The sequence below is a fragment of the Schistocerca serialis genome, chromosome 10, assembly GCF_023864345.2.
Source record: "Schistocerca serialis cubense isolate TAMUIC-IGC-003099 chromosome 10, iqSchSeri2.2, whole genome shotgun sequence".
Lineage (NCBI taxonomy): Eukaryota > Metazoa > Arthropoda > Insecta > Orthoptera > Acrididae > Schistocerca > Schistocerca serialis.
Window position 1 is genome coordinate 57,604,013 of NC_064647.1, and position 72,089 is coordinate 57,676,101.

The following is a 72,089-nucleotide window of genomic DNA, read 5'->3' on the forward strand; positions in this document are numbered from 1 at the left end:
TGTTGTGACTTAGCAAGACAGCCAAGTCACAACGAGAGGAAGCCGAAAGGCACGCGTTAAGCTCACGCAGATTGGCGTGAGGTCTGGAACAGTTAAAACGAAATGAGAACTTAGAAAATGGACGCAGTCGCTGTAATACTTAACGTTAATCCACATTTGTACAACATCTCTCGTTACGGTACATGCTTCATAATATTAATTATCAATTGAATACGGCGCCTTGCTAGGTCGTAGCAAATGTAGCTGAAGGCTATGCTGACTATCGTCTCGGCAAATGAGAGCGTATTTGTCAGTGAACCATTCCTTGCAAAGTCGGCTGTACAACTGGGGCGAGTGCCAGGACGTCTCTCTAGACCTGCCGTGTGGTGGCGCTCGGTCTGCAATTACTGACAGTGGCGGCACGCGGGTCCGACGTATACTAATGGACCGCGGCCGATTTAAAGGCTACCACCTAGCAAGTGTGGTGTCTGGCGGTGACACCACATGTCATGCACTTGCCTGCCGTGAGCGCCGCAGACACCATCTTAACCCAATCCTGCATTTTTGGAGAACGACTCCTACACTACTGTTCACACGAGTCAAAAGTGTCGGTTTTGCCATTATGTATGGGTAAGGACCATTGCAGTCACTGAATTAGACGAGGCCTGTAGCCTCAATACTTAAACTCCTTACACAATGTACTATCAGAGTTACTAGGGTAGGTTGTGGCGTACACAAGGACTGTAAGGGAACTTATGCACGACTACAGACCACACCACTACCTTCGTAACATCTAACGACAATTAGCGATTAGTGTGAGTGGTGATTGGACAATGCCGGGCTCTGCCATTCTTGACCATCGGGCCTCAACCCACTACACATTTTGCTGCATGGACATGATACTTCTTCGGTTTATGTTGCTCGTATGAACAGTATGCAATAACTGCAAGATCGCATTACAGATGCGTTTAACAGAATCTGTTACGTTCTCAGAATGTACGCATCAGTAGGATAGTCAACACAGCGCCGTTGCGAAAACGATAATGAAATATCTGTTATATACGATCAACCGATTTTTCGAAATTGTGAACATGACAGACGACAATGTTTTACATCAAACACTTTTATAGAGAACGAAAATGACTACACTTCATGAATTAACTATGGAACTGCGGAGGATGTGACGGTCCTTGGCCAGACGTGGTGGCCGAGCGGTTCTAGGCGCCCCAGTCCGGAACCGCGCTGCTGCTACGGTCGCAGGTCCGAATCCTGCTTCGGGCATTGATGTGCGTGATGTCATTAGGTTACAGTAGTTCTAAGTATAGGGGACTGATGACCCCACATGTTGAGTCCCATAGTGCTCAGCGCCATCTGAGGATCCTTGACCACCTTCACATTGCAAGGGACAGCACGTTCGTTAGATGCACAGTAAACACAGATACAATGATAGAATGAAACTGGCTCGGAATAAACTCAGTTAGAAATTAGACTCTTCTATTCCCCCCTGGGATGTAATGAGATACCAGATTAAAGTAAACATGACGAGAATCTTAGAATATATAGACGTCATAGACATAGCCGAAAGAGGAAATTATTTAACAATGAGATTTACACAAGCACCAATGAGGTTTTAGGACGACGAAAGCAAAAGAAAAATGATCTCAAATAGAACGAGGCACGTACTAAAATGAAGGCAAGAGGTTCAAGGGAACTATACTATCGACATAAAATATTCTGAAATAAACAAAACTATTCATGAATGTCTTCGAAAAAACGTGACAAAATTCAATGAAAACTTTGTATTCTAGCAACTATGACAACTCTTACAGCACAACCCTTTTCATCTACTATAATAACCAGCTATTGTATTCACTCTAACTTCGTTCTATAACTCCACATTCCACCAACGTTTCAATTTCTTTGTACATTGCCTCCCTTTATACAAACGGTGTAGGATAAGGTTTCACTGAAAAAGGCTGAAGCGGTTTTATGTACAGTTTACATCCACAACTCCTAACTTTACCTGGTCTGACTGAAAATATCTCCCTATTTACACACACGCTTATTTCATGCCGACATCCTATGTCACTACATTTTAAAACAACAAACAGTATCAAAAACGACCAGTTCATGAAAAATGTTTATTGCACCATTATTCACAAAAAGAAATAGACGGTAAAGTCACATTACTGTGACCACTGCCTACGTTCCGGTTCAACGTGCAGTAAACCACTCACAAGTGACAGGCGAGAGCACTAGCAGTGGAAGCTATATGAAGCGTGTCGGGGGTGACGTGGAAAACAGTGCACTCCTTGACGTAATGAGGAAATGCAGCGACTTACCACTGGCTTTCGGACAATGACTGGAAGCATCTCCGAAACGCATGCCTCCATGATTAAAGAATACCGTGCAAGGTAAACTGACGCTTTCCAAGACCGACGGTGAGACAACTGCGGTGCACTAGGGGACATAGATGACAAGGGTGCACGATGGCTGCGGAGACGCCTACGAGCGAATAGACGTGGAAGTACTGAGCAACCGACCGACCAGATGAACCGAGCAGTACCTATTGTTTCTCCCCAAGGGCCGTTCAGCGAACATTGCTGCGTGTGAGCCTCTGCAGAAGGTGCCTGGTTCACGCACCCTTGCTGAATGCCCTTCAGTGCCGGGGAACGATGGAATTTGCACACCAACAAGGCCGCTGAGTGGCGATAGCTCGGTTTTTCAGATGAATCATGTCATATGCTCCATCGAACAGATGGCCTCTGACATATATGGACCCTCAAAAATCGTCGGAAAATTCCAGGCTGAAGGAAGTAACACTATGGTATTCGTACAATTCCATAGATAATATAGTCATTATGTAAGGCACAACAGATCAACACAAGTATGGAATCTAAACTGAAGCACCACCGAAACTGGTATAGGCATATGTATTCAAATACAGAGATACATAAACAAGCAGAATACGGCGCTGCGGTCGGCCACGCCTATATAAGACAACAAGTGTCTGTCGCAGTTGTCAGCAGTTACTGCTGCTAAGTCGCAGGTTATCAAGATTTCAGTGACTTTGAACGTGGTTTTATAGTCGGCGCACGAGCGATGGATCACAGCATCTCCGAGGTATCGATGAAGTGGGGATATGGCAGTATGACCATATCACAAGTGTACCGTGAATATCAGGAATTCGGTAAAACATTGAATCTCAGACTTTGCTGCGGCCAGAAAAAGATCTTGCAAGAACCGGACCAACAACGACTGAAGAGACTCTTCCAATGTGACAGAAGTGCAACCCTTCCACAAATTGCTGCAGATTTCAATGCTGGGTCATCAACATGTTTCAGTGTGTGAAAAATTCAACGAAACATCATTGACATGGCTTCTCGGATGGAAAGGCCAATTCGTGTACCCTTGATGAGTGCACGACACAAAGCTTTACACCTCGTCTGGGCCCGTCAACACCGCCACTGGACTGTTGACGACTGGAGACATGAGTATTGGGACAAGGCGTGTTCTGAGCCACTGTGCATTGTTGCCAGATGTATCAAAGGTGATGGCGTCATCCAAAATAGTGGCGTGTAGACTTGACAACAGTGCATGATGTCACCCAAGATGACGGCCATTACGTCATTCAAGATGGCGGACTTTGGCAGGACATTTGAATTTTGGTGAGAAGACAGGTCAATTGGGTTAACTCCAATAATGTAGCTCCCCTTTCCCTCCCCAGCCCCAGAAAATGGCGGCAAGTCATCCGACTGTCACTTTTTCTTGGGGATTGGTGGGAAATCTGAATTTCTGAGGGAATATAGGTCAATTGGGCTATCTCTACTAACCTAAGAAAATGGCGCAAAAGAAGGGCCACTTGGGCTACCTCCACTAACGTAAGTCACCCGAATGCCACCTCAACATAGGAAATGGCTGGGAGAGGACTCAACCTATGCCGGACATAAGTCTTTATTTTGCATCCATTGTTTATTTAAGCAATTACAGGCACTACCACTACCCAGTGTGTTCACTCTGAGGTCCGGACTCCAACAGACCTAGTACACACTACAACCACCAGAGGACGCTGTCGTCCATTCTATAACATAATCCAAGATAGCTGCCATGATGTCAGCTGATGACTCAAATACTGTTAACCAAGACGGCGGTAAACAGTGTCTTCACCATGAGGTCTGCACTGGAGTGTGCTGTCATACCTTGCATCACATCATCCAACACTGGCACAAAATGGAGGGAAACAGAAAGACCACTTGCACTATCTCTACTAATCTAAGAAAATGGCTGGAAAGAAAGAACACTTGGACTACCTCCACTAACCTGTCATCTGACTGCCACCTCTTCCTACGGATTGGCGGGGAAAAGGACCCAACCTGTGCTGGGCATAAGTCTTTATTTCGCATGCAGTCTTTATTCAAAAAATTTGATGCACTACCAAAATCCAATGTGGTCGCCATGGAGTCTGGAGTCCACAATATCGCCACCATAGAGTGCTGTTGTACATTCCGATACATAAACCAAGATGGTTGCCTAGAGGAGAAAATGACTCAGCCTGTGCTGGGATGCTGGACAGAGGAAGGAGTGTACTTTATCTATTCTGAACAATTTATTTAGTGATGAATTTTGACAAATAGTATATTTATACACTGATACAAAGCACAAGCTCTGACATGCTTGGGGTCATGCCAAGAGGCCTACAGACCTGTAAAGTACTCCCAAATAACGCACAACAAACAACTCATAAATTACCAAAATAATTTCACTACAGACATGCAAACTACCCCTAAATAATGCAGTACCGAGATGTGCAGATACGAAATCAACTTGCAACCTGTCCAAATATGCATAGAACAACCTACAGACCTGCTCACAAAGAACGCGCACCAGAACTCGTCGTGCCCCTCCCCCCCTCCCACCACCACCGCTGGGCCACACACACTCCCAGAAGTCGGGATACAGCTTCACTCACCCCATGAAGTGACGTACAGGTGCACGGAAGTATGAGGTGGCGTCACCCCTTTCATACTTGAGACCTGAGAATTTGCTCTTCAAATATGTGATCACCTAGGCACCATTGCTGATGCGAGTGACTACCTATTCGCAGAGCGCAGATGCTCCAAGGGCATGCATGTCTCGACTCCTGCTAAAAGACTCCCCAAACATGATTCCTAATCGTCAACTATGGAAATCATGCACTTTACACCCATTCACAAAATAATGCGACAAACACCAAAACACCTAATAAATCCTCAAACCATAATGCATATCTAATGCTCACAGCACTTAAACTGCCAGAAATAATTCAGTGCACAAAAACTCAGTACATGTAGAAAATGCTTCCGAACAATCATCAACCACAACTATCACAGATCCCCAAATGCCCCACAGGGCCACCCACCACAAACCAGTGCAGCGGCGCTGCCAACAGCATGTGAAAGTTCTTTGACTGTTACACTGACGTCACACGTCTGTCTATCTAAATAAGCGCCAAGTCATCTTCTGGGTCATGCGCACGTATGTTCGCCACTGTTGGTGTATGAACCCTCTCTCTCTAATTGTAGGCCAGTGAAGACCTAATTGCTGAACGACTCACCCTCGAATGCTGTAGAAATCGTTTCCAGAATACCACAGGGTACATTGTTCCTCGAGATTTTAACACAACTTGTGAACTCTGTCCAGCGTACACACGTACCCAGTGCGGCTAACACTTTGCACTGTAATGCTCATCCTGCTGTCAATATACGTCTCAGAAACATTAAAGGTTCATACTGTCAAAAAGCCTGTGCACTCATGTGAAAACACCATTAATCATAAAAGCATTCTTGCTGTTTGGAAAGAGATCACAGATGGGGCGGGGGGTGGGGGTTGTATCAAAACAATTACTCAAACAGAATTCGAAGTACTGTCATTCAGAAGAGAAAAATGTCCCGAATTTTCTGTATCCTACAGCTACAGGTCTGGAGATATCCTAATGGCACAGTGGCCGATGAGTGACGGCATCCCCAACAGAGATGGATGATCTGTTTCAATTTGTCTTTGAACACTTGCTTTCTCAGAACTTTCCGTACATATCTTACCTCTATTCTTGATCAAATGGTTCAAATGGCCCTGAGCATTATGGGACTTAACATCTGAGGTCATTAGTCCCCTAGAACTTATAACTACTTAAACCTAACTAACCTAACAACATCACACACGTCCATGCCCGAGGCAGGATTCACAGTTGCGCCTAAAACCACACGGCCACCGTGACCGGCTTCCCTTTTACATCATTTGTACATATACTGCAAAGACAGACGGCCCCATATATACTCCTCGCAGTATTAGAAATTTCCCTGCAAGGTTAGACGGTCATCCACTCGTGACGGGTGACTAGAGCGCCCACAGCAGACCGAAGTAACTTTCAGAACTGTTCTACCCAAAAATTTATGTGGGAAGGAATAACGGTCCAGTACAAACACACGTCCCTATTCAATCTCCTAAAATTTCCACATGATCACGAAAGCTGTACAATACATACTAAGTATTGGTTCGCTATTCTGCCGTCTCGAGCATGACAAAGTTAACTCAGCTACAATCCTATGCTCCTACAGGCGTCTCCACTCAGACAGATATTACCATTAACGGGAAACGTGAATCAGGCACACCACAGACCACGCATAGGCAGAATCATCCTAGAAAACTGGTCACATATATTGTACTTACAATTAAATGTTACAATCGTGGTCTCAATTGAACAACATTCGACAACGAGCGAAGTATCGGAAACACACCCCGTTGACGGCTGTGTCTGTGGAAACAGAAATACCTGTACCATTCTTACGACTTGACGTACTCCTCCCTCTCCTATCACAGTATTCCACAGTCATCTCGTCTGCACATGTTGTAACACAAATACATACTTTATAAGCCTGACGCCCTAGGTGAACCTATCAGACAGGCTTGTAGCCTATCCCCAATGTTATTCCATCTGTATATTGAGCAAGCATTAAAGCAGGGCTTAACAACTGGCCGGTTTTGAGCGCGAGTACTCGCGTCTGCTCAGGCACGTGCTCGCGAGCAGGTGCAAGGTCGCGGAGTAGGGAAGGAGGGGAGGCAGGGGAAATGCGCGCGCACGTTTGAATAGGGGCGCAGCGTGCCTACTGAATTCGCGCCGACTGTGTAAGGCTAGGCGCAAATTGAGACGCGTGTGGCGCGACGCAGCGCAGCGCGCGTTTTTGTAACATCACAGGTTCAAATGGGACCGCGCAAATTGCGACGCGACGCGACTGGGACGCGACACGCGCCTGCGCCAGGTCGCGCGGCGTTGTGGTTGAGGCACAGTTTCTCGCGCCGCGCGTCGCGCTTGCCTCGCTAGCACCGTGGGAAATTTGAGGAGGGGAGCGGAAAAGTAGCCCAGCCATATGCTCACAGCGGAACGGCGCATATCAGCAGCGGTAGTATTGCCAATACGATAAATTTTGCCTTACTGTGTACTGAATTTTATTGCCTTTGGGTAGTGTTTCGTTTTTCGCCATTTAAACGCTCCAACTTTCTTCGTTAGCACGTTATACTTTTCTGTTATTTATATCTGCATAGTTTTGTTTTGTTTTTCTTCTGTCAAGAAAAACGTATACTTCAGTAACTGATGAGCCATTGGCCGCTGGAATTGCACCATATGCCTCCGTGATGTTTTCAGATCGCAAGAAGGGACAGAGGGTAGTGAATAAAGAAGCAAGGAATATTATAAAATCATGTGATTAAGAATCAAGGCAGGAAAGTAAAGCAAGGTTATATTCTCGCTGCCTAGTAAGCTAGCGTATCTGTACGATCTGTTACAAAAATTTAGAAAGGGATAATCTCCACAGGTGTGATCCCTTTGTTCTTGTGGTAAAAAGCGTCCAAGATTTGAAGTATAGAAGTTTCACCGTGATTACTCTGATATGGATGTAATAATGTAATACGACACACTGTACTACATGCATGTGAACTACATATTTCCACTGCAATCTAGAAACAGTCGAAAAGCAGTCACAAATAACAATGTTTTAATTGGTTCGCCGTGATGAGAAAAAGCATTTCAATTGTTGCATGGACATTATCAGCATTAATAAACTAATTATACAACAACAGGCTACACAAATGAAGAAAATGGTCGGTATTATTACGAAAGTAGGAATATCCTAAAAGAGTGTTATGATTAGATATATTTAATTTGTTGAAATGTGCTGCTGACAAAGGCAGATCTACTTTCATGACAATGTTTTTCCAACTCCATCTCACAAGGCACACATGGCTAGCTTGTGCATTCCTGTCGGGCGCATTATCCTTCGCTGCTGACAATACACTGACCATTGTGTTGTGCGACAGATCAATTGTTTATTTTTCTCAATAACAACTATTTTATTCCCGATCACGCATTGTCAGTTTGGCAAGCCCTAGGTGAGTAAACAGTATCTGGCATGTGCCTATCATTCCGCCTATCATTCCGCTTCCAACTCCATCTCACAAGGCACACATGGCTAGCTTGTGCATTCCTGTCGGGCGCATTATCCTTCGCTGCTGACAATACACTGACCATTGTGTTGTGCGACAGATCAATTGTTTATTTTTCTCAATAACAACTATTTTATTCCCGATCACGCATTGTCAGTTTGGCAAGCCCTAGGTGAGTAAACAGTATCTGGCATGTGCCTATCATTCCGCCTGAAGGAACGCTCGTCATTATTTTAATACTGCTCAGATCAAGAGAAGGAATAAAATCCTTTGGTAAGTTTCCATTCCTGTCGCTCAGTGTTAAAAATACAGTGGGTTACGGGGATTCCACCAAAATTCCAACAGAATTGCCAATCTGTTTTTGTGTGAGTTGTTAACCTTTTCTCATTCGAAGCAGCATCAACATTTATGAGTAAAGGCCACATTTCTCTTGGTGACTGGTTTAATTGTACTTCCTTTGTCACAATGTAATTTGCCAAACTCATCTCACAGCAGCTATTGAGACAGAATTCCGAAACGCAGGGCCTCATTAAACAAGTAATTGGCAATTACAGAGCTCAATAGCTTACGAAAAACCTCATAGTATCGGTTTGCAGTAACATAAAAGAAGAAATTTCATGTTTATTTTCATACTGGGAAGCTCTTGTTTCGCTAGCTGTCGATAACTCTTAAAAAATTACAGTCACTGGAGTGAAATAAATAAAAAAATAAGTATAAGTAGTGATATATTACCATAGATAAGAAAGTTCCGTGTGTTTAATAATTGGCAAAACACTCTCCTCCTTGTGTGCTATCATTCGCCCAACTTTCGTTTCGATGTCTCGAGCGGTTTAGGAGATACGAGAGATGTTGCGAGTATTTCATTCTCGCGGGCATGAGATCGGAAGTGAGCGCGCTACATGGGATCCATTTTCTCGAGATCGGAGGCAGATAGAGATCTTCTCCCAAGTCTAAACAAAAATTCAGCATGTTAGCTAAATTTCATATGCAGCAACATATGGTGTAATACGCACCAAACCCAAAATCATAGCGACCCCTAATTTTCGTTGCAAACTTTTTGAGTATTGCGTAGTGTCTTACTAAAATGTGTACATCACAATAAGAATGGTCATTAGCGAGGTGATGGGCACGAAGCTGACATATAAACGCTACAAGTAAGGCAAAAATCAAATATTTTCAGTGAATAGTTTCTGTAAAATCGTTTGAGGAAGATAACAGGTTGCGCGCGCTTCGGTTCTGTCAGCACAGAGCGTCGCCAGTCGGCGCGTGCGAAGTACGGTGTACGCGTCGCAATATGCGCTGCACCCGCGCGACTCGTGCGGCACGTGCGTGTCGCGCTGTAGTGTCGTGTCACGTCACACGTGCTATACGCGTCTCAATTTGCGCCTAGCCTAACGTTTAATGTACTAAGATCAGCTCTAACAGTCACTTCGCTGCTTAAGAATCATGTCAAGTAGCCGTTGTGTAACCCCAACCATGCTTTCGCAGTTCAACCCCCACTGGGAGGAAATGTATCTGTTTACAGAAAAAGATGGTGTTGCAAAATGTTTAGTATGTCACAAAACGCTGAATTCTTTTAGGAAATTTAATTTGCAGCGACATTATATGTGGTACCACGCGAAAGACTACGGAAGTGGAAAATGTGATGGACCAGATCGTGCACAGGAAGTTATTAAACTTAAAAGGAAGCATCCGAAGAAGATCTGGACGACGAAGAAAAATCAACTAAGGCAGCTCTCAGAGTGAGTTACAAAATTGCTTTACTTTTAGCAAAATCCCTGCGCCCCTTCACTGATGGCGATTTAATAAAAGAATTTTTGGTAGTTGCAGCGGAACATTTGTGTCGATCTCAAGTTGAACAGTTTCGAATTGTGTCTTTATCTAACATGACCATTATGCGTCGCATACAGGACATGGCAGACGACGTCCAGAGCCAGCTAGCAAATATCTGTAAAGATTTTATGGCGTATTCTCTAGCTCTGGACGAAAGTGTTGATATCACTGGAACAGCGCAGCTTGCCATATTTATTAGAGATGTTAATAGAGATCTTCAGGTGAGGGAGGAACTCCTCGATGTAGTAGCCATGAAGCACACTACAACCCGAGGTGATATTTTAAGGAGTGTTGAAGAAAGCGTTGAAAATATAGGATTGTCGTGGAATTCTTTAGTTTCAGTGTCTACAGACGGTGCACCAGCGATGACAGGGAAAAAAATCAGGTTTCGTTGCGCTGTTGAAGAAGAAAATGCAAAAACTGACTGTGCCGAATGAAATAAGGGGTGTTCACTGTGTGATCCACCAGGAAAACGTATGTGCAAAGAGTATCACTCTAAAAAATGTAATGAGTGTTGTTGTTCATACAACCAATTATATAAGGAAGCATGGGCTACAACACAGGCAATTTAAAAGCTTTCTTGAGGATGTAGAAAGCCAGTATGGTAGCCTGCCTTATTACAGCGAGGTCCGCTGGCTTAGTCGTGGCGAATTATTCAATCGACTTTTTTGCCTATTAGATGAGATAAATATGTTCATGGAAATAAATAACATGTGTGATCCTGAATTGAAAGAGCCTACATGGAAATGTGATCTCGCGTTCTTAGGAGATTTAACTAGCCTTCTGAATGCTTTGAACATTTCACTACAAGCTAAAGATCTGCTAATTACTCATTTGATAGATCGAACACGAGCTTTTAAAATGAAATTAACACTTTGGGTGAGTATGCTGGAAACAGGAAATCTAGCTCATTTTCCTAAATTATCATCCATGCAAGATGTTCACAAAGACTGTGAACGTTATTCACATAGTTTAGTTGCCCTTAAGGAAGAATTTGATCAACGCTTTCAAGATCTAACAGCACTAGACAGTGATTTTGATCTGTTCTCCTCTCCATATTCAGCAAATATTGAAGATATTCGTCCTGAGCTGCAACTAGAAATTATTGACCTGCAGTGTGACAGAGAATACAGAGACAAATTTCAGAACAAGGAAAAAATTTTGGAATTCTACACACTTCCCTCAGGATAGATTTCCTCGTTTGCACAGACTGGCGGCTACAATAATATCAATGTTCGGTTCCACGTATGTTTGTGAACAACTGTTCTCTGCAATGAAATGTAACAAGACGCACCTGAGAAACGCATTGTCTGATCGAAATTTAAACTGCACGCTGCGCTTACAATGCACAAGAACAATTACTCCGAACATAGACGCAATTGTAAAGGGCAAAAAGTACAAGATAACCGAGAATCCCACACTTCAGTGACACCTTTTATTGTGTAACAGTTCACAAATTAATACGAATGTAGAGGCATACACTAAGCTAATAAAATTATGTGGCACGTATACAATCTCCTTTATTTGTTTCATTTGTCACAGTAATAACACGTGAGTGATATCCCTGCAGGTGGCCGCGGATTTACATTGACTTGCGGCAGCTGTTGTGTGCCCCACGTGACTCTCCCCACTCTCCGCTCTGGTCCGATAGTGGGGGTAGCGTGCTCGCGCTGCTCCGTGCTCGCGCCTTGCTGCTCACAGCTTGCTCCGCGAGCACGTATATTGTGAAGCCCTGCATTAAAGGAAACAAAAGAAAAATTCGGAGTAGGTAATAAAATACATGGAGCTATAAGGTTAGCCGATGACAATGTTATTCTGTCAGAGACAGCAAAGGACCTGGAAGAACAGCTGAACAGAATGGACGGCGTCTTGAAAGGAGGATATAAGATGAACATCAACAAAAGTAAAACGAGGATAATGGAATGTAGTCGAATTAAGTCGGGTGATGCTGAGGGAATTAGATTAGAAAATGAGACACTTAAAGTAGTAAAGGAGTTTAGCTATTTGGGGAGCAAAATAACTGATGAATCTCGAAGTAGCGAGGATATAAAATGTAGACTGGCAATGACAATGATAGCGTTTCTGAAGAGAAATTTGTTAACATCGAGTACAGCTTTAAGTGTCAGGAAGTCGTATCTGAAAGTAATTGTATGGAGTGTAGCCATATATGGATGTGAAACATAGATGATAAATAGTTTGGACAAAAAGAGAATAGAAGCTTTCGAAATGTGGTGCTACAAAAGAATGGTGAAGATTAGATGGGTAGATCACATAACTAATGAGGAGGTATTGAATAGAATTGAGGAGGAGTTTGTTGCACAACTTGACTAGAAGAAGGAATCGGTTGCTAGGACGTGTTCTGAGTCATCAAGGGATCACCAATTTAGTATTGGAAGGCAGCGTGGAAGGTCAAAATCGTAGAGAGTGACCAAGAGATGAACACACTAAGTAGATTCAGAAGGATGTAGGTTGCAGTAGGTACTGGGAGATGAAGAAGTTTGCACAGGATAGAGTAGCATGGAGAGCTGCATCAAATCATTCTCTGATCTGAAGACCACAACAACAACAGTCTTTTGTGCTGGGACACCGGAGTGTCTACAAACTGATTCAAACAAGAATGGAGGTAAGGTATGTATGGGAAGTTCTGAGAAAGCAAGCCGGCCGCGGTGGTCTCGCGGTTCTAGGCGCGCAGTCCGGAACCGTGCGACTGCTACGGTCGCAGGTTCGAATCCTGCCTCGGGCATGGATGTGTGTGATGTCCTTAGGTTAGTTAGGTTTAAGTAGTTCTAAGTTCTAGGGGACCGATAACCACAGCAGTTGAGTCCCATAGTGCTCAGAGCCGTTTGAACCATTTTTTTTGAGAAAGCAAGTGTTAAAGGACAAGTTGAAGCAGACCATCCATCCCCGGCAAAGATGCCTTCACTCATCCGCCACTATGGCATTAGGACATCTCCAGATCTGTAGCTCTAGGATACAGAAAAATCGGGACTTCTCTCTTCTGTATGACAGCGCTTTGAATTCTGTTTGCACAACTGTTCTGTTATATACCCGTCTGTGCTTAGCCAGTGATCTCTTTCCAGACAACAAGAATGCTTATGATTAATGGTTTTTTCGCATGAGTGCACATGCTTTTTAACGGTGTGAACGTTTAACGTTACTGAGATGTATATTGACAGCAGGACGAACATTTCGCCGAGAAGCGTTAGTCCGCTGGGTACGTGTGCACGCTAGACACAGCTCGCAATTTCCGTTAGGATCGCTAGGAACAATGTACCCTAAGGTATTCTAGAAATGATATCTATAGCGTCCACGAGGGTGAGTCGCTCGGCAGTAGGTCTTCGCTGGGGCATAGGTAGAGACAGAGGGTTCACACACCAACAGCAGCAAACACACGTGCGCGTGTCCCAGGCGATGACTTGGCGCTAATTTAGATACACACACAAGTGACATCAGCATAACAGTTGAAGAACTTTCGAATGCCATCGGCAGCACCCCTGCGCTGGTTCACGGTGGCTGGAACTGTGGGGCGCGTAGGGGGTCTGTGATAGTTGCGGTTGATGATAGTTCAGAAGCGTTTTTTACATGTACTGAGTGTTTGTGCACTGGATTATTTCTGGCGGTTTAAGTGCTCAGAGCATTAGACATGATTTATGGTTTGAGTATTTATTAGGTTTTTGGATTTTGTTGCATTATTTTGTGAATGGCTGTAAAGTGCATGATATCATATACCACAGAAGGTCGGTTTATTTCTATAAGCGAATCACAGTTCAAGCAACGTGATGTATACGAACTGCAGTAGGTCGTCTAACGTAATAAATGGGAGAAAATAATTTACGTTCACATACCGTACGAATGATGAAGCGGCAGAAGTCGATAGCTTACTAGGTATGACAATGCAACCACACGATTTAGAGGCTCACTAGCTGTAGCCAAGCTGCTACTCATTGTAATCAAAACATGTCATTGCAAATATCATCAGAAAAGTCTGATAGTTGATATCACACCGAAATAAACAATTTCGCTGTTCTCTCCTATTCCCGAAATTTGTTTCCATGTCGGCACATGTTGTGTGGAGTGATTGGTTGATAGAAGAAACCCAAGAGGACGCCACTGTTAGTACTGGGCACTCACGTTTGGGAAGACAACGGTTCCAATTCCTGTAGGACCATCCACACTTAAGTTATCCATGAGTTCCCTAAATTGTTTCAGGCAGTTGACGGGATGATTCCCTTGAAAAGGGTACGAGCGACTTTGTGCCTCATTCTTATGTAATCCGCGTTTGTGCTCCGTCTCTAATGAACGCGCTGTCGTTGGGCCTATGAACACTAATGTGCCTCCCTTTTTTTTGTAAATAAACGCGTTTTTGTGTGCGTGAAACTACCATAAAACGGAAGGTCAGGATACGAAACTATGACCAGTTGCAACACTTCAGTCGACAAAAAAATGGCTCTGAGCACTATGGGATTCAACTGCTTGGGTCATTAGTCCCCTAGAACTTAGAACTAGTTAAACCTAACTAACCTAAGGACATCACAAACATCCATGCCCGAGGCAGGATTCGAACCTGCGACCTTAGCGGTCTTGCGGTTCCAGACTGCAGCGCCTTTAACCGCACGGCCACTTCGGCCGGCTACTTCAGTCGACAGCCTGAACACCTGCAGAAGGCATTCAACTCGGGAGATGATGTCCTGTCACAGGCTGACTCATTCTGTTTGTTGACTAGGTTTTGTCCTCCTTTCAATCTGTAGTAGTGCTCTCTCTGATTTCGCAGCAGCTTTCTAATACGGCGGGACTTTTCTATCCGTCGTATCTTTCCACATTACGTACCTGTCTACGTTGAACTGTATAGTAATTTTATAACAGATAAAAGAAGATTTTGCAGAAATTCGCGACCGAGAAATCGCTTACTACCTTCTGCAAGGCTTGGATGCTTTTATAAGACAAAGATGGACACAGACAGTTGAAGAAATGAATTTCTGCCAAAAACTCCTTTCATACACTAAGAAACGGTCCTCTACGTCACCTTAATGAGGCCGCAAATACAAATGTGAAAACATCAAGAGCGCCTAACGAAAGGTCACATACGATGGAGAGCAAACAAGATTTAAGGACACTCAGACGAAATTCTCTGAATGATTATCCAAATCGTTCTCAGGAGAAGTCGCCAACGCAGTTACAAACTTGAAACAAGGCAAAACCCATGGTTTTGATGGTATTCACCCGGAATTTATTGTTCATGCCGAAGACAATACTACTAAATAGAGAGTGTCGGAAGTTCCATGCGGCTTTTCGCGGATGATGCTGTAGTATACAGAGAAGTTGCAGCATTAGAAAATTGCAGCGAAATGCAGGAAGATCTGCAGCGGATAGGCACTTGGTGCAGGGGATGGCTACTGACCTTTAACATAGACAAATGTAATGTATTGCGAATACATAGGAAGAAGGATCCCTTACTGTATGATTATATGATAGCGGAACAAACACTGGTAGCAGTTACTTCTGTAAAATATCTGGGAGTATGTGTACGGAATGATTTGAAGTGGAATGATCATATAAAATTAATTGTTGGTAAGGCGGGTGCCAGGTTGAGAATCATTGGGAGAGTCCTTAGAAAATGTAATCCATGAACAAAGGAGATGGCTTACAAAACAATCGTTCGACCTATACTTGAGTATTGCTCATCAGTGTGGGATCCCTATCAGGTCGGGTTGCCTGAGGAGATAGAGAAGATCCAAGAAGAGCGGCGCGTTTCGTCACAGGATTATTTGATAAGCGTGATAGCGTTACGGAGATGTTTAGCAAACTCAAGAGGCAGACTTTGCTAAAGAGGCGCTCTTCATCGTGGTGTAGCTTGCTGTCCAGGTTTCGAGAGGGTGCGTTTCTGGATGAGGTATCGAATATACTGCGTCCCCATACTTATACCTCCCGAGGAGATCACGAATGAAAAATCAGAGAGATTCGAGTGCGCACGGAGTCTTTCCGGCAGTCGTTCTTCCCGCGAAACATACGCGACCGGAACAGGAAAGGGAGGTAATGACAGTGGCACGTAAAGTGCCCTCCGCCACACACCGTTGGGTGGTTTGCGGAGTATAAATGTAGATGTAGATGTAAATGGCTCACACATTCTTCTCTGTGATAACTGCAACTGGACATACCTTCAAACAATTCAAAAATTCGAAAATCATCACTCTTTTGAAACACAATAATCAGCTAGTCAACATGTCAGCGTATCACACGGCCTGGAGCAAGAGTGTCATCTACAAACGACTAACAGTCATATCCTGTCAAACAATAGCATGCTTAGTACACAATACGCTCAGTAACAAATCTTTTCAAGTCACAGTTGATTGAAATACAAGCAACACAAGGATTACATATAATGGAATACTACAAAGCTCAGTCTTGGCGATCCCTCGTCTTCAACCTTTCTTCCAGCCACGAAGGGAAAGTAAGTTATGGTGTGCTTCGATACAGCCCTCCAACGACAGACCAATCTCCTGCAGCCGCAGAAGCAGTTCCCAACATAGACGTTAATCAACTGCGTACCTCCCAAGTACCTAGGAATGAAACTCGACTGCACCCTTACGCACGGTGGAGACACTCTGTGAAACTATTGGAACAGGAACTGCTGAAACCCTTCAGATCCCATGCCTTGCTCTACTGTACTCTGTGAATCTATGATGATCAACCATATGATTATCACCCTCTACCTACTGCCGGAATGTCCACATTACTGGCACAGATAATAGCGGCGAAGCGTCATGGAATGAAAGCAATGAGACCTTGGTAGGTCGCTGGAGGGAGTTAGCACCACATTAGCACACAAAACACATTCAGTTCACGTAAATTCGAGGGTGTGTAGCAATCTGGCGAGTTGGCGGGCCAATACACCAACCGGAGCCCTGCTATCGGCATGATAAGAAAAGTATAGCGATTTATTAGACCACGCAACGCTCTTACATTCCGCCAATGTCCAGCGCCGATGGTCACCTGCCTATTTCAGTCGTATCCGTCGATATCGTGGTGTTAACACTGGCACGTGTGTGGGTCGTCGACTGTGGAGGCCCATGGTTAGGAGTGTTCCGGGCAGAGACACTTGTACTCTAACCAGCATTAAAGTCTGGTGTTAGTTCCGTCACAGTTCGGCACCTCCCACGTTTCAGCAGTCTGCCCAACACAAGACGTCCGCCATCTGTAATGAAGAATGGCCGCCCAGTCGCACGACGTCTGGGCGTGGTTTCACCTTGGTTGCGCCACGTGTTGAAGACACTCTCCACAGCGCTCCTCGAACACCCGACAAGTCGTTCAGTTTCCTCAACGCTCGAGCCCAGCCTCCGGGCCATCACAAGCTGTCCTCGATCATACTCGGGTAGATCGCTTTCCTCCTTCATTCTACACCCGGACAGCACGCTCACCGACATTACTCGCATGGTGCGCACGTCAGACAAGCCCTTCCTCGCCAGGTGCCGCTGCTATCGCCTGGACGGGTTTATTTCAACAGTAGGGCGGTGGTCACGATGTTCTGGCTGACCTGCGCACATTATGCCCTGGTAGGGGTCAACTGTCGCCCTTCCAAGCTTCTTCACAGACAACTGAACACCAGCATAAGATTGAGCTTGGTACTTTCAAATCCACGGCTGCATGTTGGCTTCTGGTGTTGTGTAACTTGTTACCTCCAGAGATACATAGAAAAGAGGCTCTTCTACGTGAATTTAGGAAAATTGTTGAAATGTACGCCTTACTTTTCTGATGGCACGCAAGATAAAAACGAAGCCATGCGCTGCAGTACAGATGTTAAATAAGATAGATGTGACTGTAGCGAGAAACAGAGAAGTCTGTGGTGTGTCTTGACGGAGAGAGGATGCGAAGATTTTTATCGCCCTTCCTGCAGCAACAGTTTTCTCAGTATGACTGTATTTCGTGTTCGTACAATGAACCACAGTGCCTGGCTATTCATTGGACGAACAGTACATCTCACCGCATCGAAACAGAGGTTTATTTCATTACGCGACACGATCAACAATTAGCAACTGCTACAGTGCCTGTATACGAGACGACCGCCGCAGCAAAAAGAAGAGGTAAAGTTTCCCACCGAAATGAAAATCCACCTAAGAACATTTACTATAAAATTCGCCGTAGAGTTAATTCAGATTTGTTTGAAGATGTCTGTTTGACAGCCAGCTGTAAAAGCCTCTCATTGACTTCCACTTACTCTAATTCATTATCCAGCCAGTAAAAAAAATTAGAATACACAGTCCACAAAGTTCGTCCACAACTAGCTGCAGTCGTCTTAAGCTCTGACAACCATTAGTACTTCTATACGATATTGCAGTGAATGTGTTATTCTAATTACGATGCAAAATTCCTTTCGACATGCATGCATGCGACCACAGCTGTTACGAAACACATCGAATGAATTCACAACTGCGAATAAGGACTACCGTCAGCTGTAGAATGGAATGACAACAATGAAAATTTGTGCCGAACCGGGACACGAGCCGGCCGAAGTGGACGTGCAGTTAAAGGCGCTGCAGTCTGGAACCGCAAGACCGCTACGGTCGCAGGTTCGAATCCTGCCTCGGGCATGGATGTTTGTAATGTCCTTAGGTTAGTTAGGTTTAACTAGTTCTAAGTTCTAGGGGTCTGATGACCTCAGCAGTTGAGTCCCATAGTGCTCAGAGCCATTTGAACCATTTTGAACCAACCGGGACACGAACTCCCATGCAACGTCATACGCTAAATAAATAAATTCATACCACTTTTCAATTTCAATCATCTATCTTTTACATTTTCAGCCTCAGAAATGAATGGTTGATGCACAGGAAATACGAAATCTGTTTCCCGCCACACTCATTACGCAGAAATACCTCTCTGCCTTGCCTTAGATACCTATTGCAGCCTGTAGTCTGTTAATCGCTAACTTTCTGTTGTATGCAAACCGAGTCGAAAAGTTCACGTCTCTTTGTAAGCAGAGGATCTAAGATGCTGACCCCACCAGATGATTCTCTGTATTTAGCGCTCAACGAAATTTTGGGATAACGCATTTGGCAAATTTCACACGCTTTGTTCTCCCTAATACATGTCACAATCACTTAAATCTTCCAGTGTACAACTGGCATGCTGATGTCTCCCTATAATACCATAAACTGACCAGCAAGTTTACACGATACTGCTAATGGTAATGGGAAAATCGATTTTATGTTATGTAAATTGTGAATTTTTCGTAGTTGTTAGAGTTAATTTGCTTTTATAGTTTTTAAAACAATAGCATGACACAAGTATTTGTGAAACGATTGTTTTCCAATGATATAATTGTCTTACATGAGATTTCACCGAATATCTGGAAAGTGATAAACTAAGAACGATGCAAATGCGTTGGAAGTGGTCTCAACATGTTAATTACGGGAAAGGGAACGGTAAAAACTGATATACCCGCTAACCTTGCAGAATGGTAACCTCTATCTGCGTCTACTATTCTAAAAATGTGAACAGGATACCAAATAGTTCAAAATTTATACTGTTGACCACAACAGCTACCAATGGCTGAAACCATTTACAACTGTACGTCATGCAATTACCCATGTTCAATAGTATAGGGTTAGTTTCCCCGCATGTCACACACGAGGCCCGCGTTCGATTCCCGGCCGGGAAGAAGATTTTTATATCACAATGTCTGGTCCTGATATTCTAGGTACGTGGCTTGAAGTCCCGGTCTTGAATGACTTTAGCCCGAGCGGCCTCTCCCTCTCTGGTGCTGAGTCGGCACGTATCTGCTGAGGTGCACATGGAGCGCTCGAGTTACTTTTCGAGCATTTCGTCAGCTGTTGTAAATAGCAGCTCCCCCCACCATCCAACAACACAGTTTTTGTTTTGTTTATCCCCAACTATTTTTCGCCAGAGTTGTGGAATCCCCCAATGTGCGTGTGTTTCTGTTTTCCTATTATTTCTCAAATACATTCATACAATTTTTTGTGCACGTGTTTGTCCTTTACCAGCGCTAAATGGTTAGGTTATGAGCACCCATACGAAAATCAGTACGAACGAACGTAGTTAAAAGGTTTGTAATGTTATAAAACAAGGAAGAGCCTATCTGATATTCTCTCCCAATCGCACCCCCTATCACCAGCACTATTACACCATTTCACGCGCTTTAAGAAAGTGTGAATACTGTAAAATGTCCTAAACTGTCAACTAAAAGATAAATAGAACAGGGGGAAAGCAAATACAATCACGTAAATGAGACTGGATGATCACTTACCACTAAAAACGCACGAACGAGGCACTTTGATAACGTGATAATTAATTGAAACCATCAGCTGCCGACAGGTGTTGTTGATATACCTCGAGGGGGACAGCTGAAAATGTGTCCCCTGAGCGAGACTCGAACCCGGGATCTCCTGCTTGGATGGCAGACGCTCTATCCATCTGAACCACCGAGTACACAGATGATAAGCGCGACTGCAGGGACTTATCCCTTGCACGCTTCCCGTGAGACCCACATTCCCAACTGTCCACAATCTACATACGTAATGTACCTAATAGATAAATGCCGATCCACTCATTACTCGCGCACAGTAAGGTGACGATTCCCGTAAGAGTTCGGGAAACCTGTGCGCGTTCGCGCAAAGGTCAATGGCTGGGTAGCCTTTAACTACACTACTGGCCATTAAAATTGCTACACCAAGAAGAAATGCAGATAGTAAACGGGTATTCATTGGACAAATATATTATACTAGGACTGACATGTGATTACATTTTTACGCAATTTGGGTGCATAGATTCTAAGAAATTAGTACTCAAAACAACCACCTCTGACCGTAATAACGGCCGACATACGCCTGGGCATTGAGTCAAACAGATCTTGGATGGAGCGTACAGGTGCAGCTGCCCATGCAGCTTCAACACGATACCACAGTTCATCAAGAGTAGTGACTGGCGTATTGTGACGAGCCAGTTGCTCGGCCACCATTGACCAGACGTTTTCAATTCGTGAGAGATCTGGAGAATGTGCTGGCCACGGCAACAGGTCCTGACCTGCAACATGCGGTCGTGAATTATCCTGCTGAAATATAGGGTTTCGAAGGGATCGAATGAAGGGTAGAGCCACGGGTCGTAACAAATCTGAAATGTAACGTCCACTGAGTTCAACTCATCCCTCTACATGGTGGCATGGGAAATGTGGAACGCTGAATCCTAAACTAGCAGTGGCAGCTATCATCACAAAATGCTCTTCCATTGCCTGAACGATGTCTATGGGCATTGTTTGGAGACACGTATGCTTCAATAGTGCTACTATAGGTAACCAACTATATATATTACAATTCTCACTGATAGTTTCCCATGCATCCACAGAAGAAGTGGAGTTGTTGACAGAGTCTAGAAACTATTGCCAGTACCTCGTCCTTTTCCCATTGATTATGTGATGAGCTCTGCATCTCGCAACACAAAACGCTGTAAGGTTTTCTGCTGTCGGGTGGTACTTAAAATGTCGTGGAGTCCCATGCCTGATCTGGGTCGCTGAGCGACGTTCGACAGTCCACCACGGTTCGGTTCACCTCCTAAAAGACGTGATGATCTAGGGGTGGATAAATCGACAGCAAGGCGAATCCCAAGGGTAATGCTATCCATCCATTCCTGGGCGCTGCTGCAGACTTCAAACACAGCCAGCTGGCTTAACAGCGTCCAATTTGCTCTACTGGTCATCCTTTTCGGCGGCTTCCTGTCAAGGATTGCTCCACCTGGTAGATGGACCCACAGTGGGATGTGCTCACATGAATGAAGGTCTATCAGTAATTTCTCATTGAGCAGAATCTGTAAGGGCTGAAGAGCAGAAAGGGAGGTCTATGTTCAAGGATGATCCACTGTTGAGGACATACAGTCCTTGAGACATCATGAGGCTCTTTGAAACTCGTCCCTTTGGGTAAAATAGGGTTTGAAACCCATAATACGCTATGGGGATTAAATTCTCCCATCAGGAATAAATGTTGGGGGAGTTGTTATAGAAGATAATTGCCTCAGACCCACATGAATTTCAACTGCAACTGCTTGCAGACAAGTAACCAGAGACACAGCAGCAGAGTGGTGTGTGTTATTTTGGAAACAGACCAATCTCTCCTTTGGCTTTTTCCCTAGTCAGATCACCTTTAGCAAAGAGATGGTCCTCCACTAGGAATTTCAGATCCACCACATAATTACTGATCCTACTGACATTACACTGTAGTATGGAAGCCATTTTACCCTCTCTTGCCGATAGGGCGACGTGTGGCGAGGGTGAAGGCTTAGTTGCAGGGCTAGATGGTTGCCTCAGGCAGACTTCGTGTTCCATTGTCTCTGCTGCAGAATCAATAGAAGTGTCAGACAGAATGAGATCTATATGGTCTGCTAGTTTATGAACCCCCGTATGTCTGTTTGTCAGAGGAGATTTCGGAGGAATATTCATGGTGGTGGTAACACAAGTGCTGGCCTATATATCACAGTCTACCCGTTTACGTGCTGGAACCTCTACAATGTCGGCAATCTTGGCCTTTTCTGATGTCCTGGGCGCATCTGTTGGCTTCGAAATAACAGCATCGTTGCCACTGCAGTTTCAGACAAAGTTATTAGTGCTAGCCCTATTAACATATTTTTATGTAGAGGCTTTGGCTTTCTGAATAAGATTCTTGAGGTCTGAAGCAAACGAATTAGTAAATATGAGATGTTGCATTGCTTCAGGGATCTTTTGCCTCGCCTTACGAAACACGATTTTTTGCTTTTAGCTCTTGTACCTTTCATTCTCCAAAGTCTACATTGCAGCCTTGCAACCTGTACTCCAGATTGGGCTCCAAAACCATAAACATATTCTGGAGGAGAGGAACCAATGAATTGCAGGCAGCGTTACCACACACACTGCAAGTGCCCTCTCCCTGCATCCCAGAGCGATGTGCCCCAAAACCTGGGATTTAAAATAGCGTGTTGGGTTTACTATGTAAGACATCACGTTTACGAAAACGAGATATGTCTTGATATGCTCCGGAAGCGTTCTGCCATTGAAGGTAAGAATAGACGATTCTGATTTTTACCAGTTCGAAATCATTATATTTTGTACACCAATTGCAACTTATTGAGCCCACTTCTCTTTCATTCCTTCTTCTACAGTATCTATAATATCCCTGTTAGACACAATTTCACTACAATCGAAGATTGTGTGTAGTTCTGTTTAGATGGCACATTCCCCGAGGCATTTAGCTGCCTGGATCTTTGTGCAACTATGGTCCCATTTCTCAATAGCTTTATAGATTTCAAGATGCCTGCAATGTTCTCCAAACTATTTTGAATGTAAGAATGTGAAACATTCTCACTTTTAATTATTACAAGGATTCTGTATGTGTTCCACCAGTTCTTCTGTGATTAAATATTAATATTGCCATTCCACCTAGTTCCTGCCCCCTCTCTCTCTCTCTCCTCATCTGCTTCTCTTTCTACTACTCACCCCTGGACTGAACACACTGCTATTTTCATTAAAGTTAATTTAATTCAATTTGTATGCATACCTATAATAACATAAAAAGGCATTATATGTTGCAATTTCTTCCAACATAAATTACGTGCATTGCAATAGAAGCAGTGAATTGTAACGAATATTTTGAGTCACTATTAGTAAACTCTTCCGGGCTAAGTTGCCGTGGTCGATCTGTAGAATTTCTTCTCCCTGACGTTAGGGAGAAGAAATTCTACAGATCGACCACGGCAACTTAGCCCGGAAGAGTTTACTGATAAGGACGCCGGCCGTGAAAGCCTACATGGAATGATTTTGAGTCACTGTTTACCTTAACAAGCATCTGAAATTTCCTACCGACAAGGCAATAACATAAAAATATTACCTTAACTGCCGCGCTCGTCAAGTTTTTTTTCCCAACATTTCCATTACTTCATAAATCTCTGTAAAGAGAAATCCATTACCGTTTCTAAAAAGTATAACATTCAGAACCAAAGGTCGAGTAGAGAATCGAAACCATAATAAGCGATTAAAATAGAAGAGACATGGTATGTACACAGGCTCAACAGCGCCCTCTTTCGTGTAAAGGCCAGGTCAGTGTTACGCAACGATATGCCGGTGCGGAGCCATGTTTCCTAAGTGAGAAACTGTCACTAAGTGCGACTAAGCCTCGCCAACATCACAGGGTTGATCATCGACGTGTGAGTACGTCCGAACGGGGAAGAATGATTGCTCTTTGGGAAGCGTGTCTGCCGTTCTGTGACACTGCGGCTCGTACGTACAGGGCACACGGCTGCAACAGTGAGGCGTGTGTGGGAGAGAAGAGTGGCGCACATAGCACCGATAGTGACACAGGGAACTGGACGACACAACGTGACCATAGCGCGACATGGCCACACCGTCCTGTCGATTCGGCACAAACGGACACAACTGCATCGTCCACAGTGTTGCCACGACGTCGAAGCACGGCGACGGGTGTGGACATGTCTACGTCGCCCATTCGACAACGTCTTTTGCGAGCCGGACTGGTGGCACACATGCCACTGCGTCGGCTACAACTGACTACAACTCACTAATGCCGCAGACTGCGATGGACACGTGAAAGCCGATACACGGGCGCTGAGGCGCAGAATGCATTTGTTTCCGGTCGAGTCCCGCTTCAGCGACGCCGTCATAAGCGTTAGACGCCGCCATGGTGAACGCAACCGGGCACACCGCATTGTAGAGCGACATAGCGGACAAAGGCCTGCAACAGGCGATCTCGCCTTCTACGGCGTGAGGCAATCTGAATAGCTACCAAAACATAACGGAGGTTTTACAGCCCGAGGCACCGCCCCTCCTGCAGTTCATTCCACATGCCATTTTCCACCAGGACAACGCGCGGCCACATGTGAACTCTCCCACAACATTATCTGCGTGATCGTTCCAGTCCAAGCTCTTCACAATTGTAATTGCTAGGTATTTAGCTGAATTCACAGCCCTTACCTTTGTTGACTTCTCGTGTACCACAAATTTAACAGATTTTGTTTAGTACTCATGTGAGTGAACTCTAATTTTCGGTATCCCGAAACAACTGCAAATTTCTGTATCGTATCTACGACATTTTGGAATTGTTTTTGATCTTCTAATGGTTTTACCAGGCGGTAAATGACAGCATCATCGGCAAAACAATCTAAGAGTGCTGCTCAAATTGTCTCCTAAATCGTCTGCATCCACCAAAAGCAGAAGAAGGACTATAACACTCCCTTGGGGAACACCAGATATGACTTCTGTTTTTATTCGATGACTTTCCGTCGATTACTATGTGCTGCGACCTTTCTGACAGGAAATCACGTACCCAGCCGCACAGTTTAAACTGTTTATGCAAAAGGAAATCAATGGCTTCATTAAAAAAAACATTTGGAGTTCGTCGGTATTAAAAACTAAAATAAGTAATTAAACAAATAAACGGAACTGAGAAAAGTTTTCAGATAGAAATTTTCGGAACGGTGGGATTTCGAGGTAGCAAAACGACGTCGTAGAGATGGGATATGAAAAACGTTGAAAGAATAGCTGAAGAAAAGGGTACAAGAAATGAGAAGAAACTAAAGACGCTATATAGCTCCCACTGAAGAGCAGCAGATCACCGCAGTAAATCTGTGGGAAAGATCCATCCGGTGGTGACTGTAACCCTGGGACGACCGCCTGAGACTGGCGCTAGTAACTTTATCGCAGCTGGCGGGCCGCCAAAGGGCCTTATTAGTTCGGCGGCAAATCCTCTAAGATGAGATGCTGCAAGACAGTGGTCACATTCTTCAAACCTCCGATCTCGGCACAAGTACCGTGACTGTAGTTGTATAGTCAAAGTTTGAATCGCAATCGGTAAGAGGACTTCATGTATCCGGTATGGTCTAGTGGCTAGGATACCTGGCTCTCACCCAGGAGGCTCGGGTTCGATTCCCGGTACCGGAAAAATTTTACTCCATAAATAGCTGTGGAAAATTTATTAAGTATTCGGTATTAATACGTATGTTCGTAATGCGCAGTCACTACCTCGAATGAATTCGGCATAAAGCTTTACAAAGATAAATACAAGGACGTGTTGCTCATTTGAGAGTCACAGATCGTACGTCGCCAAGACAAGAACGGATAGCGACCGCTGCATTTCAGATTTTCTACTGCATCTGATGGTATTGGCGAGTCTTTTAATAAATTACACCACCAGTACTTGGCTGGCTGCCGCTCGCCATTGTGCGTCCCAGGTAGCCGAGGATTACCGGCCGCCGAGCCGTCGCCGCCCGACATCCTACCGCGCCGCGCCCGCTCCCGCCGCCTGCCGGCTCCCGCGCCGCGCCGGCCGTAGCTGTTCGTTTCCTACGCACGATCCAGCGATTCGGTAAGCGACGATGACCACGTATAACCGTTCGAACACGACGTTGCAATTGCAATTCGATCGGGAATACGTGAGGCCGACGGCCTTCGAAATCGAAGAATGGATGTTCGACGAACTGCGTACAGAGGAGGAGGAACTGGAGGGGTTGATGCTCAATTTTACATTGTATAGTTAATTTATAAAGTTAAAAACGCTAATACGGTGTGTGTCCACACATGGTGGAATGCGAAGATGTAAGCATAGGGATGGCGCAGTGAGTGATGTGAAGATCTCCTTGGCCGGATACGGTGTGCGTCATTTGAAGGTGTACAACCTCCCATTTGAAGTGCCTGACGACGAAGTGGGACGTTACTTGCGTCTTTATGGCGAAGTAATATCTGTTAACCGAGAGTTCTGGGGTGCTGGCCACCGGTACAAGGTGGACTCTGGCGTCAGAGCAGTGACGACGGTGCTGACAAAACACGTGCCTTCGTTTGTAACGATCGGTGGGCATAGGGGGGTCGTGCAATACAACGGCCAGCCCCAAACGTGCTCAATCTGCAGCTCCACGGAGCACATGAGGGCAACGTGTCCGAGGAGCAGACGTCCGGCGCAATTGCCGCGCATAGAAGCCGCGGATCCACCGCGAGAAGCCGCCACTGCCAGCTACGCTGGAGCGGTAGCGCGCGACGCTCCACGTGCTCACTAGACGGCCTCAGCGGAAGCGGCAGCCCCGTTAGCCGCCGCCACGGAAGGCCCAGCGGCGCCCCCACCCCCTGCCGCAGGTAGCGCGGGAGAGAATCGCCAGCTGAGCTCCGACTCGGAGGGCGAAAGTACGACGGAGACCGACGCAGCCCTGGCCCCCGCCCCCGCCCCCGCCCCCGCCCAGCCGACAGCCGCGCCTGCCAGCAGCCCTGCCGCCCAGGCCGGGCCCAGCGCCGACGTTGCCACGCCGTACAGCGAGATGCGTGAGCTTGCCATCAAAAAGCAAGTCACGAATCTTGCCCGCATTCTGAAGGAATCAGAAGACGAGCCGAAAGGAAAAAACGTGGACGTCCCGGCCGCGGGAAATCCAAAAGGCGGCGGAGCAAGAGGCGAAGTCTCAGCCGTGAAAAAGACGATGACAAGATGGACGTATCTGAAGCAGAAGAGTCAGATACGTCAACCGCAAGCAAAAAGGCAACAACCCCTAAAGCAGAGGACGTAGTACTACGGCCAGAACGGCCACAGCACTCTACAGACCCGCCTCCACAAAGCGATTAAATGCAACAGGGCTCAGTACATAGTGTAATTACATGTAACGGGAACCGAATGACCGCCGCACTAAAATTAGACGCACTAATTGACTTCCTGCAGCACAAAGCCGCAGACGTGGCTATGTTACAGGAGGTGGTCACGACGGCTATAGAACAGGTACCGGGATACGAAGTCATCTGCAACATCGACGCAGGAACTCGCTGCGGAACTGCCACGCTAGTCAGGCACGGCCTCGAATTTGGCGATGTGAGAATGATGCCCGACGGACGCGGAATAGCGGTGAAGGTGGAAGACACTGTATTTGTAAACATTTACGCTCCGTCGGGAACAGAAAACAAGAGTGCAAGGAGCAAATTTTACAACGAGGACATCTGCGAGCTTTTAATTCACAACAACAACGTCGTGCTGGCAGGTGACTTCAACTGCGTAATTTCACCCGAAGACCAGATCCCGGTACCCAACTTGTGCGCCGAACTGCAGGATTTAGTTAGGCGTCTAAAATTACCAGACACCTGGCGTCTACTACACCAAAACCACACAGTATTCGCGTACCTGTATAACCGCGGCAGAAGCAGAATCGACAGAGTGTACATAAACAGAGAGATGGCCACCTCTGTCACACAAGTAGAAGTCTGCCCTGTGACCTTCTCAGATCACTGTGCCTATCAGTGCAAACTCCGTCTATCGAGAAGCAAGCTTCCAGCAGGAAGAGGAACGTGGAAGCTAAATACAAGCCACCTCACGGACGGAAAGCTGAAGCAGGAAATTGCTGACACGATCCAGGCATGCAGACAGCGGCGAGGCGAGTACAATTCCACTACTGAGTGGTGGGTAGAACACGCCAAACCGCAAATAAGAAGGGAACTGATAAGGCACAGTGCTGAGAAGGCTTTCTGGAAACGAAACACGGCAGACTTCTACACAAGATGCCTACGAGACGCGATGGACGCCCCCGCGGACGACGAACTCTTTCTGCCCGCGGATCTGAAGAATCAAGGCACGTATACTGAGCCTGAAAAGGGACAAAATGAGAGGAGTCATCGCCCGTAGCCAGACAAACGGCGAAATCGAAGATGAACCTGCCACGCTGCACCACCTGCACAGGGAAAGACAGAGGGCTAACAGCAAACAAATAAGGCAACTAGTGGACAAGGACGGGAACAGGTTGACGACGAAGAAAGACATCATGAGCCACGTCGAAGACCATTTCAATGACCTGTCCCGAGGAGAAGAAAATGACGACGCAGAAATGGCGAGCATCCTGCAAGAAACCCGCCGGATCCTCACCAACGCAGACCGGGCACTACTGAAGGAAAACGTCACAGATGATGATGTGAAAGCCGCCATCAAAGACAGCAGGAACGGAAGAGCACCAGGCGCAGACGGAATCCCAACGGAATTCTACACTGCGGCTCTGGCGCACAGTCGGCGGAATACTCACCGAAATAATAAACTAAGTTCTCAACGGGACAGAATTGCCTTCAAAATTCCTGCAAGGGACGGTGATTCTGCTCCCCAAAACGAAGGCAGCCAACAAAATCGAAGACTTTCGGCCAATAACCCTTCTATATTCAGACTATAAAATAGCAGCAAAGTGCCTGGCTGCAAACATCAAGGTCGCACTAAAGAAAGCCATTAGCCCATGGCAAACCTGTGCAGTTCTTGGTAGGAACATTTTCGACGCCGTCTGCACATACAGGGACATCTAGCCCACGCAGCAACAACTAGGAGACCCGCAGCCGTAATCTCTCGCGATTTCCACAAGGCTTTCGACAGGATCAGTCACCGGTACCTACTCAAAACCATCGCGCGCCTCGGATTCGGACCAAAATTCGGAAGAACAATCAGGAACGTCATTACAAATGCCACCTCAAAAGTAACAATAAACGGATGGACTTCCAGGCAGGCAAGGATGTCCATTATCGACGGCACTTTGCACAATAGCTCTCGACCCCCTACTACGAAAACTAACAGCTGAAATCGGAGGATACACAATGGGTGCAACAAACATCGCATGTACGGCCTATGCCGACGACATGGGCATTTTGATTCAAAACGAGGAAGAACTAGAAATAATCCAGCCTATCATGGAATCCTTTGAAAGAGCTTCAGGTGCCAAAACGAATCCGAGGAAGACAGTGCTACTACCAATAGGCAACGGCAGACTGCGACCAGCGAGACAGTGGTACCGAGTGACAAACAACCGTAGGGCACTGGGAGTGGAACTACAGCAGTGCCCATTGAAAATGGCAGCACAAAACTGGCGCAGCGTCTTGAACACAACGAGAGGGCTTGTGAGGACACACGCGAACCGGAGCCTGACGCTGAGCCAAAGAGTGCAGTTGGTAAACGAAACGATCCTGTCGAAAGCGTGGTACATGGCCCAAATACTACGTGCTCCGACAGAAATTGCGCGAGCGATAGGAGGCGCGGCCTACTACCTGCTCTGGAGGCGGGAAATCTTCAAGGTCTCCCAGGCGACGTGTTTCCTGTCGAGGGATGAAGGCGGACTCGGACTGACGGACGTAAAGACAAAATACGCGGCACTGCTCCTACACCGTGCGTTGAAAATGAAGCACCAGAACAACAACAGCATAACGTCCAGTCTGATCAACGACTACAAACCGGAATCTGAAGAGGCTCCTGTAGACACCACCCACATTCCATTCAAGTTGCGGCACATTAAACAGATGGCAATCGACAAGAGTTACATCACCGCGGTTGTTGCCGACCCACAACAATGAACGGCGAGAAAGATTTACAGAGCTCTGAGGGGGAAGGCAAGCAAGTCCAAAATAGAGACGAGACTTCCAGATGACGACTGGCCACAGGTCTGGAAGAACGTCTCGGAACGGATACTTCCTGAGCACGCCAGGGACACGTGGTATAAAATCATCCACCAAACAGTGCCGACAAACGAAAAACTGGCACGCATAAAAATGCGGGAATCCCCAAACTGCGAACTCTGCAACCAGACCGACACCATCGAGCATCGTTTCGGTTGCAGAGAGAGCGGGCAAATATGGGCGACAGCAAGAAGGATGATCGCCCACATCAACAGAACCGACGAGAGGGCGATACATGTCTCAGCTGTCACTGTCCCGGACGCGAAGCCTTTCCCCAACGCCATGACGGCACACGCCATCGTCAGCAAACGGCAGACCGACAAGGCGCAGTTCCTCACAGGAGGGCCAAACAACGCTCCAAGTAGCGCCAGACCTTCCAGAACTTCCTGCAGGTCCCGCTGGACGCCTTGAACACGTCGTGACCGACGCCCTCCCACAACACCCACACCCCAGTCGCTGAGGACGTCGCCCACCGATCCCCCCAAAGCCCCGACGGCAAGAGTGGTGCAGTGCGGAAAGCGTTTGCGAAAATGTGCGCTAAGTAAAAGTGTGTATGTGTAGCAGTGCCAAAGTGAGAGTTACGTGCGCCAATTGTAGTCATAAAGTGTCCAATAGCCAAATAAAGCAGGCAAAAGGAAATGATCAGCCATTAAGTTAGTGCAAACGATATGTATTTCGAGTCATTAATGTGTTCTCTCACTCACATTCTCTCTCTCTCTCTCTCGCTCTCTCCACTTAAGGTACGTTTTTTCCTACTCTTATCTTTTTTTGTTTTTTGATTTTTTGTTTTGTTATGTTTATGCCTATGCTGTATATATATATATATATATATATATATATATATATATATATAATAGAGAGAAACATTCCACGCAGGAAAAATATATTTAAAAACAAAGATGATGTGACTTACCATACGAAAGCGCTGGCAGGTCGATAGAAACACAAACAGACACATACATACACACAAAATTCAAGCTTTCGCAACAAACTGTTGCCTCATCAGGAAAGAGGGAAGGAGAGGGAAAGACGAAAGGAAGTAGGTTTTAAGGGAGAGGGTAAGGAGTCATTCCAATCCCGGGAGCGGAAAGACTTACCTTAGGGGGAAAAAGGGACGGGTATACACTCGCACACACACACATATCCATCCACACATATACAGACACAACCAGACCTATTTAAAGACCCAGACTTTAACAACAAAAACACAATTTTGCGAAGAAAGTGCTTCGGATGTATGGCTGTCACATAGAGGCCCTACGTTGGTTTCCCATAATCAGGAATAATGTTTCCTGTAAAAGAAGGTACAAGTACACAGACATTTCTGACCTCTCTGACATTGCAAAATGGAAGGAGAGCTTAAATTTTAATCTTCATCTTGATGTCTGTGACTGATATCTGTGAAGGTTTATTTCAATTTGTAACGAAGTAAAGGTGCAACACGGTGCCACACACAGTTTGATACTTTCTTTTATTTTTCGATACATCAAAGACGTTTCAGGGGTACGTTCCATCCAAAAATCTTTTCTGAGTTCGACTGGTTCAGTTTCCGTCCCCATAATCTGCAGTTCCATTAAATATACTCTAAACCAGACTTGTACATGACCGGCAAGGAGGACACACGTCCAGAAACGAGTGGTAATACGAGGTGTGGCTAGAAAAAAACCGGACTAGTACTGGTGAAACAATAAAACGAATGCAATAAGGCTGAAAGTCGCGTGGCCTGTCACGTGACTGTCGCTCCGCCTACTGCTCGAGTTTCATCTGCCTCCTGCACTCAGTCTGCCGGTGGCGTCTGTTTTAAGTAGTTGACGTTTTGTCTGTGCGTCGGAAAATGTTGAGTGTACAGAAAGAACAGCGTGTTAACATCAAATTTTGTTTCAAACTAGGAAAATCTGCAAGTGAAACGTTTGTAATGTTACAACAAGTGTACGGCGATGATTGTTTATCGCGAACACAAGTGTTTGAGTGGTTTAAACGATTTAAAGATGGCCGCGAAGACACCAGTGATGACACTCGCACTGGCAGACCATTGTCAGCAAAAACTGATGCAAACATTGAAAAAATCGGTAAACTTGTTCGACAAGATCGCCGTTTAACAATCAGACCAGCGTCTGAGTTAACGGGAGTTGACAAGGAAAGTGTTAGGCAGATTCGTCATGAAAGTTTCAACATGAACGAAGTGTGTTCAAAAATGGTTCCAAAATGTCTCACAATTGAACAGAAGGAACGCCGAAGAATGATTTGTTCTGACATCCTGGAAAACATTGAAAGTGATCCCACCTTCTTACAAAATTGATGCATTGGAAAACTCCTGGTTCTCCACGACAAAAAAAAGCACGAATGTCAAAATCGAAATTCAAGGCAATGATGATTGTTTTTTTTTACATCAAAGGGGTTGTGCACATCGATTGGGTACCAGAGGGACAAACAGTGAATCAGCATTACAACATTAGCGTCCTGGCTCCCCTACGTGAGCGAGTACGGAGAAAACGGAACGATTTGTGGAGAAAAAAGTCATGGATCCTTCACCAAGACAATGCCCCAGCTCACAGTGCGTTGTCAGTGAAGACGTTTTTGGCAAAACACAACATTCCCATCTTAGATCATCCACCCTACTCAACTGATTTGGCCCCCTGTGACTTTTTTCTTTTCCCTAAAGTCAAGTCAGCTTTGAAAGGAACTAGATTTGAGACTGTTGAAGCAGTAAAAGAAAAAGCGACGGAAGTAATGTATGGACTTACCGAAAATGATCTGCAGCATTGCTATGAACAGTGGAAAATTCGTATGGAGCGGTGTAGAGACCGAGGAGGAGAGTACATTGAAGGAGATAACACGAAATTGTAAATAATTGTAAATAAATGTTTTTTCCAGCAACAGTCCGGTTTTTTTCTAGCCGCACCTCGTACACTAAAATTAAGAGAAAGTGAAAAATACAAGGTAAGAGCGTCACTAGGACGTCGTAGGTAGAAATATCATTACAGTTGAATCCTGATGGACATTCTCAGATACGTCTAAATTACTATTGTGTTAGTGTGTGTGTGTGTGTGTGTGTGTGTGTGTGTGTGTGTGTGTGGTTGGGAGACCTCAAACTACGAGTGCTCATACCAAAATTAGTGAAATATACGTGATTAAACGTAGAAAATACAATAAAAAGAAGGAAAATGCAGCCAAGATAAAACTTTCTCTCTCTATCTCTCTCTCTCTCTCTCTGTCCCTCTCTGTCTCTCCTCCCTCCCCCCCCCCCCCCCCCCGCCCAGGTATAGTTATAATAAAACTAGCTCACATCGTGTAATATAGCGTTGAAATAGTCAGATGTTCTGAAACTGGCAATTAAGCCACAAGTACGAAAAGGAGAAACACAAAACAGATATAAAGAAAACGTTGTTGGCAATCCCGATGACACGACAGAACTGTGGCCCTAAAATTTTGGGAACAAGTCGCACGTTCCACTAATTATAATAATGAAAGCATTTTGTTGAAATTCACATGAAATTGCACTTACAGCCGTTGCTAAATACAAAGAACTCACAATTGGCCGCTAATTTTACGTCAGTATTCACATATACACTGATCAGCCAGACCATTGTGACCAACGACTTACTGAGGATAGAAACCTATCCAGGGGACAGCAGCGTCACCTCGCGAGATTGAATGCTGGTCAGACACACGCACGGTCCGTGTAGTATCAGTGAGCGTGCTGTTTGTGACGTCACAGCCGACGACGGAAGCCTGTGCCAAAGTTAACACTACGGAATCGGCAAATACAGCCGAAATGGGCACGTAAGCATCGGCACCGAGACAAGCTGTCGGCGGCTCCACTATGCTCTGGGGATCATTCATGTCGGCATCCACGGGTCCAGTGGAGCTCACGCAAGGCACCACGACGGCCAAGGAGTATCGTAAACTGGTTGAGCCCACGTAGTCGCCTCGTGACAATCATGTCTCCTGACGGCAGTGGCATCTTCCAGTAAGATGACGCGTCCTGTCACTAGGCCAGTAGTGTGACGGAGTGGTTGAAGAAACACAGTGGCCAATTCCAATTGATGTGCTGGCCCCCACCTAGGTCTGATCCCGATCGAACACATCTGGGATGTAACTGAACGTGCCGTCAGAGCTCTTTGCCACTCTCCCTGGAATTATGGGACTTAGTTACTTGCTTGTGAACATACGGTGCCAACTCCCTCTAGCGACATACCACGGTCCGTGCCAAAAGTGGACATACCGGCTATTAGGTAGGCGGCCATAATGTTCCGGTTAATGAGTGTGAGTAAGAAAATAGGAAAACTAAAATAGATGTTCAGAAACATGTTGCTGGCGACCCTCATACAACCTTAAAGCTGTGGCCCTAAAACAATAAGACATTCCACAATTTGTGGTAATGATAACATCTTGTGGAACTTCATTTTAAATTCAACTTACAGCCATTGCTATATGCAGAGAAGTCCTAATTAGGCGTTAATTCTACGTTAGTATGCATACATAACTCTGTCTGCTCTGTGACCCTTCAAAATTAGAGTAAGGATGGACTTCACAACGTCAATTACAGATGTCGACCAAAGCTAAGACCAATGGGCACTAGTAACGGCTCGCTGCCAGAGAAGAGAACGTTTTCCGAGTCTCGTAAGGACACAGTTCTACTGCAGTACGGCTCTCACAGGTGCGTCAAAATGTGCGACTTAAATAGCGCGACAACTGGGAACGTACGAATTCGCCAGACATCAGGATTCTCGTGGGCAAAACGGGTCAATTCCACACAGATTCACCGTGAACTTCTGGGGCTATCTGGACGAAAGGCAACGTCGTGGCCAGCTGTACTGAAATGGTGAGTACGTTGAAGAGCGGTGACATGAATCTGTTCTTTTTGAAGTGTAGCGCGGTGCTCCATAAAAGTTACTTTGCCTGCCATAACAATGTGAAATTAACTTTCTGTTTAAGGCCGTGCGAGAATTTATGTTGTACGTCTGCAGAAGGTTGCTATCGATCTGATGCGCGTGTTTTTGGTGGCATGGATGGGCAAGATTTCAGATGTTTGTCGTTAGCTTACCTTTTGCCTGCTGTCGTTTTCCCGTGCTCGTCCTGCGTTCCACGGTTTCCTTCGGTTTCTGCTGACTGGGGACGGACAGATTCGTGTTGCAGCCCAACTGTCTCGTCTCAAACTGTTGCCCAGCAACGTCCTGGCTCGCTGCACGGACCCTTGTATTGTTAGGAACTGCGTCACCTCCCGATTCCTTGTTTACTCTTAGAGCACCTGTGGAAAATAACCACCGCATGTTTAAGGAAGCCATCCAGCGACAGTATCAGGTAGCGACTGGGCAGGGACACCTGTGCCAACCCCGTGGACTCCGAGGAAGACGAAAGCAAAGCAAAGTAAGGAAAATGAAATAAGGAAAGCAAAAAGGAAAAAAAAACTAGTAAAATCGATCAGTCAAGTGAACTCTTACGCTACGCTAAAATAATCATAGTTGCTTATGGATATCTTTGAGAGATATCCGATCATTCATCTCCTTTATTCAAGGCAAAGATCAGATTACATTAAGAGTCAAACATGAATTGACTGAATCTACAGAGTAAAACGCCCTAGAAATGTGTTAATGTTGTGGTCAATGCTATAGTGAAACATCCGTTTCTTGTGGTGTATACCATGAAGTGGAGAGATAAAACAAACAATGAAGTCACAATTCAAATTTAATCCTTAAAAGTGCTGTAGAGGCTAATTCAGAAACATTCGTGTATCTCGGAACAGGAAACAACGTACATATTTTTTTTTTTTTGTTTTGCTTCAGCATGCGACAGTGGCAGATTTAAAAAGTTGGTTTTGTGACTTCTGCAGACACTAAAACCAAGACTTTTCGGCTGACATTTATGCGCATTGGTAAACACTCGCTGACGATCTGATGGCTCTGAAAAGGTAATTCTTAGTGGTAAGAGATGTAACGAAGCGCAGCAATAGGTCTTAAAAACGACAGATAATCTCACAGCACTGTTTTGAATACTACATAGCAGCAGAAATCAATATAGAACGTACGGCCTTGAAATATGAGAGTATGAGTGTTGCAGCTGCACATGACGTCTTTGTAACGGTGCTGCCAAAAGAACCATTAGAGAAACTGTTTAACTAAACTTTCAACGTCAGCGAAAGCTGAAGCATCTAATGTAAGCTCTCTAAGAAATGCGTAAAATTGTAAAGAGGCCGACTAAGACATTAACGACACTTGGAACCACACTTTATTTACCTTATGAAAAGAGCACATTTATTGCAACTAAAAACCTGCTTTCAAATAATGAATTAAGTTACAGGGCCACGCGGAGTAATACACCACGTACTGCATATCTACCAGCGGTGACAAAAATCTGAAAAATGAAGCACTTCAGTTTCTCTTTGACACATCTACCCAGTTTCCAGTGGAGTACAAGACTTAACAGACTTCCTATCGGGTTATCCCGGCCTATGGACAACCGTGCTCATGTGAAAAAAACATCCTGCGTCTGTTGCAAAAAAGGAACTTTCTTTTTCCTTGCTAAAAATCCTTCAAAAATACGTATGTTTCTACACTGAATCAAGAACGGTTACTTACTACCAGAAGTAAAAGGACAATGTATATGATCACAGGATTGTCTGCCTGGGGAACAAGACTAACAGAAATGTTGAAAAATCTCAACTGTCAGATCTCGATTATATACGTCGTACATTTCGCAACAACGTGCTTGGACGAACCCAGACCAATATTTCTGCACAAAAACTATTAATATTTAATCAGCCACCTATTCAAAAATGTAAGAGGGATCGTGTGGATAAAAATAAGTAAATAACGCCTCGCATGAGGCGCTCATGGCTGTAGTTACGTCCCTGTTTGTGAGCGCACTCGAACTGAAGTTAAGTATATTGTACAGCATTCGAAGAGGATCCTAGCCGCAGTATCGATTAGTTCCTGTTACTACGAAAGCAGTCAGCGACCAGCAGCCTATCCTGATCCAAGTAAACTTTGCAACCAATGTGTGTCATGCACTTGCCTGCCGTGAGCGCCGCAGACACCATCTTAACGCAATCCTGCATTTTTGGAGAACGACTCCTACACTACTGTTCACACGAGTCAAAAGTGTCGGTTTTGTCATTATGTATGGGTAAGGACCATTGCAGTCACTGAATTAGACGAGGCCTGTAGCCTCAACACTTAAACTCCTTACACAATGTACTATCAGAGTTACTAGGGTAGGTTCTGGCGTACACAAGGACTGTAAGGGAATTTTTGCACGACTGCGCACCAGACCACTACCTTCGCAACATCTAACGATCATTAGCGATTAGTGTGAGTGGTGATTGGACAATGCCGGGCTCTGCCATTCTTGACCATCGGGCCTCAACCCACTACACATTTTGCTGCATGGACATGATACTTCTTCGGTTTATGTTGCTCGTATGAACAGTATGCAATAACTGCAAGATCGCATTACAAATGCGTTTAACAGAATCTGTTACGTTCTCAGAATGTACGCATCAGTAGGACGTCAACACAGCGCCGTTGCGAAAACGATAATGAAATATCTGGTATACACGTTCAAGCGATTTTTCGAAATTGTGAACATGAGAGACGAGACATGACAACATGTTTTACATCGAACACTATTATACACAATGCAAATGACTACACGTTATGAATTAACTATGGAACTGCGGAGGATGTGACGGCCCTTGGCCAGCCGCGGTGGCCGAGCGGTTCTAGGCGCCCCAGTCCGGAACCGCGCTGCTGCTACGGTCGCAGGTCCGAATCCTGCTTCGGGCATTGATGTGCGTGATGTCATTAGGTTACAGTAGTTCTAAGTATAGGGGACTGATGACCCCACATGTTGAGTCCCATAGTGCTCAGAGCCATTTGACGGTCCTTGACCATTTTCACGTTGCAAGAGACAGCACGTTCGTTAGATGCTCAGTAAACACAGGTACAATGCTAGAATGAAACTGGCTCGGAATAAACTCAGTTAGAATTTAGACTCTTCTATTCCCCCCTGGGATGTAATGAGATAACAGATTAAAGTAAACATGACGAGAATCTTAGAATATATAGACGTCATCGACATAGCCGAAAGAGGAAATTATTTAACAATGAGATTTACACAAGCACCAATGAGGTTTTAGGACGACGAAAGCAAAAGAAAAATGATCTCAAATAGAACGAGGCACGTACTAAAATGAAGGCAAGAGGTTCAAGGGAACTATACTATCGACATAAAATATTCTGAAATAAACAAAACTATTCACGAATGTCTTCGAAAAAACGTGACAAAATTCAATGAAAACTTTGTATTCTAGCAACTATGACAACTCTTACAGCACAACCCTTTTCATCTACTATAATAACCAGCTATTGTATTCACTCTAACTTCGTTCTATAACTCCACATTCCACCAACGTTTCAATTTCTTTGTACATTGCCTCCCTTTATACAAACGGTGTAGGATAAGGTTTCACTGAAGAAGGCTGAAGCGTTTTTATGTACAGTTTACATGCACAAGTCTTAACTTTACCTGGTCTGACTGGAAAATCTCCCTATTTACACACACAATTATTTCATGCCGACATCCTATGTCACGACATTTTAAAACAACAAACAGTATAAAAAACGACCAGTTCATTAGAAATGATTATTGCAGCATTATTCACAAAAATAAATACACGGTAAAGTCACATTACTGTGACCACTGCCTACGTTCCGCGTCAACGTGCAGTAGCCACTCACAAGTGACAGGCGAAAGCACTAGCAGTGGAAGCTATATGAAGCGTGTCGGGGGTGACGTGGAAAACAGTGCACTCCTTGACGTAATGCGGAAATGCAGCGGCTTACCACTGGCTTTCGGACAATGACTGGAAGCATCTCCGAAACGCATGCCTCCATGGTTAAAGAATACCGTGCAAGGTAAACTGACGCTTTCTAAGACGACGGTGAGACAACTGCGGTGCACTAGGGGACATAGATGACAAGGGTGCACGATGGCTGCGGAGACGCCTACGAGCGAATAGACGTGGAAGTACTGAGCAACCGACCGACCAGATGAACCGAGCAGTACCTATTGTTTCTCCCCAAGGGCCGTTCAGCGAACATTGCTGCGTGTGAGCCTCTGCAGAAGGTGCCTGGTTCACGCACCCTAGCTGACTGCTGTTCAGTGGCGGGAACGTTGGGATTTGCACACCAATAAGGCCGTTCAGTGGCGACGGCTCGGTTTTTCAGATGAATCATGTCATATGCTCCACCGAACAGATGGCCTTTGACGTATATGCACCCAATCGTCGGAAAATTCCAGGCTGGAGGATGGAAGACTATGGTCTGGAGAACGTATTCGTACCATTCCCTGGTTAATACGGTCATTATGTATGGCACAACAGATCAACACAAGTATGGAATCTATACTGAAGCACCAACGAAACTGGACTAGGCATATGTATTCAAATACAGAGATACATAAACAAGCAGAATACGGCGCTGCGGTCGGCCACGCCTATATAAGAGAACAAGTGCCTGTCGGAGTTGTCAGCAGTTACTGCTGCTAAGTCGCAGGTTATCAAGATTTCAGTGACTTTGAACGTGGTTTTATAGTCGGCGCACGAGCGATGGATCACAGCAACTCCGAGGTATCGATGAAGTGGGGATATGCCAGTATGACCATTTCACGAGTGTACCGTGAATATCAAGAATTCGCCAAAACATTGAATCTCAGACATCGCTGCGGCCGGAAAAAGACCCTGCAAGAACGGGACCGACAACGACTGAAGAGACTCGTACAATGTGACAGAAGTGCAACCTTTCCACAAATTGCAGCAGATTTCAATGCTGGGTCATCAACAAGTCTCATTGTGTGAAACATTCAACAAAACATCATTGACATGCGTTTTCGGATCCAAAGGCCAATTCGTGTATCTTCGATGACTGCACGACACAAAGCTTTACGCCTAGTCTCGGCCCGTCAACACCACCACTGGATTGTTGACGACTGGAGACATGAGTATTCGAACAAGGCAGGCTCTGGACCAATGTGCATTGTTGCCAGATGTATCAAAGACGGTGGCGATCGCGTCATCCAAAATAGCGGCGTGTAGACTTGGCAACACTGCATGATGTCATCCAAGATGGCGGCCATTACGTCATTCAAGATGGCGGATTTTGGCGCAGGACATTTGAATATTGGCGAGAAGACAGGTCAATCGGGATACCTCCACTAAACTAGCCCCCTTTCCCTCCCCATCCCCAGAAAATGGCGGCAAGTCATCCGACTGTCACCTCATCCTAGGGATTGGCAGGAAGTCTGAATTTTTGAGGAAATATAGGTCGATCTGGCTATCTCTACAAACCTAAGAAAATGGCGCAAAAGAAGGGCCACTTGGGCTACCTACACCAACCTAAGTGACCCGAATGCCACCTCAACCTAGGAAATGGCTGGGAAAGGACTCAACCTATACTGGACATAAGTCTTTATTTTGCATGCATTATTTATTTAAGCAATTAGAGGCACTACCACTACCCAGTGTGTTCACCCTGAGGTCCGGACTCCAACTGACCTAGTACACACAACAACCACCAGAGAGCACTGTCATCCATTCCGTAAGTTAATCCAAGATGGCTGTCATGATGTCAGCTGATGACACAAACACTGTTATCCAAGACAGCAGTAAACAGTGTGTTCACCATGAGTTCTGCACCTGAGTGTGCTGTCATACCTCGCATTACATAATTCAAGATGGGAACAAAATGGAGGAAAACAGAAAGACAATTTGCACTATCTCCACTAACATAAGAAAATGGCGGGAAAGAAAGAATATTTGGACTACTTCCACTAACCTGTCACCCGACTGCCACCACTTCCTAGTGATTGACGGGGAAAAGGAACCAATCTGTGCTGGGCATAACTCTTTATTTCGCATGCAGTCTTTATTCAAAAAATTTGATGCACTACCAAAATCCAATGTGGTCGCCATGGGGTCTGGAGTCCACAATACCGCCACCATAGAGTGCTGTTGTACATTCCGATACATAAACCAAGACGGCTGTCTAGAGGAGAAAATGACTCAGCCTGCGCTGGGATGCTGGACAGAGGAAGGAGTGTACTTTATATATTCTGAACAATTTATTTAGTGATGAATTTTGACAAATAGTATATTTATACACTGATACAAAACACAAGCTCTGACATGCTTGCGGTCACGCAACACAGCCTACAGACCTGTAAAGTACTCCCAAATAAAGCACTACAAACAACTGGTAAATTGCCGCACACACTCCCAGAAGTGCATGGAAGTATGAAGCAGCGGCATCCCTTATATACTTGACACCTGAGACATTCCTCTTGAAATATGTGATCACCTAGGCACCATTGCTGACACAAGTGAAGACCTATTTGCAGAGCGCAGATGCTCCGAGGGCATGCATGTCTCGACTCCCTATAAAAGACTCTCCAAACATGATTCCTAATCATCAACTTCGGAAATCATGCACTTTACACCCATTCACAAATAATGCAACAAACACCAAAACACCTAATAAATCCTCAAACCATAATGCATATCTAATGCTCACAGCACTTAAACTGCCAGAAATAATTCAGTGCACAAAAACTCAGTACATGTAGAAAATGCTTCCGAACAATCATCAACCACAACTATCACAGATCCCCAAATGCCCCACAGGGCCAGCCACCACAAACCAGTGCAGGGGCGCTGCCAACAGCATGTGAAATTTCTGTGACTGTTATAGTGACGTCACATGTCTGTCTATCTAAATAAGCGCCAAGTCATCCTCTGGGCCATGCGCGCGTGTGTTTGCCATTGTTGGTGTATGAACCCTCTCTCTCTAAATGCGGTCCAGCGAAGACCAAATTGCTGAGCGACTCACCTCAGAGACGCTGTAGAAATCGTTTCCAGAATAGCACAGGGTACACTGTTCCTCGCGATTTTAACATAACTTGTGAGCTGTGTCCAGCGTACACGCCTACCCAGCGCGGCTAACACTTTGCAGCGAAATGCTCACCCTGCTGTCAATATACGTCTCAGAAATGTTAAACGTTCCCACTGTCAAAAAGCCTGTCACTGATGTGAAAACACCATTAATCATAAAAGCATTCTTGCTGTATGGAAATAGATCACTGTCAAAGCACAGATACCGGGGGGGGGGGGGGGGTAATTAGAACAATTACTCAAACAGTATTCGAAGTACTGTCATACAGAAGAGGAAAATGTCCAGAATTTTCTGTATCCTACAGCTTAAGGTCTGGAGATGTCCTAATGGCATAGTGGCCATGTTTGACGGCATCCCCATCAGAGATTGATGGTCTGTTTCAATTTGACTTTGAACACTTGCTTCCTCAGAGCTTTCCGTACATATCTTACATCCATTCTTGATCGACCCAGTTTGTAGACACGCCTATGTCCTGACATAAATGATGCCTTGTGAATTAATACAGCATTATGATTGCATTTTGTACAGATCACCATATTGCACCGACAACTAAGTCCTGCAAAGAGCTCCTACATATCGTCAAATACGGAAAGATTCTTACTGAATTACTCTGCCCTCCCATAAGGACAGGAGCCTCAATATTAGATGGTGAAACCGATCTCCAACCATGTCGACGTAGTCAACATACAATTCATATCCTGTGCCATACAAAATCATCACTTTTACATCATTCGTACATATACCGTGAAGACAGACGGCACCATACATACTCCTTCCAGCATTAGAAATTTCCCGACAGGTCACTAGAGCGCCGTCAGCAGACAAAGTAACTCTCAGCACAATTCTACCCAAACAATTTATGTGGGAAGGAATAACGGTCCAGTGCAAAAAAAATCCCTATTCCATCTTCTCAAATTTCCACACGATCACGAAATCTGTACAACACATTATAAGTATTAGTTCACTATTCTGCCATTTAGAGGAAAACAAAGTTAACTCAGCTACAATCCTATGATCCAACAGGTATCTCCACTCAGACAGATCCTATCGTTCATAGGAAACTTGAATCAGGCCCACCACAGACCATGCATAGGCAGACTCATACTAGAAAACTGGTCACATATATGGTTTAACATTGTACTTACAATTAAATGTTACAATCGTGGTCTCAATTGAACAACATTCGACAACGAGCGAAGTATCAGAAACACACCCTGTTGACGGCTGTGACTGTGGAAACAGAAATACCTGTACCATTCTTATGACTTGACATACTCCTTCCTCTCCTATCACAGTATTCCACAGTCATCTCCTTTGCACATGTTGGAACACTAATACATACTTTATAAGCCTGATGACGAAGGTGACCCTATCAGACAGGGTTGTAGCCTATCCCTGATGTTATTAAATCTGTATATTGAGCAAGCAGTAAAGGACACAAAAGAAAAATTTGGAGTAGGAATTAAAACCCATGGAGAAGAAATTAAAACTTTGAGGTTCGCCAATCACATTGTAATTCTGTCACAGACGGCACAGGACCTGAAAGAGCAGCTAAACGGAATGGACAGTGTCTTGAAAGGAGGATATAAGATGAACAACAACAACACCAAAACGAGGATAATGGAATGTAGTCGAATTAAATCGGGTGATGCTAAGGGAATTAGATTAGGAAATGAGACGCTTAAAGTAGTAAATGAGTTTTGCTATTTGGGGAGCAAAATAACTGATGATGGTCGAAGTAGTGAGGATATAAATGTCGACTGGCAATGGCAAGGAAAGCGTTTCTGAAGAAGAGAAATTTGTTAACAGCGAGTATAGATTTAAGATCAGGAATTCCTTTCTGAAAGTATTTGTATGGAGTGTAGCCATGTATGGAAGTGAAACGTGGACGATAAATAGTTTAGACAAGAAGCGATTAGAAGCTTTCGAAATATGGTGCTATGGATGAATGCTGAAGGTTACATGGGTAGATCACATAACTAATGAGGAGGTATTGAATAGAATTGGAGAGAAGTGAAATTTGTGGCACAACTTGACTAGAAGAAGGAATCGGTTGCTATGATATGTTCTGAGTCATCAAGGGATCACCAACTTAGTATTGGAAGGCAGTGTGGAAGGTAAAAATCGTAGAGGGAGACCAAGAGATGAATACACTAAACAGATTCAGAAGGACGTAGGTTGCAGTAGGTACTGGGAGATGAAGTTGGCACAGGATAGAGTAGCATGGAGAGCTGCATCGAATCAGTCTCAACAACAATCCTTTGTGCTGGGACATAGGAGTGTCTACAAACTGATTCAAACAAGAATGGAGGTAAGGTATGTATGGGAAGTTCTGAGAAAGCATGTGTTGAAAGACAAGTTGAAGCAGACCATCCATCTCTGGCGGGGATGCCTTCACTCATCCACCACTATGGCATTAGGACATCTCCAGATCTGTAGCTGTAGGATACAGAAAATTCGGGACTTTACTCTTCTGTATGACAGTGCTTCGAATTCTGTTTGCACAATTCTTCTGATATCTCCAAGTCTGTGCTTAGAAAGTGATCTCTTTCCAAACAACAAGAATGCTTATGATTAATGGTGTTTTTGCATAAGTGCTCATGCTTTTTAATGGTGTGAACGTTTAACATTTCTGAGACGTATATTGACAGCAGGACAAACATTTCGCCGAGAAGCGTTAGCCGCACTGGGTACGCGTGCACCCTAGACACAACTCACAATTTCCGTTAGGATCACGAGGAACAATGTACCCTAAGGTATTCTGGAAACGATTTCTATAGCTTCCACGAGGGTGAGTCGCTCGGCAGTTAGGTCTTCCCTGGACCACAGGTAGAGACAGAGGGTTCACACACCAACAGCAGCAAACGCACGCGCGTGACCCAACCGATGATTTGCCGCTAATTTACATAGACACACAAGTGACGTCAGCATAACAGTCGAAGAACTTTCACATGCCGTCGGCAGCACCCTTGCAGTGGCTCGCGATCGCTGGAGCTGCGGGGTGCATAGGGGATCTGTGATAGTTGCAGTTGATGATAGTTCAGAAACGTTTTTTACGTGTACTGAGTGTTTGTGCACTGGATTATTTCTGGCGGTTTAAGTACTCAGAGCATCAGACATGAATTATGGTTTGAGTATTTATTACGTGTTTTGGTGATTGTTGCATTATTTTGTGAACGGTTGTGCAATGCATGGTTTTGGAAGTTGACGATTAGCAAGCGTGTTTGGGGAGCCTTTTAGATGCAGCCGACGTGCATGCCCTTGGAGCGTCTGCACTGTACAAATAGGTCTTCGCTACCATCCGCTCACATTGGCAATTGTGCATAGGTCATCATGTATTTCAACAGGAATTTCTCAAGTGTCAAGTATGAAAGGGTTGCTGTCGCCCTATTCTTCCGGGCACCTGTGCGTCACTTTGTCGGGGGTGCCGCTGCATACCAAACTCTCGGAGCATGTGCGGTAGCCTCCAGTGTGGTCCAGTGGGCATGGCATTGGGGGGGGGGGGGGGGGGGGCAGCACGAGCTGCCTGTACGTGTTGTTTGTGAACAGGTCTGAAGGCTGTGCTATGTGTTATTTATATGGTTTACGAGTTGATTTTGTGACTACACATGACTGTACTGTAATATTTAGGAGTAGTTTGCATGTTTGTATGCTGTGTAGTGAAATTATTTCGGTAATTTACGAGTTTTTTGTAGTGCATTATTCAGGAGACTGTAGGCTGTGTGGCATGACCCCAAGCATGTCAGGACTTATGTTTTGCATCAGTGTGATAAATATACTATGTCTCAAAATCCATCCCTAAATAAATTGTTCAAAATAGGTAAAATACACTCCTTCCTCTATCCAGCAGCCCATCACATGGTGAGTCATTTTCTCCTCCAGGTAACCATCTTGGGTTACGTTATGAAATGGACGACAGTGCCCTCTGGTGGCGGTACTGTGTACTAGGTCAGTTGGACTCCGGACCCCATGGCGTCCACACTGGATGGCGGTAGTGCCTCAATACAGACTTATGCCCAGCACAGGCTGCGTCCTTTTCCCCACCGATCCCTAGGAAGAGGTGGCATGCAGGTGACAAGTTATTGGAGGTAGCCCAAGTGTCCTTTCTTTCCCGCTATTTTCTCAGTTTAGTAGATATAGCGCAAGTGGTATTTCTGTCAAGAAGCTGTTCCCCAAGACGACAGATTCGCGCACTCCTATCGGCATGACAAAGAAGATATCGCGATTTATTAGACCATGCAACGCTCTTACATTTTGCCAATGTCCAGTGCCAATGGTCACGTGCCCATTTCAGTCGTAGCCGTCAATATTGTGCTGTTAACATTGGCACATGTGTGGGTCATCGACTGTGGAGGCCCATGGTTAGGAAGTGTTCCGTGCACTGTGTATTCAGAGACAGTTGTGCTCTAACCAGCATTAAAGTCTGCTGTTAGTTCCGTCACAGTTCGGCACCTCTCACGTTTCGGCAGTCTGCCCAACACACGACGTTCGCCATCTGTAATGAAGAATGGTCGCCCAGTCCCACGACATAATGACGTGGTACAAAACCCAGAAAACTTTTCCGTCGACTGTCTCTGGCCGCGGAAGCCTACGCAATTATATTAGCAACCTGTATGGGGAGGAAACACACAGCAACATCCGCAAACTGGAAACACTCAGGAGGAAGAAAGGGAAACTTCTCAACGATCTTATCTACTTGAAGAGCTGTCGGGATCATGACATTGTATCTACATTTCTTCAGTTTAAATTTTACATCGACACGCACAAAGCAAGAAGCATCTACAGGCGAGCCAGTAAATCTCTTATGAAGGAGCGTATTCAGCAGGTGCGGAGAGAATTTGACTTCAACAACAAACAGTTGCTGCAAATACATCTTCCGCTATCATCTACGTTATCGCCTACCGACTGGAATAACGTCGACAGAATCACTCACCTGCCAGCGTGTGCAACTAGTGAAACCGCCGCCATTCGCCAGAAGAAGAAAATTGAGCAGCTAGCAAAGACGACACGGAACACTACGCCTCGACTGGATACATCTCGAACAGTGGTGAACCTTTCATCTCATCCCATCAGCAACGCAGCTACAGAAGCACTAGCTAAAGGACTAAACTTTGCCATCACACCTGAGCGGTTTCCCACGGAAGAAATAATCGAATCCGTGGAAACAGCACTCCGGCACACATCTGCGATAGAAGCTGAGAAAATCAGACAGGAAACCGTTCGAGTTCTACTACGTGCCAAGCCACAGAAACACATCCTTAACAGAGAGGAAAGAGCAGCTATCAGGGAACTGAAGAACATCGACGAAATTGTGACATTAAGAGCATACAAAGGCAATGCTACTGTCATCTTAGGCACCTTGCAGTAGGAAGACAAGATGAAAGAACTATTAAATGATCCCATCTAAAAAGAACTAAGGGCGGACCCTACGGCGAAGATAATTCGAAAGACGCAGGCCGCGATTAAGGGCTCGAGAAGTGACGTTGACACAGCGAAGGGTCTTATTCCCAGAGTACCAGTCTCTCCTAGAATTTACGGTGTTCCAAAGATACACAAGGAAAGTTGTCCTTTGAGGCCAATAGTGAATGGGATCAATTCGCCTACTTACAATTTGGCAAAGTACCTAGCCTGCAAACTAAGACGTCTAGTTGGCAAGACGGACTCTTATGTGAAGAACTCGACACACTTTATAGAACGACTAAAGGGAGAAAGAATTTTATCTACGGACATCATGGTCAGCTTTGACCATCCTTCAGGAGCATGTCCCGCCAGACATAGGCGACCTGGTTGAATTGTGCCTGACTTCAACGTACTTCAAATGGCAAGGAAAATACTACGAGCAGACAGACGGCGTAGCAATGGGGTCTCCCCTATCTCCGCTGGCAGCCGACATATTCATGGAAGCCTTTGAAGCAACGGCGCTAGGTTCAGCTCCTTTACGCCCACGTTGCAGGTTCAGATACGTGGACGACACGTTCGCTATATGGCCTCATGGTGAAACGGAGCTACACAAGTTTCACGAATATTTGAATAATATGCATGGGAAGATACAGTTCACGCTGGAAGTAGAAAAGAATGTTGCTATCCCATTTCTAGACGTCGAAGTGTACAGGAGAACGGAGGACACACTGGGGCACAGAGTATATCGCAAGCCTACACATACGGACAGGTATCTCCACGCCCAATCCTACCACCACCCAGCGCAGAAGAACTCTGTCATCCGCTCTTTGGCAATCCGTGCGCAGCGCCTAAGTGATGCAGAAAAACATCACACCTGAGCTTAAAAGGTTACGCACAACATTTTTAGCCAATGGCTAGAACACAGCCTTGTCGACCAACACAAGCAAGAATGCATTACACACTGCAGGCGTTTACAAGGTGGAATGCGAATTTGGAGAGGCATACATCGGCGAGACTGGTAGGCCAATAGCAACGCGCATTCGGGAACACGAACGTTATATTCGTCTAGGGCAACACAACAAATCCGCAGTGGCAGAACATCACCTTGACTGCGGAAAAGAAATAAAATTCAGCGAAGCCTGTGTGTTGGCCAAGCAGCCAATTATGACGAAACGCAAAATCAGAGAGGCCATCGAAATACTTAAACACTCTAACAACATGAACAGGGAGGATGGACTCAGGCTTGCCCCATCTTGGTTGCCAGCAATCAGAGCCCAACAGACCGCACTGTCAACACGAGGCACGAGGACCACCGCCGAGTAACTGCCGCCGCGCGGCCGACGTCCAGCAGTTGGTAAACAGCAGCAAACTTCTCATTCGACGGTGACCACCAATCATGGTACATAACACAAGAGCCAATAGACAACGGAGGTCACGTTCCCCCTCCACCGCAATAACCTATCAAAATAAACTTCCCTCTCCTTCTTCCTTAAGTGACCGATGAAACCAACTACCTTCTCAAATTATGACGTAATGTCATGCGCAGTGAACACTAACAACAAAATATAAAGGACACTGCATAGCTAGAACGCACCATTAGACCCATAAGAAAGCCGCTGCAATCGTGGCCGAAACGTTGGTTTTTCTCCAGCAGCAATAGTTTTTACATTATGACGCGATACCAAACCGAGAAAACTTTTATGTCGCATTTCGCATAATTTTACACGCTTTGTTCTCCCTAATACACGTCACAATCACTTAAATCTTGCAGTGTACAACTTCCATGTTGACATCTCCCTCAAATACCATTAACTGAACAGAAAATGGTAATTAGAAAATCGATTTTACGTCGTGTTAATTAGGAATTTTTCGTAGTTGTTAGAGTTAATTTGCTTTTATAGTTCTTAAAACAATAGCATGACGCAGGTATTTATGAAACGATTGTTTTCAAATGATATATATGTCTTACATGGGATTTCACCGAATACCTGGTAAAGTGATAAACTAAGAACGATGCAAATACGTTGTAAGTGGTCTCAACATGTTAATTGCGGGAAAGGGAACGGGAGAACGGTAAAAACCGATATATCCGCTCCCCTCGCAGAATGGTAACCTCCATCTGCGTCTACTGTTCTAAAAATGTGAACAGGATACCAAATAGTTAAAAATTTATACTGTTGACCACAACAGCTACCAATGGCTGAAACCATTTACAATTGTACGTCACGCAATTACCCGTGTTCAATAGTATAGGGTTAGTATCCCCGCATGTCACGCAGGAGGCCTGCGATCGATTCACGGCCGGGAAGAAGATTTTTTTTTTCACAACGTCTGGTCCTGAAATTCTAGGAACGTGGCGTGAAGCCCGGTCTTGAATGATTTTAGCCCGAGCGGTCTCTCTCTGGCGCTGAGTCGTCACGTATCTGTTGAGGTGGAGATGGAAGTAACTTTACGAGCATTTCGTCAGCTGTTCTAAGTTGACAGCTCCCCATCTTATAAGAACACACTTTTTCTTTTGTTTATCCCCAACTATTTTTCGCCACAGTTGTGGAACCCCCCAATGTGCGTGTGTTTCTTTTTTCCTATTATTTCTGAAATACGTTCATACAATTTTTTTGCACGTGTTTGTCCTTTACCAGCGCTAAATGGTTAGGTTATGAGCACCCATACGAAAATCAGTACGAACGAACGTAGTTAAAAGGTCTGTAATGTTATAAAACAAGGAAGAGCCTATCTGATATTCTCTCCCAATCGCACCCCCTATCACCAGCACTATTACACCATCTCACGCGCTTTAAGAAAGTGTGAATACTGTAAAATGTCCTAAACTGTCAACTAAAAGATAAATAGCACAGGGGGAAAGCTAATACAATCACGTAAATGAGACTGGATGATCACTTACCACTAAAAACGCACGAACGAGGCACTTTGATAACGTGATAATTAATTGAAACCATCAGCTGCCGACAGGTGTTGTTGATATACCTCGAGGGGGACAGCTGAAAATGTGTCCCCTGAGCGAGACTCGAACCCGGGATCTCCTGCTTGGATGGCAGACGCTCTATCCATCTGAACCACCGAGTACACAGCTGATAAGCGCGACTGCAGGGACTTATCCCTTGCACGCTTCCCGTGAGACCCACATTCCCAACTGTCCACAATCTACATACGTAATGTACCTAATAGATAAATGCCGATCCACTCATTACTCGCGCACAGTAAGGTGACGATTCCCGTAAGAGTTCGGGAAACCTGTGCGCATTCGCACAAAGGTCAATGGCTGGGTAGCCTTTAACTACACTACTGGCCATTGAAATTGCTACACCAAGAAGAAATGCAGATAGTAAACGGGTATTCATTGGACAAATATATTATACTAGGACTGACATGTGATTACATTTTCACGCAATTTGGGTGCATAGATTCTAAGAAATTAGTACTCAAAACAACCACCTCTGACCGTAATAACGGCCGACATACGCCTGGGCATTGAGTCAAACAGACCTTGGATGGAGCGTACAGGTGCAGCTGCCCATGCAGCTTCAACACGATACCACAGTTCATCAAGAGTAGTGACTGGCGTATTGTGACGAGCCAGTTGCTCGGCCACCATTGACCAGACGTTTTCAATTCGTGAGAGATCTGGAGAATGTGCTGGCCACGGCACCAGGTCCTGACCTGCAACATGCGGTCGTGAATTATCCTGCTGAAATATAGGGTTTCGCAGGGATCGAATGAAGGGTAGAGCCACGGGTCGTAACAAATCTGAAATGAAACGTCCACTGAGTTCAACTCATCCCTCTACATGGTGGCATGGGAAATGTGGAACGCTGAATCCTGAACTAGCAGTGGCAGCTATCATCACAAAATGCTCTTCCATTGCCTGAACGATGTCTATGGGCATTGTTTGGAGACACGTATGCTTCAATAGTGCTACTATAGGTAACCAACTATATATATTACAATTCTCACTGATAGTTTCCCATGCATCCACAGAAGAAGTGGAGTTGTTGACAGAGTCTAGAAACTATTGCCAGTACCTCGTCCTTTTCCCATTGATTATGTGATGAGCTCTGCATCTCGCAACACAAAACGCTGTAAGGTTTTCTGCTGTCGGGTGCTACTTAAAATGTCGTGGAGTCCCATGACTGATCTGGGTCGCTGAGCGACGTTCGACAGTCCACCACGGTTCGGTTCACCTCCTAAAAGACGTGATGATCTTGGGATGGATAAATCGACAGCAAGGCGAATCCCAAGGGTAATGCTATCCGTCCATTCCTGGGCGCTGCTGCAGACTTCAAACGCAGCCAGCTGGCTTAACAGTGTCCAATTTGCTCTACTGGTCATCCTTTTCGGCGGCTTCCTGTCAAGGATTGCTCCACCTGGTAGATGGACCAACAGTGGGATGTGCTCACATGAATGAAGGTCTATCAGTAATTTCTCATTGAGCAGAATCTGTAAGGGCTGAAGAGCAGAAAGGGAGGTCTATGTTCAAGGATGATCCACTGTTGAGGACATACAGTCCTTGAGACATCATGAGGCTCTTTGAAACTCGTCCCTTTGGGTAAAATAGGGTTTGAAACCCATAATACGCTATGGGGATTAAATTCTCCCATCAGGAATAAATGTTGGGGGAGTTGTTATAGAAGATAATTGCCTCAGACCCACATGAATTTCAACTGCAACTGCTTGCAGACAAGTAACCAGAGACACAGCAGCAGAGTGGTGTGTGTTATTTTGGAAACAGACCAATCTCTCCTTTGGCTTTTTCCCTAGTCAGATCACCTTTAGCAAAGAGATGGTCCTGCACTAGGAATTTCAGATCCACCACATAATTACTGATCCCACTGACATTACACTGTAGTATGGAAGCCATTTTACCCTCTCTTGCCGATAGGGTGACGTGTGGCGAGGGTGAAGGCTTAGTTGCAGGGCTAGATGGTTGCCTCAGGCAGACTTCGTGTTCCATTGTCTCTGCTGCAGAATCAATAGAACTGTCAGACAGAATGAGATCTACATGGTCTGCTAGTTTATGACCTGTCTTCTTCTGATGGTGAAGATCCCCGTATGTCTGATTGTCAGAGGAGATTTCGGAGGAACATCATGGTGGCGGTAACACAAGTGCTGGCCTATATATCACAGTCTATCTGTTGATGTGCTGGAACCTCTACAGTGTCAGCAATCGTGGCCTTTTCTGATGTCCTGGGCGCATCTGTTGGCTTCGAAATAACAGCATCGTTGCCACTGCAGTTTCAGACAAAGTTATTAGTGCTAGCGCTATTAACATACTTTTACTTAGAGGCTTTGGCTTTCTGAATAAGATTCTTGAGGTCTGAAGCAAACGAATTAGTAAATATGAGATGTTGCATTGCTTCAGGGATCTTTTGCCTCGCCTTACGAAATACGATTTTTTGCTTTTAGCTCTTGCACCTTTCTTTCCTCAAAGTCTACACTGCAGCCTTGCAACCTGTACTCCAGATAGGGCTCCAAAACCATTAACATTTTCTGGAGGGGAGGAACCAATGAATTGCAGGCAGCGTTACCACACACACTGCAAGTGCCCTCTCCCTGCATGCCAGGGTGATGTGCCCAAAGCGCTGGGATTTAAAATAGCGTGTTGGATTTACAATGTAGGACATAAACGAAATCTGGCTTCATATGCTCTGGAAGCGTTCTGCCATTGAAGGGAAGAATAGAGGAATCTGATTTTTACCAGTTCGAAATCATCATATTTTGTACACCAATCGCAACTTATTGAGCCCACCTGTCTTTCATTTCCTCTTCTACAGTATGTATAATATCCCTGACAGGCACAATTTCACTACAATTGAAGATTGTGTGTAGTTCTGTTTAGATGGCACATTCCCCGAGGCATTTAGCTGCCTGGATTTTTGTGCGACTATCAGGGTGTCTACGACTTGGGACAACCGGGAAATCCGGGAAAAACCCGGGAATTTTTTCATCCGGGAGAAAACCGGGAAAAACCCAGGAATTTTTGGAATTCCGGGAATTTTTCATTGTTTTAGCTTTCAGTTAAATTTTTGTAATTTTGACTGCAGAATTGATTCTCTAGCAAAGAATGTTATTGTATCCGGCTACTGGAGAATGATACTGCAGCAAGAAAATATAAACGAAAGGGAAAAAAATAAAACTTTAGTGGCAAAGGAAATGTGCAATTTACAACAACTAAACACCGTGCACGCACAAGCGTCTGCAAATAGCAAAAATATGTCAAAGGCCGCAGGGCGCAGACTGTAATTCTTCGTAACAATAAACGGCTTGCTATGAGCATGACGTCACAACGGTTCATATTAGGTTCGTTGACCAATTGCCAGCGGGCTGTTGCGCATGCGCATTTGACTCGCGAATAAGCAGTACCTTCTCCCGCTACTTGAAGTTTGGCTGTTAGCTGTATCGGTAGTAGCAGCAAGCAGCCAGATACAAACGATAAAAATTTTTCTCCCGCGCCCTAGCTGCCAGATTCACGCTTGCACAGAGTTGTAGTGGGGAGGGGGTTCTCCACGTGACACGTGTGTACGTTAAGTGATTTCGCTGCCTCTCTTCGTGTACAGCTCCCACATCAAATGAAAACAAAACGGATTTCTGTGGCCGGAAGTTATCAAGTGAATTAAAATACATTCACATAATTACGGAGGGCAAAAATATATTATTAGTTTCAGTTTTCTGGTTTTATTTTATTTCCAAGTTTGTAGCAGTCAAGCATTAATCGCCTTGCAGAACAGTGAAGTTAATTTTGCAAGTTTGCTAAAGAAATTTGGCTTTATTAATCTTTCCGCTGAGGCAGTCATTTTATTTGAAACGAAGTGTTTCATTCTACAGTGTTGCCTAGTTCCAAGCGAAGCTAATTTCAAGTGCACGTTATCATCTTCTGCCATATATGGCATTATGCCATAATAAAGAACCAAAAATGAGATCGCAGAGTACTGGTACACCAAGAAAATTTACATCCCAAAAACCACACTGACAAGCTTAATACACACGAACATGCGGGCTTCCTACACCCATACAGTTGCACACGCACAATAATGCCTGTTTTTCTGGCGCTCTCTGGCAACAGGTAAATCGAACCTATTTCTACCAGTCTCCAGATAGTATTGCGAACGGTGGTTAGAAAAGCGTTACTTTCAAAGTAAATTTCTTTTTACGCAAGATGAATTATGTTACGTGTGAGAAAGTGGGATGGATGTCAAAATCACAGAGCATTCGAAACTGAACAGTTTGAGGACCAGCCACTTACAAGAATTTCGAGCCGACATTTATGTCAGAATTTTAAACTTACTGGCACATTTGTGTGATGTATCTTAAAGTATAACACACGCAAAAAAAAAAAAAAAATCAATATTACATGTGAAAACTTAGCTTCTGTTGTAGCGTGTTAATCTTAGAGACCAAAATTATATGTGAAAGCTTAGCTTTTCTTGTAGATATAAGGTACTGTGTACATTAATGTAAACCGTTAACTTTTGCTCTTGCGTGTTCGCGCCATGTAACCAGTGATCTTGCTATTGGCTGACTATAACACGTGTCCTATGCTCTGAATAGCTGCTGTCATCGGCTGGCGAGATCTCGTGGCTTGAGATATGACTCGCTTACAAAAGGACATCGCAACCTCGGTTTCAACGCCCCGGAAACTAACGCGCTGTGTTTGGTGCAATTCGAATTTATACTTTCGTAATACGAAAATGTGCAACGTATATGTTGCTGCAAATCAAAGGTCTTTCCTAAACTTCTCTCCTTTTCGTCTTTTCTTTTTTTTTTCCGGGAAGTTCTGCGCGATTGTATAAAACGTTAACCATTCAAAGGATTGATAAGTTTTACAGTACCGAAGGAAAATCTACGGAAAACCTACTGTCACTTAGCACAGAAAAAGTGTATTTTCGCCCGGGAAAAATCATATTTTTTAAACGGGATATCCGGGAGAAATCCGGGAACAATCCGGGAATTTTTTTTCCTTGTCCCCGTATACACCCTGGACTATGGTCCCATTTCTCAATAGCTTTATAGATTTCAAGATGCCTGCAATGTCCTCCAAACTATTTTGAATGTAAGAATGTGAAACATTCTCACAGCTACCATCTTCTCTCTTAATTATTAAAAGGATTCTTTGTGTCTTCTACCAGTTCTTCTGTGATTAAATATTAAGTAAATGCCATTCCACCTAGTCCCTGCCCTCTCTCTCTCTCTCTCTCTCTCTCTCTCTCTTCATCTGCCTCCCTTCCTCCTACTCACCCCCAGATCAGACACACTGTGATTTTGATTACAGTTACTTTAATTTAATTTGTATGGATACCAAAAATAGCATAAAAAGGCATTATATGTTGCAATTTCTTCCAATATAAATTACGTGCATTGCAATAGAAGCAGTGAACTGTAACGAGTATTTTGAGTCATTGTTTACCTTAACAAGCATCTCAAATTTCCTACCGACAACGCAATAACATAAAAATATTACCATTAACTGCCGCGCTCGTCAAGTTTTTTTCCCGAATATTTCCATTACTTCATAAATCTATCTAAAGAGAAACACATTACCACCTGTAAAAAGTGAAACATTCGGAACCAATGGTCTGTAACTCACGACGATAAAAGGTCAAGTAGAGAATCGAAACCATAATAAGTGATTTAAATAGAAGAGACATGGTATGTACACAGCCTCAACAGCGTCCTCTTTCGTGTGAAGGGCAGGTCAGTGTTACGCAACGATATGCCGGTGCGGAGCCATTTTCCCGAAGTGGAAAACTGTCACTAAGTGCGACTAAGCCTCGCCAACATCACAGGGTTGATCATCGACGTGTGAGTACGTCCGAACGGGGAAGAATGATTGCTCTTTGGGAAGCGTGTCTGCCGTTCTGTGACACTGCGGCTCGTACGTACAGGGCACACGGCTGCAACAGTGAGGCGTGTGTGGGAGAGAAGAGTGGCGCACATAGCAGCGACAGTGACACAGGGAACTGGACGACACAACGCGACATGGCCACACCGTCCTGTCCATTCGGCACAAACGGACAGAACTGCATCGTCCACAGTGTTGCCACGACGTCGAAGCACGGCGACGGGTGTGGACATGTCTACGTCGCCCATTCGACAACGTCTTTTGCGAGCCGGACTGGTGGCACACATGCCACTGCGTCGGCTACAATTGACTAGAACTCATTACTGCCGCAGAGTGCGATGGACACGTGAAAGCAGATACACGCGCGCTGAGAGGGTGACGCCGGCATAAGCGTTCGAAGCCGCCATGGTGAACGAAACCGGGCACACCGTATTGTAGACCGACATAGCAGACAAAGACCTGTAACAGGCGATCTCGCCTTCTGCGGCGTGAGGGCAATCTGAATAGGTACCAATACACAAAGGAGGTCTTACAGCCCGAGGCACCGCCCCTCCTGCAGGCCATTTTCCACCAGGACAACGCGCGCCCACATGTGCCCTCTCCAACAACATTATATATGTGATCGTGCCAGTTCAAGCTCTTCATAATTCTAATTGCTAGGTATTTAGGTGAATTCACAGCTCTTACCTCTGTTGATTTCTCGTGTACCCGAAATTTAACAGATTTTGTTTAGCACTCATGTGAGTGAACTCTAATTTTCGGTATCCCGAAACAACTGCAAATTTCTGTATCGTATCTACGACATTTTGGAATTGTTTTTGATCTTCTAATGGTTTTACCAGGCGGTAAATGACAGCATCATCGGCAAAACAATCTAAGAGTGCTGCTCAAATTGTCTCCTAAATCGTCTGCATCCACCAAAAGCAGAAGAAGGACTATAACACTCCCTTGGGGAACACCAGATATGACTTCTGTTTTTATTCGATGACTTTCCGTCGATTACTATGTGCTGCGACCTTTCTGACAGGAAATCACGTACCCAGCCGCACAGTTTAAACTATTTATGCAAAAGGAAATCAATGGCTTCATTAAAAAAAAACATTTGGAGTTCGTCGGTATTAAAAACTAAAATAAGTAATTAAACAAATAAACGTAACTGAGAAAAGTTTTCAGATAGAAATTTTCGGAACGGTTGGATTGCGAGGTAGCAAAACGACGTCGTAGAGATGGGATATGAAAAACGAAGAAAGAATAGCTGAAGAAAAGGACACAAGAAATGAGAAGAAACTAAAGACGCTATATAGCTCCCACTGAAGAGCAGCAGATCACCGCAGTAAATCTGTGGGAAAGATCCATCCGGTGGTGACTGTAACCCTGGGACGGCCGCCTGAGAGTGGGGCTGGTAACTTTATCGCAGCTGGCGGGCCGCCAAAGGGCCTTATTAGTTCGGCGGCAAATCCTCTAAGATGAGATGCTGCAAGACAGTGGTCATATTCTTCAAACCTCCGATCTCGGCACAAGTACCGTGACTGTAGTTGTATAGTGAAAGTTTCAAACGCAAACGGTAAGAGGACTTCATGTATCCGGTATGGTCTAGTGGCTAGGATACCTGGCTCTCACCCAGGAGGCTCGGGTTCGATTCCCGGTACCGGAAAAATTTTACTCCACAAATAGCCGTAGAAAATTTATCAAGTATTCGGTATTAATACGTATGTTCGTAAAGTGCAGTCACTACCTCGAATGATCTCGGCATAAAGCTTTAGAAAGATAAATACAAGGACGTGTTGCATATCTCTGGTTAGCAACATTATCTCTGCTTAGCAACGTAAACAGAGATCGCAGTTTGGTTCGCATTGTGAAATAATTTAAAAATATAGTTGTATTACAGACAGTTACACTTTGAGCGGTGTCCATTATCGTTCATAGCCTTCTGACAAGCAATTACACAGAAGTTTCGTTTATCTGGAACCAGAATATCGGCTTTTCCGGCCGTCCTGAGCGGCCGCGCTGTGGCGCTTCTGTTTGGATTTCATGACTCTGCGTAACAGTGTTGTGTAAAATTGTGATTGTGGTGATGCAGCATTTTAGTTTCCTTGTATTCGCGAACTGTTAACTGCTGACATGGCAACAATGTTTCCCAGAAAGCTTACCCTAAGATTTGGATTTGACAAAGCAACCCGTAATGTTCAGCCAAGTTCACTAGAAATTCATGACTGGATCGTTGACGTTATTGGCATTACTTCGGATCAGACGCACACTGCTTATTATGACTTGGAGCAATACTGCTTTTTTGTGAAGCTGCTTTCCCCGTTGGCGTTGGAACGGATTTTGCAGAAATTTGAAGGAAAAGCTGAATTCCGCCATCGCGATAATTCGGTGAGTACAGTTACTATTTCAAATGCTGATGTTGATTATAAACAAGTCAGAGTATTTAATTTGCCTCCTGAGGTAGAAAACTGCTACTTAAAAGACGCATTATCTAAATACGGTGACGTCAGACAAATTCGTAATGAACGATGGTCAAGCCAGCATAGATTGCAATGCTTTAGTGGCGTTCGTTCTGTCGATATGCATGTCAAACAAAACATTCCATCTCATATTTTGGTTTGTGGCTACAAAGCGCACGTTATATACAATGGACAGACTTTGACTTGTCATATATGTAATGAAAGTGGGCATCTCCGGCAGAACTGTCCAAAAAAGGTGTTTGTATTGCAGAATAATTTACAACAGCGTAAAAGGTTAACACTGGCTGATCTTGTGACTGAAAATCAGATGACGGGTGGTGAAGTTTCCAGCATTTCGGGGAATGTAGACGACAGGCCACAAAATACTCTTGAAGCATTTCCACCTTTACTCAGGAAAGACACTGTAGACAATCCGGCTGGAAAAAGTAGTATAGCCACTAACAAAAGACGTCGAACTTGTGACGGCAGTAGCACAGATGAAGAAGATATCAACCTATCGCTGAAAGCTGTAGGTGACAATCAGAAAACAGTACTGGAAACTGTTTCAGACAATATTGTCAGCATAGATTCGAACTCTGAGTCAAGTACATCAGTAGACAGATCGAATATGCTACCATCACCTGAACAGGTCGAAGTGACATCAGAGTCCCATTCTGTAGCGCTGGACGCGCCAGTAGATGGCAATGCGCTGCTCTTGGTGACACCACAACCCCGCGCTGCAGTACCCGTACGTCAATCAATGCAGACAGATTCACTCGCAGATGCAACTGAAAGCAAACATGACGAGGTAGCGAGTGATTGTCAACAACAGGCGACGTCACAGTCCAAATCCCAAGACGAAGAAGTGGAGTTTTACAACAATAACACACAAACAGTAAACGAAAGTGTTCATAGAAGTGATGGGGCATTGGAAGAGTGTTTGCAAACTGCTTCTGCGCCGCCTTTGGCAGACGAGATGGTGGCACACGACTGCCACTCAGATCCACCGACACCGGTCTCGGTGGAAAACTGTTCAGGGGGTGGGCGGAGCAGACATTCGGTGAAGGCTAGTGTCAATGCAAACCGCAAGAAAAGTAAAAAGAAAGGTTCTAATGCAAACCGTGACGGTGGTCTCCAGTCAGATTCTCAGGAAGTATCCGGCATGGAGTGGCATGAAATGATAGACTAGCGGGAAAAAGGTCACCCCCTATGTTACAGTCATATACGATTACCACGTTAAACATTAATAGAATACAGTCGGATGTTAAAATAGCTGCTCTGAAACAGTTTCTGTATGAGTCAGCGACGGATATTGCTCTCCTACAGGAAGTGGTATTCCCACAATTAAATTTTTCCAATTACGTTGATTTTTACAATATTTCCACTGAAACGAATGTTGGCACGGCCATTTTAGTTAGAGAAGGCATCCCCGTACATGACGTTGATAAATTAGAATCAGGGCGAGGTATTGGAATAAATGTAGCAGGAGTTACTATAGTCAATTTATATGCTCCTTCTGGCAGCAGTAATAGAGCTGCAAGAGCCACTTTCTTTAATGAAAGCGTAATTTATTTACTGAGGAAAAACCCCCTCCAACTTATAATAGGGGGAGATTTTAAAAAAGATGCGTGGGAAATAAAATACCCAACAATGGTGAACTTCACTCATATTGTTGCGAATTCCTGTAGTAGAATTGACAGAATTTACGTATCGGAAAATTTAGCAGATAAAGTACTGAAAACAGAAACTGTTCCCGTTAGTTTTTCCGATCACAGTGCGTTGCTGACCTGCGTAAATTTAACACCACAACCTACCCGAAGAGTAAGAAGCCAGTGGAATCTAAATATATCGTTATTATCAGAAGAAGACTTAGAAGATGCCCTAACCAGAGCTTGGGAAATGTGTCTCCGTTCACTGAACAACTTTCCAAGTGTGATAGAATGGTGGACCCAACGAGCGAAACCGAAGCTAAGGAAAGTTTTAATATCTTTTAGTATAGATATGGCCAGAGAAAGGAAACAGACTGTAGAATTCTACTACAGCGTGCTCAGGGACCTCTACGATCAGACAGATGCAATTCCTACAAGATTAAAAGACATCAAGAAAATAAAAGCAAAGTTAATAAGTCTGAAACGTAAGGAACTGGAGGGACTTAAAATAAAATCCAAAGCAAAGTCAGTCACTGAAGATGAGACTGCTGCATTGTACCACCTTGTCAGACACGCCAAAAATAGAAGAAGAAGTTTCATGGATGAACTTCAAATAGATGATGGTACCATAATCACCACCCAGAAGGAAATAATTAAAGAGATCTCAGCGTACTATGAACGTATGTATGCGTCAGGGGAAACAAACGAAGAAGAATACGATGACCTCTTTGGGACATATCTTCCACGAATATCGCGAGATGGTGATGAGAACATTTCTTCGGACATCACCAAGGAAGATGTATTAGAAATCGTGTGCAGCTCCCCTGCTAAAAAATCTCCAGGACCTGACGGACTGCCCATTGAATTCTATAAACGATTTTGGACCCTAATAGGAGAAAAGTTCACCGAAATTGTCAATGAAGTCTTACAAGGAAAGCCAGTGCCTGCAGAGTTCAAACAATGCAAAATCGTGTTGATCCCGAAGAACAGAGGCTCCAAAAAAATAAACAACCTACGGCCGATTTCGCTTTTAAATTCAGATTATAAAATTATAGCTCGAGTAATTAACAAGCGCTTTACACCATGCACTGCTGACATCATAGGCCAACAGCAGACTTGTGCTTTTAGAAGAACGATTTTACAAACTGCGGCTTTGTATCGCGATGTCATTGCGCTAGCGCAGGCAAGTAACATAAAATGTGGACTGCTTTTCATAGACTTCCATAAGGCATTTGATCAAATTAATCACAAATACCTGATAGAGATAATGCGCCGAATGGACTTCCTGCCAAAAACCATCGACATCATCAAGAACATGGCAATGGGTGTTACTGCACAAATCTCCGTTAACTGTCAACTGACAAAAAAAAAATTGAAATAAAAAGGGGTGTTACCCAAGGAAGCCCCTTATCCATGCTCCTGTTCGTTATATCGCTGGAACCTTTCTTGAGACAGCTACAGCACAGGCTGACAGGCATTACCATTCAAGGAACAACGACCGTGGTAGGTGCTTACGCGGACGATGTAGGCGTAATCATCAGAGACCAAACAGATGTGACTCAACTAGAGATGATACTTGCAAAATATTGTTCCGCATCAGGTGCGAGGGTAAATGAAAATAAAAGTAAATTTCTAAATATAAAGCGGCTTGCTAACTTACGCATTGAGTGGGCGAACCATGTTAATGAACACAAAGCTCTTGGAATGGCATTGACAACGTCCCTTATAAAAATGATAGCAATAAATTGGCGGGAGGTGGCAAGAAAAATCAAGGGAGCTTTGATTGAAAACTGTCAACGTAGCATAGACCAGTTCCAGAGAATACTGTTTATCAACACGTATATTTTATCCAAGGCCTACTACATAGCACAGGTTCTCCCCATTCCATCAATGGTGGCGAAGACGATCATGTCCACTTTAGCAAAGTTCTTGTGGAAAGGGGAATTGTTTCGAGTGCCGGTGAAGACAGCAGTTTTGGATCCAAGCAATGGAGGAATGGGTCTAACCGACATCAAGTCTAAAGCGATGGCATTGTATGTCAAACGAACATGGAGCATAATGTGTAATGATCCAGGGTGCATTACAGCAAAACTATACGATATTGTCAGGCCAGAAAGTGTGGAGCCGCCGATAAATATACAAAAAATAAGTTTCAAGCTGAAACACATTATCTTGAACTAAGTTATCTCAGCAAAAAGATTTTAAACTCCAAAAACGTTACAGCAAAGGCGATTTTAGCTGAAAGGCGGAAACATGAAAGGAAAAATAACATAGAAACTAAATATGCTGGAATAGCATGGAATGTGGTCTGGAAAAACATCAGTAGTGATGTTCTTTCGTCTGACGTGAGAACAGCGTGGTACAAGGTAGTCAACAACATCATCAGCACTAATGAGCGCCTCTTTGCCGTCGGTTTAAGTGGCACAAACCTCTGCAGCAAATGCAACCTCGTTGATAGTGTGCCTCATCGTTACACTTGTGGAGATCGGATTATCAACTGGAGGTGGACCAGGGAGAAAATTGCTCAAATAACAAGAACTTCAGCAAACAATGTACCGACTAACATTTTCTTCAGACCAGAGGAAAGTTACTACCCTCAGGCAAAAAATAACGCAGTGATTTGGTTAATGGGCAAATATACAAGTTATGTTTTTAACAATATTGGGAGCGATGAACATATTGAATACAAGATGTATATGGAAAATGAATTCGAGAAAATACTCAAATATCAGAATCACAATAAGAAATATGGCAACATGCTCCGAATTGTCTTCAACCGAATGGGCATAGGTTAGGAACTGGATTCCTAGTAGAGAGGGAATGGATTGGGTCACGTTCCCGACCCTAACCTCACCTGCAAGTCACACATGAAAAATAAATCAGCAGTACAGCAGATACAAGAATACGGCGAGAAACATCTGGTGTCTGATATAAAGGAAGATCATGAACTCCCTATAGATGCGTTTAGAAGGCTGGAACTGACAAAAATAACAAGGCAGTGAAATATTTTGCGATGTCGCTGTTCGGGACTTCTCTTCTGTCCATGTAATTTACCCTGGAAAAAACACACATCAAGGATTTACTGAATGATTAATTTGGGCCTGGGAAATGATGATGAGGAACCGGCTGCAGAAGGAGAAAATGTGCCATGCTGAACTGCCACCAGTTGAAGGTGACAGTGAAGCTGCTAAATTGTGCTACTACTAAAGACTCATTTTTTGAATCTGTAATTCATGACTGCAATTATCTGTCACCTTATTTATGCCATTTCATTGTAGCCATTTTTGTTACTGTTTCTAGTGAATAAAAAAAAAAAGAAAAAAAAAAGTGGCTAGGATACCTGGCTCTCACCCAGGAGGCTCGGGTTCGATTCCCGGTACCGGAAAAATTTTACTCCATAAATAGCTGTAGAAAATTTATCAAGTATTCGTTATTAATACGTATGTTCGTAATGTGCAGTCACTACGTCGAATGAACTCGGCATAAAACTTTAGAAAGATAAATACAAGGACGTGTTGCTTATTTGAGACAGTCGCTACATATCGTATGTCGCCAAGACAAGAAGGGATAGCCACCGCTGCATTTCAGATTTTCTACTGCATCTGATCGTATTGGCCAGTCTTTTAATAAATTACGCCACGGCGGAAATGCGAAATAATTTCCTAGTTAGCCAAAGTGGGGGTGTCCCGAAAAACATCTAATTTGTAGTTATGACATGAAGTGAATTAGCAACTTAGCGCAAACCGAAATATTCGTGGGAACGAAATTCTTCAGTTTCTTCTTCCTTGCGCCATATTTGTAACCGGTGCTCATGCTCACGGAAACTAAAACATCGTTCGCACTTATTTATTCTCCACATCACAGGTAGAAGTATTATAAAGTATTATAGTTTCCTAAAATAAGCAGTATTATCTGGATATGTGTTTAATCTGGAGGTAATGACCCAGACTGTCCTATATACACTATCTGATTAAAAGTGCCTGGACATCCCTATCTAATTCGGAGTTACCATCAGATATCACGAGAGGCAAACCTGCCACTACAAAAGGAGGCGGAGAGCACTGTGTTGTCACTATTGAAGCAGTAAGAGCAGAATAAGAGAACAAGTGGACTAGTCATTCGCTGGCTGAAGAACAACAAATCCATAACGGGCATTTCAATTCTTCTAAAGCTCCCAACGCCAATCTTTGGTGATGTGATTGTCAAGTGGAAACGCGAAGCAGCAACCACAAGACCACGAAGGCCTCATGTACGGGCATCCAACGCCCATCGACCATTGCAGAGTGGGCTTCCAAGAAATGGCACGAAACCTGCGGAAGAAATCCCTCGTGAGTTCCAAAATGCTATCAGCTGGCCAGGCGAGAGTTATAATGAATGGCGTACGATGGACAGGCAGCCTCTCGTAATCCACGCAATTCGGCACTCAGCGTCAGCCGACATTTTACAGCAATGTGTACTGCATACAGTTTGGGGACGGTGCTTGCTTATATCAGCATGACTATGCACCCTGTCGTAAAGCAGCATTTGTGAGGCGCTGATTTGTGGACACACAACATTACAGAAATCGCCTGTCCTGAGCAGAGCACCGAACTCAACCCAATCGAACACCTTTGGTACGAGTTAGAACGTCTTCCTCCTCCACTATTCACTCTGGTTTCGGCTCTAGAGGAAGAATCGATTCCCATTGCTCCACTTACATTCAGACACCTTCTTTAAAATGTCTCCAACAGAGTTCAACGCGTCACAGGCAAAGCGTGGACACACCCCATATTAATGTCCGTTAATAGGTGTCCAAATATTTATGATCACATCTTGTAAATCTTAAGTACACGTGAAGACTGCTTGAAAACTGTATATACTCAACGCTCTTTAGTAGCAGCATTTCGGCTCACTACCGAGTTTATGTAACACTTGTCTACGGCAATAAAGTTGCAAAACTCCGGCTGTAAGAGTATTTAAGTGAATCAGAATTAATCGTGAAATACGGACACCCTTGAGCAGTTCTGACCCTAGCAGTTAATCTTAAGGTAGGGTTTGACATGTCCGAAAGAATAGATACTATTCTTGATCCCGCAACCGAACAAATACATGACGAAATAAAATAAAATCTGGCAACGGCCGCAACTGGGCACTGAAATGAATTCAATGGTGACAAGTGAGAATTTCTGCCGCACCGGGACTCGAACCCAAATTTATCGCTATACACGAGCGGTCGAGTTAACGGCTTTGGCTATACGAGCATGCTTGCGTCCAACACAAAGTCTCAACTTGTCGCACACTACTTACGTAGCGGCCCCTGTCCACCAAACTCTTTGCCCGCTACATCAGCTAAATACACGCTAGAGTTCAGGAAAGATAGCGCATCAGCGCGGAAATGATCTTAGTCGCAGTCAAGTCGTATATATTTATATATGTGTGCTGTATGTTCATTCGTACATGTCCGAAACTCTTGTCGTTAAGAGGTCAGTGCAATGCCTTATGTACTTGCTAGACTACGCTAGAATCTTCTGCAAAGATGTTACGCCTGCATTGAATATGATGGGTTCCGTTTTGAACACATTCTATAACATATACTACTGCTGAGTGAAAGATACCTCAAAGTTGCTGAACTGAAGGCACATTGCCTGATTGTTACTGACGTTTTAAAGCGTTCGATGGTTAAGGATTAGTTCCAAGACGATAGGCGCTTATTTCAAAGTTATTGTTTCTGCTCCGCAACAAGCTCCTTCAATTTGGGCGCAACCCTTTCAATAACCATGCATTTTTATGTATTCCGGTTTCCACAATACTTACGTATCAACCCCGGCCCACCAAACTCATTGCTCGCTACATCGGGATACCCTAAAGTGTTGAGCGGAGGTAGTGCAGCCGCACTCAAGTGGCCTTAATCCCCATCAAGCTGTATATATTTATATACACCGATGCGGCAAAGAAACTGCTATAGGCATGCGTATTCAAATGCAGAGATATCTAAACAGGCAGAATGAGATATTTAATATGCAGAAAACGGCGCTGTAGTTGGCAACGCTACAATGTCAGGTTATCAAGATTGAAGTGAGTTTGAACGTGGTGTTAAAGTCGGCGCACGAGCGATGGGACACAGCAGCTCCGAGGTAGCAACGATGTGGGGATTTTGACGTACGACCATTTCACGACAGTATCATGAATATCAAGAATCCGATAAACCATCAAATCTCCGACATCGCTGCAGCCGGAAAAACATCCTGCAAGAACGATCCCACTGACGACTGAAGAGAATCGTTCAATGTCACAAAAGTGCAACCCTTTCGCAAATTGCTGCAGATTACAATGATGGGTCATCAACAAGTGTCAGTGTGCGAACCATTCAACAAAACATCATCGGTATCCGCTTTTGGAGCCGAAGGCCCTCTCGTGTACCCTTTATGACTTTACGACACAACGCTTTACGCCTCGCCTAGACCAGTCGACACCGACATTGGACTGTTGATGACTGGACAAAACATGTCACCGGGTCGGACCAGTCCCGTTTCAAATTGTGTCGAGCGGATGAATGTGCACGGGTATGGAGACACCCTCATGAATCCATGGACCCTACATGTGGAGCAGCGGATTCTTGACGCTGATGGAGACTCTGTAATTGTGTGGGGCGTGTGCAGTTGGGGTGATACGGGACCCCTGATACGTCTGGATACAACTCTTGTTAGGTGACATGTAGGTAATCATCCTGTCTGACCACCTGCCTCCACTCGTGTCCACTGTGCATTCCGACTGACTTGGGCAATTCCAGCAGGACAATAGGACACTCCACACGTCCAGAATTGCTATATAGTGGCACCAGGAACATTCTTCTCATTAATTAAAACATCTGGGCTGAATTGCCCTGGTCCATATATAAAACTGCTTCTCCTTCCTGACGTTTCGTTGCCGGCTGCGGGCAATATCTTCTGAGGTGAGTCGGCGACTGGCTGCTAGGCGCTGGTGGTCCCACTTACATAGAGCGCTTAGATGGCGCCACCACTCGCCACGTGCTTTCGACTTAAAACTATCTCTGGCTAGTGCCATCTCTCCCGATTACAGGTAATCGATTGTCACTCCGTTGGTACAAAGTCGATCGCCATATCTTGTGTAGTTTTAATCCTTCTTTTCTATTAAAATTATTTCCGTGCGTGTAGATCTCTATAGCTTCTCTATACATGCGAGTATAATAATGTGAGGTCCTAGCTATCACGTGTGTCTCTCTAAATTTTATTTCGTGATCACCGTCTTTGAAAACGTGTTCCGCTGCAGCTGATTTGTCAGTCTGTCCCAATCTACAGTTCCTTTTGTGTTCCGTTAGGCGGGTATTAACACTCCTTTTAGTTGTTGCAATATAAACCATGCCACAGCTACACGGAATTTTATACACACCTGGTGTAGCTAAGGGATGTCGTGCGTCTTTCACCGATCTTAAACTTTCACTAATTTTCTTGGTAGGTCGAAAGATTGTCTCCACTCGAAACTTGGCCAAAACTTTACGAATACGGTCCCTGATTTTATGAATAAACGGAAGAAAAACTTTTCCAGCCAACGGTTGTTGTTGTCGTGTATTTTCAGACACTTTTCTTCTAGGGTGGACTGCTCGATCTATTTCCTTGTCAGTGTACCCATTTCTCTTGAAAGCTGTTCGCAAATGCCTTAATTCATCTTGCAAGTAAATTGGCTCACAGATGTTATTAGTTCTGTCCACTAAAGTTTTTATGACTCCTCTCTTCTGCCTAGGATGATGATTCGAATTCTTATGTAGGTAACGATCGCTGTGTGTGTTTTTCCTATATACCTTGTGCCCTAAAGTCCCATCTGCCCGTTTAATAACCAATACATCCAAAAAATTTAGTTGTCCATTACTCGCTTTCTCCATGGTGAATTGTATCTTTGGATTGAAACTGTTTATGTGCACCAAAAAATCACTCAGTTCCTCTTCAGCATGATTCCATATCACAAAGGTGTCATCCACGTATTGATACCATTTCAAAGGGCTTTTTTTTTTTTGGCCGACTGCAGCACCTGTTGTTCGAAAAATTCCATAAATATATTAGCAATAGCAGGGCTTAGAGGGCTACCCATGGCCACCCCATCAATTTGTTCATAAAACTCGTTGTTATATTGAAAATAAGTCGAGGGTAGACAATGTCGAAACAAAGCTATTATCTCAGTAGGAAACATATCAGCTATGTAAGAAAGAGCTTCGTCAACAGGGACCATGGCGAACAGGGATACTGCATCGAAACTGACGAGGATGTCACTTGGACTAACTGTGATCTCCCTCAGTTTTTCGATAAAATGCATGGAATTTTTAATATGAGTGTCAGTTTTACCTATATATGGTTGCAACAAAGAACCAAGATATCTAGCCAGCTCTTGAGTAGGAGCCCCAATGGCACTTTACTATCGGTCGCAGTGGGACTTTGGGCTTGTGTATCTTGGGTAACCCATACAGTCTAGGAGGGTAAGCTTCAGTTTTGCAAAGCTATCTTTTATCTTCTGTAGGAATGGAAGAGCTTTTTATTAATCGCTGGGTAGCACTTAACACTTTCGTTGTAGGGTCCTTTTTCAGTTTTTTATAGGTGGTAGGATCCAAGAGATCACTGATCTTTCTATGATAATCCTCACTCTTCAGCACGACAGTAGCATTACCCTTATCAGCAGTAAGTACAATAATATTCCCGTCCGCATTAATCTCCGTAACGCCTTCCTTTCTCCTAGGGATAAATTACTGCTGGGTGGCTTGGCTTTACGTAATATCCTGGCTGTTTCCATCCTGATTTCATCGGCAGAATGCGGTGGTAACAGACGAATCCCTGCTTCTATATTGGCAACAATATCTTCTGTGGGAATCTCTGATGGAGTGATAGCAAAATTTCCTTCTTTCGAAATAACAGAGACTTCCTCCTTGGATAGTTCTTTCCCGGACAAGTTGATAACTGTATGGCAATTGCCTGTAATCAATGTTTCCGGTTTTTGTAAATGCTCAAACTTCTTCTTCTGCCTATTAGAAGACACTTGTTCCAATATAAACTAAAGGAGTGTTAATACCCGCCTAACGGAACACAAAAGGAACTGTAGATTGGAACAGATTGACAAATCAGCTGTAGCGGAACACGTTTTCAAAGACGGTGATCACGAAATAAAATTTAGAGAGACACACGTGATAGCTAGGACCTCACATTATTATACTCGCATGTATAGAGAAGCTATAGAGATATACAAGCACGGAAATAATTTTAATAGAAAAGAAGAAGGATTAAAACTAGACAAGATATGGCGATCGACTTTGTACCAACGCAGTGACAATCGATTACCTGTAATCGGGCGGGATGCACTAGCCAGAGCTAGTTTTAAGTCGAAAGCACGTGGCGAGTGGTGGCGCCATCTAAGCGCTCTATATAAGCGGGACCACCAGCGCCTAGCAACCAGTCGCAGACTCTCCTCAGATGATGTTGCCCGCAGCCGGCAACGAAACGTCAGGAAGGAGCAGAAGTTTTATATATGGACCACGGCAATTCAGCCCGGAAGTTTTAATTAATAAAGACGCCGGCCGTGAAAGCTTACATGCTACGAATATTCTTCTCAGTTTAAACATTTCCGCTGGCAACCTAACTCACCAAACATGAACATTACTGAGCATATCTGGGATGCCTTGCAATGTGGTGTTGAGAAGAGATCGCCACCCCTCGTAATCTTACAGATTTATGGACAGCGAAGCACGTTTCATGGTGTCAGTTCCCTCCGGCACTACTTGAGGAATCAGTCGAGCCCATGCGATGTCGAGTTGCGGCCTTCTGCGTGATTAATGCGAAGAAACGGTTTTAAGCGAATCAAATAAATAAAAATTGCATTCTTGCGATGAATCTGGAAACTCGCTTGCAAAAATCTAGCGTCATTCGCATTTACGCGTAAAAAACTCGTTTTTTGTGAGTTTTTTCGCGCACCACTTCTGTGTTTCCAACTTGGGGTCAACTTTTGTAAGAAGAAGACAAATACGTATAATTAATGGTCGACCTGTTGTTTTGTGAAAACTTTATTCTTTGCACGATATGAACAACACATTTGAAAGACAATGAGAAACCTATACTGAATCAGTCGTCGCCTGTGAATATGTCAAGATGTTTCGATTTCAGTGTCTTCGAAGCAGTTGGATAAGTCGAAAAACTAGTTCCTTTCTTTTACATCCCTAACTCTGCCCAGAACATTTTCGCCTTTTTTGTGTTACGACAGGAGCACTACCATAATTTTGACAGTAGACCGCCAAAGCTTGACACACGATGGAGACTCTTGTTGATTGTGATCTGATACGGGTTCTTTTATTGTATTTCGAATCATGTTGCTTATATAGTTCACAAAACAGCAGGACGGCCATTAATTAGCTGCGTTTGTCTACTTCCTTACATAATTTCTACCAATAGGCACAAGTTCAAAACGTGAAAGTGGAGCGCTTAAAAACTCTCCAAAAACATATCATTTACACTTAAAATCAGAATAATTTACATCGTTGAAAGCGAGTTTTCAATCTTATCGTAAGAATACAGTTCTTATTTATTTGATTGACTTTAAACCATTTCCGCGCATTCAGTTCACGTAAGAACGAAGTTTAAGAGCGACATTAAGCGCAATTTTAAACCATTGTATCTTGACGACGGATACAAATTTATGGATAAAAAGTTTCGTTTTGACTTTATCAATTTACCACCTTCGTGTATAATTTGAACTTACTTGTACAACATGAAGTTATAGAAATGGCGCGCTTCAAAAGCCTCCCAGGAAACCATAAACCGCCGTATCTCGACAGCGGATAAGAATTATTTTATGAAAAAAGTTTGGTTTTCTCTTTATCCATTTATCTACCTACTTGCGAAGTTGGAAACCGATTATTACTAGTTTAAAAGTATAGAAATGTTCCGCTTGAAGAGCCTCCCAGAAAAATATGTTTTTTGCACATAAAATCCGAACTGTGGACAGACAGAGATTAATTTCAATCACATTAACTTTTTTTCAAAAGGAATTAATCGATTTGTAAAATTTCTCTGGGGGCCAGCTCTGGTTCATCGTTCAAACCTTGCT

The 72,089-nt window shown here is 44.4% G+C and overlaps 1 protein-coding gene and 2 non-coding genes across 3 annotated transcripts; all 3 read left to right on the forward strand.

Moving 5' to 3' along the window:
* Window positions 1-19,956: 19,956 nt before the first annotated feature.
* LOC126425231 (60S ribosomal protein L22-like) lies at window positions 19,957-27,819 on the forward strand. Its single transcript, XM_050088187.1, has 2 exons — window positions 19,957-19,978; window positions 27,353-27,819. Exons 1-2 carry the CDS (start codon window positions 19,957-19,959, stop codon window positions 27,817-27,819), a joined length of 489 nt encoding a protein of 162 aa, XP_049944144.1.
* On the forward strand, window positions 26,141-26,212 carry Trnae-cuc (transfer RNA glutamic acid (anticodon CUC)). Its single transcript has one exon. It is a non-coding gene; the product is annotated as a tRNA-Glu (tRNA).
* A 30,677-nt stretch (window positions 27,820-58,496) lies between the features above and the next one.
* On the forward strand, window positions 58,497-58,568 carry Trnae-cuc (transfer RNA glutamic acid (anticodon CUC)). The gene has a single exon. It is a non-coding gene; the product is annotated as a tRNA-Glu (tRNA).
* The last annotated feature ends 13,521 nt before the right edge of the window (window positions 58,569-72,089 follow it).

Coding starts and splice junctions, on each gene's coding strand:
- LOC126425231 (XM_050088187.1), top strand. CDS start 19,957: ATGTCTGGTCCTGATATTCTAG. Junction 19,979..27,352: donor GTCTGGTCCTGATATTCTAG/GTACGTGGCTTG, acceptor CAGCCCCGTTAG/CCGCCGCCACGGAAGGCCCA.